Below are 68637 nucleotides of genomic sequence, written 5' to 3'. Positions count from 1 at the left end.
CAATCGAGTTTAATATTACTACTTCTCTTAGCTATAATTATGATGAAGTAGTTTAATAGAGATTATTATCATCATAGAGCAAGTTATTTAATACTGATATCATGATGCTAAATTCTTGGAGCAAAACAAAAAAATTCAGTGCCGTTAAGGATAAACAATTGAAATGCGTACAATGGAGAGAAAGGATTAGCAGGCCTTTAAATAGTAAAAAGGGTTGAATTTGGAAGGGATTCTAGATTGGATTGATATTGGTTTTGTATGCCAAAGAAAAAAAGAGGAAGGAGAATTACAGGCAGATTGTAAATTTGGTCATTGGATATTTTTTGTTTCTGTTTCAATAGCAATATTCTATTTTTAAACTGTGATTTTGGTTGTAAAAGTTGCTTGATTAATGGATTTCTTTAATTCATAAAATAAATAAATAAATAAAGAAGAGTGTGGGTTATCAATATTAGAGAATAATATAAAACATGGGGTCTCGGCTAACAACAATAACTTTTGGATTGAGATAGTTTTTTGATATGATACTAGATTTTTAATTATTAAATGGTCACGGGTGCAAGTTTCAAGTATAAAAAGCTTTCACTTAAGGATCAGTGTGTGTTATAGAATAATATAAATTATATCCTGAGATTTTACTTAATAATTTAAGTTTTGATTTGAGATGGATTTTTAACATCTAGGGGTCTTTTTATAAAAAAATATTGGAAAACATTAAAGTTTGATTGTGATATGGTACAAAGTGCTTTTAAAAAATATTTGTTTTGTAATATGGTACATAATGCTTAATTTAAAATTGTTTTTAAATTAATTATACATTAAAATGATTTTCTTTTTATTTTTAATGTCAATACATCAAAACTATATAAAGAAAACACCTAAAAAACACTTCCTATAACTTATGTATGGATGACATTTACAATACCTATTTTTAAAAAAAAAGTATAAGTAGTAAAGTATTTGTGCAAATGGATCCAGCTGCATGGATGTCTTGGACAATCTTATATATGAATAGCATTTACAAATACCCATTTTTAAAAATATATAAGTAGTAGGATATATGTGCAAAGGGATCCACCAATGTTTATGACATAAATACTTCAATCTAGGACCTTTTTATATCTCATGTCGAATTTAGTAAGCAAAATATCATTAAAATAAACAAAAAGATAAAAAATATCAGATAAGATGAATAATGACATGTTAACTTTAGTAAAATCCAACAAAGAAAAGATAATTGTAAAGATAGAGAATTACACAGAAGCAAATAGAGAAATGAAGAGAAGCAGAGAGAATTTCTAAAAAGAAGAAAAAGAAGAAACTATTGTATTCTCTTAATGTTTTATTTAACACTATTACATACCTTTTATATCAAGCTATAGTTAGAAGCTTGTTTACATTCCCTAACCTCTCTTTCTTTCACTGATCAATTGCTAGCAGACTTTATTAACTGTCTAATAAGACTAATAACATTACTGTTAACAGACTTTCTTAACTGACTAACAAAACTAACAACATTTTAACCACCTGATTCTTTAATCTCTTAACATGCAGTAAGATTAGGACCTTTGATATCTTTACACTAATCACTCAAGAGAGTGTACAATGCCTGAGGAGCTTGTTTCAAGCCACATAAATACTTATACAACCAACACATATAAGAGGAAATATTATAATCAATAGAGCCTAGAGATTGCTGCATGTAGCCCTCTTTTTATCATGTGTCCCATTAAAAAAGACATTATATATATATATATATATATATATATTACAATTTCCTATAATATAGGTGATAAAGCTAGCAAAAGCTGAACACTAAGGCAATGGAAAACATTCCTTCAATGGCAAAGCCCAAAAACCGATTGGAAAACATATCAATTATAATTTTTATAATATGAAATTCCTCCCATCAGTTGCATTAATCTAATTTTTATTTTCAGGCATAGATTGATGAAAAAAAAAAAGAAAACAAATTTGTGGATAGATGGAAAAATTCTAAGAACAAGGGTCTAGGGTTGGTTTTGCTTTCTTTCTGCTGGGAGAAGAAGTTGGATAGAAAAAACACAGAAAAAACAAACCACATAGTTTATAGTCTTAATAAAAATGCCTTTCCAATCCCTCCTACATTTCCTTTTCCACCTTCAAGATCTCCAATTAATACATCCCAAATGCACCAATGAAAGTCAAATATTTCAATATATAATGCCCAAAAACCCACTAAATCTATTGCCAACTTTACCACCTTCATTTTAATTCGGGCATGAAGAATGAGATAAGCTTACTCTTACCAGGTACATACTCTGAATGGCATTAGTTTCCTCCTCTCGTACTTTTACTTCCACTGAGGATGCCCAGTAGATAATGTTTTCATAGATATTAGCTTGATCGTTGCTGCACGATTGGCTAACCTAGCAGCAAGGTTGCCATTATACTCGGATGCTACTAAAGTTGAACACTACTGTGATGCATTCTTAATGATTGTATATAAAACAAGCCAGCCAATAATTGCAGATAGGACCAAACATGATGACTGAAACAATATTTGGAACTAATCTGTGGCAAGTGTAAAGTTCTGAAGAGGGATATATAGGTGGTGCCTCCTGATGGCGAAGGACATGCTAGCATTGGTGGTTGAGAAAAGAGGGCTTCTTGTAACAATTTTCTTGAGGGTTTTTCCCTTAGGAAATCTTGAAAGTGTTGAATAGATGTAGAAAAGGTGGTTCTAGACGTGCTTGTTGAGTTTAGTGAGTTCTTCGCTGGACGTATATAGTTGCATTTGAGGTGATTTATATATGTAAAGCCCAGTGAAAACCCGGTTAATTTTACAAAAAGAAATTCATATATATATATATAAAGCATATTTGAAAAAACATTTTAGAGATTGCTAGTAGTTTATGCTAAAATGTTGGGGTTAATATAATTCTTTTGTGACTCGTGCCTGAGTCAGGGTGCCACAAAATTACAAGCAACAAGTGCTTTTCATATATATATATATATATATATATATTTTGGAGTCATGAAGACACACCTGTATCCCACAATCTTTCTGTTATTTACCCGAAGCCCTGTGTCATTATTTATTTATTTATTTATATGAATATACTTTTGTAATCATCACCGATATGGTCATTTTCAGCCCTCTCATTTACTTAGGCAAGATAATTGGCTGAAAATGGAAGTGGCCAAGCAAGCCACTCCATCTTTTTACTCGTGATCCCTGTTTGTACACTATATGATTCCCAATTATTTATTGAATTTATTTTAATTTAAGATTTTAAGAGTGTAGTTGCGGTTGTTTTTTAAAGTGTTTTTTATTTAAAAATATATTAAAATAATTTTTTTATTTTTAAAAATTATTTTTTAGACTAGCACATCAAAACAATCTTAAATCATAAAAAAATTAATTTTTAATATATTTTTTTAATTTTTTAAAAATACAGGCTAACTGATATTTTCAAACAAACTCTAAATAAATACCGTGAAAGTTGTGGTCATTTTTAAAGTAGTAGAATCTTTCCTATCAAGTTATTAAATTATTACAATATTTAAATATCACCATTACCAATAACTAATATTTGATTGAGAGTTTAAAAAATAATGTATTATAATTCTTGGTTTTTTTTTTTTGATATGGGTTATATTTTGAATTGATAAATCATCTAGTTAACTTTTTATATAATTAAACTCCAATCCCTTAAACTTCTAATTCATGCTTGCTTTGATCCTCTATGGACAAATTATGGATATCATATGACTGCACCATATTATGTCACCTACATACATACATAAAAGTGGATCTAGGGACTCAAAGAACCATGACCATTGTATGGTAGGGAGATGTATGATATTTTTAAAATATATTTTTTTAATTAAAATATATTAAAATAATATTTTTTATTTTTATTATCAGCATATAAAACTATCCAAAATAAATATAAAAAAAAATGTATATATTGGCAAGATCTCTTTCACGAATCTGTCTGCAAATGTGTACGGACAAGTACTAGCCCATTGGTTGGTCGATAGTTATCCCAATAATCACACCTTATCCACATTTTATTATGTGCAAAAGGTTGAAGCTTTTCCACACCTATCAAGGTATCCATTACGAAGATATTTTTGATACTGCGGTAACTTTTATTTCTTTTTTAACTATAAAAAAAATCTTTAGCTACCTAAATTATTTCTACATTTTACATTATGTCTTGTATATAATTATATTTTAAATTTTAACAAAACACATATTTTTTTTAAACCTACTTTTTTAAAATTACAACTAAAAATATTTATTTTTTTAATTTATTTTTTTAAACAACAACTACAAAAATGATAAAATAAGAGGCATAACAATCTATTTACAGAGAAATCAGAAAACCTTATAAATGGTAAAATAATAATTTCCTCATCTGAATAATATCACATATATTATTTCATGAAAAAATTTAAAAATTTATTTAATCAAGTCCCTACTTGATTTTTCTACATCTAGAATTGCAATTCCCTGTATAAATTATACTATAGTCCTCAATTTCTAAAATTTATTTACAATCAAGTCTGATTAATTGTCTCATTTTAATTTCTAACCAACGATTTTTATGTGTGACCCATTAGGTTCTCTAATAAGTTGATCCAAATACAAATCATAATTCTAAATAAAATATAATTAAATAAATTAATTTATTATCAATTCAACAATTAATTGATTTATATTTGAAGATCAAGTACAATGTCTAATAACCTGTAGTGATCTCTCAAATATTAGAAAAGTCATAAGTGGATTAACTTAACCTTTTAATAATTTATTTGCAGTTTTTTTTTATCCTTATACTATGAGTGAATGAATTGTATTATTTCCAATAATATTTTTGATATTAACCTCATACAGATTTTATATTCTTATATTAAAATTAGTAATAATAAATTAATATCCTTAATAATATTGTGGATATAACCTCTTTTAAGATTTTTTTATCCTTATATTAAAAGTGAATAATATTTTCTTGGTAAAAAAATTAATATTTTTGAAATACATACCAAAATCATTTGAAATTTTACAAACTTGTTATAAAATCCATGCAATATCCTTTTTTTTAACATGCCAAAGTATTTTAGATTTTCTATAAATAATTCTCAAATAATTTTAAGAATTTTTGTCCATATGCAAGAAAAAAATAAAATATTTTTTTTATTGGTTTTTAGGCTTTGTTTGCAAAAACTTAATGTTTTTTTTTTGTAAAACAACTGCCAAAACAGGTTAAAGAAGGTGTTTGCCAAACTAACCCTTAAACCAAAAAAACCTTTAGAAAAAATATAGTAAGGCAAACGTGGTCTTAATCTTTGACCCGACTAGGTTGATCCGAGATCCTTAGGTTCGACCATGAACCGAACCAAAGAATTAGGTTTGACCCAAAAACAAACAAGAAACAAAAACAAAGCCAAAAACAAATTAAACATAAAAAAAACTCAAAAATTCTTTAATAAAATGGATCAAATACCAAATAAATAAAGAACATGAAGAATAGTCAAAGAAATTCTAGCAACTTAAACACTAATCCAGACCAGATTTTATGAAATCAAAAGCACAGAAAGGTTGGAAAATAATGTACAAAAACATGAAATTTTAATTTAAAATTGACTCTTTAAAGATTTGGAACCCAAATCATGCCCAAGAACCAAAAACACACACTAACAAATTAGAAAAAAAAACATTAATAACCCTACTTCCAGATTTCTAAATCATTTTATTTCATTTAATCTAAATACCTAAGCATATTATAAACATCCAACAACAAACACACAACTCCAAACATGATCAAACAAAGAAAAAAAACGACATTCTGCGCATTAATTAAAATCAAAGCTAAAAGCAATACAATGCAACAAATGTTAGAAAACACCATAAAATATGAAAGAACGGGCTAGAAATGTGCTTCATGGATATCATCTAATTGGATAAATGAATGTTTTATACCTTCCAAACTCAAACAATGGTTGTTGCCCTTTGGTTTCTTCCTTTTCAAGTTTGTTTCATTCTCTTAAAGTTGAGGAAATCCTTGAGTTAGGATCTTAAACCTTCAAAATTTAGAGTTCTTTTATCAATATTTTCCTTACCTCTCTCTCTCTCTCTCCTTCCTTCCCCCCCTCTTGCTCTATTTTTTAGGGGGTATTTATAGGGTTTCAAGCTATAATTTTTATGGATATAATCAAAGATTGATCCTCTTTTCTCAAAGCTTGACCCTCTAATCAAAATGAGAGAGTTTTGGGTATGTTTACAGCTGTGGGCTCTGTACCTATACTGGTTTAACAATGGTGGTCTTGCAACAGACTTGGTTTTAGAGATTTTAGTGGTTTTTTCAAATTTGAAGACTAAAAAGTTTGTTTTTTGCTTTTTGATCTTAAGAGAAACACAACCAACCTTTTATAAGAACCCACTTAGAAGGTTTGAAGTGTTAACACATGAAAAGGATTAGCGGTTTTTTGAAATAGGTATCGCAACCATCGACGACTGAGTTATCCATTTTTGAGGTTTCGTGGGAGCAACTCTGATGTCATTGTCGTCAAAGATCATTTAAAGTTACTAGATGGAGTGCACTTATTTTGTTTGGATCCGACCTTGCTCAATTTGAAAGTCTGTAACTTTACATTTATTCATTTGAAAGTGCCAACCCGATTAGTCCTGAATCTAAAAATGAGTGATGGTTGATCAAAGACAAGATGTTGTTGAGTTCGTGAAGAAAATAAGATGTAAACATTTGATGAGAATAGCTGATCTTTGTAAAGGAGGTGTTTCTTAGTTGAATGGTGGTGGTTACACCCCCGAGATGGTAAAAAACACCACATTTATTCACTTAAAAGTGCCTACTCGATCAGTTAAAATTATCAAAGAAGAAGCTAAATAGTGGTCAAACAATGCATTGTTTAGGTTAAACCCTAAAATTAGGGTTTTTTTTTTATTTGGGATTTGACAAACTTCAAATTAGTCTATATTCTTTCAATTTCTTTTAATTGCACCTATAATTACCTCATAAACTCTTAATTTCATGCAATTTTACTCATGCCAAACTCAATTATTAGCCCTGAAGTTCAGTGTCTTTTTCATTTTGGTCCTTAAATTCTGATATGTGTATTTTGACCCTCAGTTGACCATCAAACTTTTAATTGTCTTCAATTTGTGCTCTTAATTGATCAATTTCAAACCTTATATTCATGCGTCTTTTTCATTTTGGTAATTGGTTTTGAATTTTTTCAATCAAATCCCTAATTGCTTATCAAACTTTAATATTTATGCAATTAAGCACTTGTTTTGACCAAATTGACTCTTTAAAATTGTAATTCAACCCCAAGACTTTAATTTCTTCAAATTAAAGCCTAAATTGACTTTAAAAATCAATTTGTCTTGAATTAAACCCTCAATAAATTCAATTAAACCTTTTAAAAAAATCCTATTGAATCCTTAAACATCCAATTTTGAATTTTCCTCCTTAAACTGAATTTTTCTTGCCAATAGAGCCTTTATCAGTTAAAATTGAACTGTCAGATTTTTGAATCTTGTGTATTTTATTCTTCCTCAACCAGTCTTTGATAGTTTTCTAGGCATTCTCCATGTTCTCCTCACTGATATATCTTTTTATTTTCTCCAATATTTTTTTTCAATTTTTTGTATTTTCTCTTTTTTTCTTTGCATGTTTATTAGGATCCCAAAATGGATAACAACAAAGGAAAAAAATAGCATGTATCAATCTCAGCAGTTCTAATTAATATTCAGTTTTAATAGAACATTAACTATAAATATTTAGGAACAATACTTTGATGCAATATGAATCCTATAATTAAACAACTTTATAGTTTTCCTTAAAAAGTATTTTTGTCCCAAAAACTTTATCTATACTTTAGATTAATTAATCAAATATTTGATGAATATTTAAAGATAAATAAGTTTTTATTAATAAATTAAATATATTTATATGAACAAAATTAATATCTAGTGTAATTAATCAATTGGATACAAGACATATAGACCAACACCTAATGTTTAGAATAAAGTTATAAAACTGGTTTTGATAGACACTTTTTTCCCGAATGAAATCATTTAGTTTTAGATTATTCCCACTATCTGTTTAATCCGATTATAATCATGAGTGTGTGTGTGTATATAACCTATGTTTTTGTAACAAGATTCCTACAATAGTTACATTGGCAAGGAATTTTGTTACAAAAACATAGATTGTATTTGATAAGACCAATAACAAGTATATATACATTAAAACAGCTCTAAAGTAGTGTAAATTGTGAGATTTTCACGTTCATAGCCTACTTAAAAACAAAATTCTTGGGCTGGCAAAAGAGTGATTCTTTCAGGGACAGTGAGGATTTTAGATCTCTGGACCGCAGCCGCACCTTGAGTGCCATATTCCAAATTTCAACATCATAGAAAAGGATAAGTGCAATATTACTCAGCCACCACCTCTGACAGACAATAGTAATCCTTGAATGCAATCATTTTCCTTGCCAATTTGGACTGTCTGGAAATATCATTCTCTCCCTGTAGCTAGCTAGCCACAACTCCAATTGGGGTCATTTTGACAGCTTTGAGCTCCAAATTGAGTAACCTTAATTAGATTTTAAAATGGATGACAAAATAGTTAGCAGAAATTCACTTAGCTGACTCCCCTGTAATTGGTGACCAAACCTTCACGCTCGAGGGGTGCTATGTTCACAACTCTTTCTTGGATTGGAGGAGGTGGTTGCTCTGATGAGCCAGCCTGACTAACACCAGCAATCTTGTGGCATGTCTCCTTAAGGCAGTGCCTGCATGTCGGGCAAGATGAGTGTGAGCTGAGCCACATATCAATGCACCTCACATGAAATACATGGCTACACTTTGGCAAAATTCGAACACGATCACCAAATACAAACTCTGATATGCATATGACACATTCTGTGTCCAACCCAGGCAGTTTACTATCCTTTGCTGAGTAATTCACTACAGGGAAAGTTTTCAAGGCTTTTTTCTTGATCCCTCTATTGGAAGGATTTCCATTTACGTTTGAACACCATAATGCACACCTTATGAAAGAATTTAGCCCAAGTGAACCAAAGAGTGCGCACATTAGGACTATAAAGACAACAACAACATTTATATTGAAGCTCTTATCCCCTGTGGCGTTAGGATTCAATGGATGATGGGCGTTACCAGAAGGTAAAGGAGAAAGAGGGTTGTGCAGTAGCAATTTTCTTAGGTGAAAAACACCATGAAAATGTTGGAAAGGTAGAGGGGGTGTGGAAAAAGTAGTAGACATTTGCGTGGAGTATGGTTTCTGAGTGTGGATATTTCTTCTTGTAGCGGGATTATATAAAAGGAAAAGAACAAGCTTTAGATTAAGTTTTTTAGGAATCTTTGATTCTGGACATGAGGTTTCATGACCCCACAAAAGGTTTATCTTCTAATTATGGGACGTGCTCAGCCAGTCGATTGATCTGGAATCTAGTCAATTTTTATTCTGGTTGGATTTTATAAAAAAAAATTAAAAAGAGTTGATGAAGTTTAAATTCACTCGCAACTTAGCTCAATAAAAGTTAATTAAAATTTATTAATTTAAAAAAGTTTATCTTAAAAAACTAATATTATTTAAAAAATAATTAATCTAAATCAATTCATATTAAGCTAATTTATTTTCTTCCAAGTCGGGTTTAATAATTATTATTTTTTATATCCTTCATCATTTACTATTTTTTTAATTATTATATTTAAAAAGGAATCGTACGAAGAATCGATTCTAATCTTTAAAAAAAATGTAAAATAAGCAAGACACTTATCTTATCTTTTCAATTATTTAATTGGCTTTCAGTTCAAAACATGACTAAACCCACTTTCTAGTGCAAAGCGGGCAGCGGCCTTTCTTTGACAAATATCTGCGCATCGGACGTGGGATCTGCCCGTCGAAGACAAGTTTATCGGTTCAGATTCTAGCGGGTTTTTTAAGACATAATTTATTCAACTTGCCTCAGCCCCGCGAATCAATTTGTTTGCCTGTTGATATATCACCTGGAGAGTTAAAAGTTGATTAGATTAAATTTAAATGATATAATAAATTAATATATAATATAGTTATTTTTTATTTAAAAAACAAAAATAATTTTGTTTTGAGTTAGATTCGAGCCCGAGTTGAGTTACATTAACCTTGAACCAGATCGAATCATGAATTAGGTCTGTTAAATATGATTAAAACCAAGTAGATAAGAATCAATTAGCGATATGCAATTGGCACACTTGTTTATTTAGGATGGGGCGGCCCCTAGGAACAGACGCACTACAAAATACAGGGTCTGATACTTAGACCCGCCTGAAATATAATCGAAAAGTGAACATTTTAAATTTCAATTAGCTTATCTCTTGTTTCAATCACAGATATTAGACCCGCCTGGAATTTAACCTGTTAAAAAACTATAGGTTAATAAACAAGTAACCAGATCAACTTGGATCAATAAATACTAGTTTACTTAATAAAAACTTTTTGTTTAAACAATATTATTTTGTATTTTTTCTTACAAAAATTTCATAATATTAACCTAGATGGATTAATCAAATTGGAGAACAACCTTGAGCGTTTGGAAACACGGTTGTATCTATATTTTTAAAAAATTAATTTTTTTTGCTAAAAATTAATGTTTTTTTGTGTTCTGAATCGTTCTGATACGCTAATTTCAAAAATATTTTTAAAAAATAAAAAAAATATTATTTTGATGTATTTTAATATAAAAAACACTTTAAAAAGTAAAAACAATCTAATTCTCGTACATCCCAAATAAATTAAATTTTATGGAGCTAATAGATGTTAAATCATGAAATAAATGAAATTCCAAGTAAATATTTCAAAGAAAAAATGTTTGCTGAATTTGTGAGAAATTCACCAATGATGTAGATAATCATTACGATTTCTATCCCCTTCAATTAGGCTAATTTCCCATTAATTTTACTCTCTACGAACTCTCCATATTCTAATCAAAGATAAGTAATGTTAATACTTTAGACTAAACCATCATGAGGCAGCGTGTCCGCCAATCATCAGTCACATCAATCCACTCAGGAGAGAAATTAGAGAGACTACATGGTCCCTCCACAGCACTGATCAGCTCCTATTAGGGTTGCAATCAAGCAGTCAGATTTGCAGTCTGATGGCCTCTGCCCGTGGCTCTAAGCAAAAGTAACACTGTATACTAGATCTTTGAGAAATCTTTCCTAAGCATGCAAAAGCTTCAAAGTAGAGAAGTGATTAAAAATAAACATCAAAAGAAGTTTGGCAAGGTTCTAATTATTGATGATTTCATTGCGTATGTACAGCATGCATATAATGCATAGTTTAAGACGTTGATAATATTATTTAACCTCTAACAGTTATCTACTTCTGCTTTTTCGTTACTTTCTTTTCTTGATCCATTGGCTTTCAGTATTTTTTGTGATAAGAAATCCGACTGAGCTCACCTCTGTGTGTGTATTTGCTCGAAGCACCACTTGTTTGCATATCCAACTTGGTCTAGGCTGGATTTCACTAGGCTTTTATTTGATTTGTGAGCCTCTCTACTCAGAGAGAGAGAGAGTCAATTAATATCTTTTCACAAACACTAGCAGTTGAGAAAGTTGTCTAGTCTCGACTACTTGGATATATCTAAGTAGATTTGCCTCTCTCAAATGAGTGGTAACATTAGATATGTTGTCCACAGAAAATGTTTTTAAGTAAAAAAATGTTAGGCTTAAAAAATAATAATATTGAGTAATTGGTTTAAGTGGTAAATTAAATAATATAAAAAAAACTACAACAAAAATTACACTAACATAAAAAAAGCAATAAAAAACAATAAAAACAAACCTCCTAAACTTAATTTCATCTTAAAAATTTGCAACTCATTAAATCTTGAATCTAAGTTTAATCAAGAAGCTTAATAGTCAACCAATTTAATTTTAAAGAATAAAATTGTTGAAAAAATATTAATAAAAAAACTTGTAAAAGCAACAAAAAAAAATGAGAACAAAATTTGAGAGAAAAACACCTAGGATGATGAAATTTGAAAAAAAATTCAAACAAAATAAATAACAATTAAAAGAATGAGTATCAAATTTGAAAGATTAAAAAATCATAAGGGATAAAATTGAAAAATATTTGTAATTTGATAGATTATTTATAGATTAAAAAATAATTGGGGTTAAATTAAGAAATATTATAAAGGGTTAACTCAGTAGAATCAAATCTCAAAAATAAGAAAACAAATCAAGAAAAAAGATATTAAAAATAAGAAAATAAGCTAAAAAAAAGAAAAAAAACACTAAGCAAAGTTGAACGAACTTCTTGAACCTAATTTAATCTCTAAAACCTTCAACTTGTGAAATTATAAATCTGAATTCAATTATAAAACTTAACTCTAAAAAAATTTAATTTTAAAAGATAAAATTGTAAAATTTTTTTTTCTAAATAATAATGCTTGACAATATTGAACACGTTTTAAAGTTTGGGAGGAATTTAATTTCAATTGAATACTCTTCTCCTATAGTTAAATGCATATAACCAGTTGAAGATGGAGCTAGAAATTACTCATCATGACACTTAGACAGCAATAAAAGGAAAATTGATGTGTCATGATTGTACTAGTTGATAGAAAGGGAAATTCAAATTAGAGGTGAAGCATGGAATATATCGTGGTGCATAAAAAGTATTTGTTTAATTAAACTCGAGAAAATAGGAAGTTTTGATTTAATGATATGCGGTAAAAAAATATTCATATGAAGAAATTTGATTTTTTTAGTGCATATAATCCTTAATTTTGATGATAAGGTTTTTACAGAATAAACTTTAATGAACCGTTTTTTTATATATTTATTATGATTTATGATCACTAATACAAAGGAGTACTTGGAAACATTATTAGATATTCTTTTCAAAATCACTTTTTAATCACTTTTATAAATTGAATTAGTTTATTGATGTGTTTAATTTTTATATTATTTTTATTGTAGTTTTACTTTTAGTTTTATGTTAGTTTATCTTAAATCTCTCAATTTTAAATAGCTTTTTTTTTAAAAAAAAATATATGGAGGAAGAAATAAATTCTTGTGCTTTTAAATAATTCAGCGGTAGAATAATTTCAATAGTTAATAGGTAAATTGTGTGTGGTGTCATTATCTATTTTTTATCTTGTTTTTCCAAACAAATTTTCAAAAAAAAAAAAATTTAAAATGAATAATAATAATAATAAATAATTGAAGAATGAAATAATAGGCAATGAAGAAAAGGGAGGAAGAAGATGAATGATCAAATAATATAATGAAAAATCAAGTAAATAAAAAAAATAGTGATTCAAGAAAAATTATTAAAGGGTATGGCTAAATCATTGTAGTCACACCCATAAAATATTATTCATCAGAATATTGTTTTGTACTTTTTTATAATTTTATCTTTTAATATTAGGTTGTTTTGAAAATTATGTTTCGTAATTTGTTTTCCTTTCTGTTGGGTTATATATCGTTCTCAAGGATATAGATTTTGTTTTTCATTTCAACATTTAATATTAAATCTGTTGAAAGTGGGACTTTATTTTTTTTAATTTTTTTTTATTAATTTATTTCTATATCTAATGACATTGGTTACAAATTTAATAGGTTAACTCATGTTAACTTAATAATTGTTTTTGGCTTCTTTTTCTAATTGATTTTTCTAATTTTATTTTTCAACATTAGGTTGATTTAAATTTAGCCTTTATTATTTTTTTGTATTTTTTTATATGGGGTTATTCTGATCTTATTATTTGGGTCATGAGTTTGGCAGGTTCATATGAGTTTACTCGATTCATTTCATATTCTATTAAAAAAGGAGTAAGAGAAATAAATCAAGTAAACATGTCAAACCTATATTTATTTTTATTTTTACCTCTAACAACTCAATCTTTTTTTATTTTTTTTTATTTTTATGCTTTAATATTAGATTGTTTAGTATATTCAATTAAAAAGGAGTAAGAGAAATGAATCGAGTAAACATGTCAAACCCAAATTTGTTTTTAATTTTACCTCTAACAACTCAATCTTCTTCTTTTTATTTTTTTTTAATTTTATCCTTTATTATTAGATTGTTTAGGGATTGAGCTTCATAATGTTTTTTTAATTTTTTTTTGTGGAGTTACCCTAGTTTCTGTGGAGTTATCCTAGTTTCATGGATTTAGTTTTTTTTTCTTGATTTTAACCTTCATTTTTGAATATATTAGAAATGAAACTTTGTAATTTTTTTTATTTTTTTTATTATAATCTCGTAACCCAGATTACAATATTTAAAATAAATGCCATCTAATCTAGTAAAATTCTAAACCTAAAATAAATTACAATGATTGAGAATGCTTTTATTGTAATGGAAACGTTAATAATCAATATTGTTAAAGATAAAAGTCGGTGTATTATAAAAGAGTTAGAGCCAAGTCCTAAGAAGTCTACAGAGGATGCATCCGCCATGGAAGATGATAGCATTGATAAAAGTCGTTAATAACTTTAGAAAAAAATCATGAATTTTAAATCTTTTTATATTTATTCAAAAAAAGAATGATTTGAAACCTGCATCGATGCTTGATAATGTTGAACACGTTTTAAAGCATGTACCCTGTTGAAGATGGAGCTAAAAATTATTCAATCAACTTTGACGGTAATATAAGGAAAATGTTTGTCTCGTGATTGTATGAGTTGATAGAAAGTGAAATTCAAATTATAGGTGAAAAATGTAGTGTGGTGCATGAAAAGTAGGGTTAATACATTAAATATTAAATAGAAAACTAAAAAGCATGGGTTTATCTCAATGTTCATCCTCTCACATATTATTTTGGATGAATTGTACAAAAAAATTTATTTTTTCAATTTGATCCTAATAAAAAATTAATTGATTTTGATTTCCAATAAAAGGATGAGGTTAAAAGAAGAGGGATCTAAATGAAAACGACATCAAACATGGGTGGAGTGTCATGAGTTTTGCAAAAAATACATTTTGGTTCTCGAACTTAAAAAATAATACAGATTATAAAATTTTGGTACTTTAACATTTTTTAATTTAATTTTGGTACACAAAATTATTTTTTTTATTTTTAGTCTTTAGTTGAGAGATGACAGAGAGATAAAGGTCGCTAGATTCCAGTGATAAAAAGAAACATGAAATAAACAATATTTGTATCAAATGGTTTCTTTTGATGATGAAAGTTCATATTAGATTTTTTTTACCTTTAAAGTTTATGAAAAAAAAAGCCGAACTCAAGTTGATTTTTTAATTTTGAGTTGATTTTGGTTTTTGGGTTTTTTAGGTCATTGTTAGGTATATCATGGTTATTAAGGTGTTTTCGGTTAAAAATTATTTGAAAAACAGGTTTTTGGGTAAAACAATTTAGGCCTTGATTTTTTTAGATAAGATTAGACGACTGATTTTTGTTTTAAAAAAAAAAACATAGGGCGAACAACATGGTAGCAATAAAAAAAGGGCCTAGTCACGCGGGCCCTAACAAAATGGGCCAGACAAGCTGGGCTAGCTTGCCAGGCCCATCAACGCCTGACTTTTTTTTAAAAAAAAATTAATGCTTCTTCTAATATGTTTTTTTAATATTTATATTTATATTAATACTCATTTTCTCTTTTATTTTGTTTAGAGAGCCTATTTTAAATAATGATTATTTTTTTGTAATGCGTATAATTTTTGAAGAAGTTTTTAATGTTCATTATAATTTTTTTAATCTTTTGTACAAATGAACTATATTTTTGAAAATAAAAATGTTTATTTTAAAATAATATTTCTAATATTTATAGCCTTGCATAATATTTTATTTTTATTTTTATTTTATTCAATCAATTTAATGTGTTTGTCTATTTTTATTACTGTTTGATTGGATAAAAACAATTGTAATAAAAAAAAATTTAGCAAACATATCTGGGTAAATGCCCCGCCTTACAAGATTAAATATCTTGATTTATACTTTTTTCTAGATTTTTCTAGATTTATTTTTAGTTATCATTAATGACTTTTTATTTATTAGCACACATAGTTTACGATTTATTTAATTACATGTATGCATAAACTTTTTAATTTGCGCTTAAATTTTTTGAACTATAGAAATGCATTGAAAAAACCTGTGTATTCAAATTTGTTTTTATAAGAAGTGTGGGTGATCTTGTCTGGTCACGTTAGCTTATTTCATCATAATATATTTTTCTATGAAGTGTTTGACATTGGGAAGGTTTTTGTCAATTAGTGTATATAACCTTTCCCATAATAAATAGTCGTAGATTTTATTTATCAGGGTTTCAGTGGTGATAGGTTCAAGAAAATTCTCCATAGTTATCATATCCTCATTAAATCTCTAAAGATATGCTCTAGTGTTTTCATCATCTCATTGTATAATAGCAAAGAACCATGTGCTGCTCTTTTTAGCAGGGATGCTAGAATTGAAATGAGAGATGAGTTTAACGTTGAGATCATGAAGACGTAGAATGAAATCCGATTTAAGGTTATGATACCACACCCCAGCGAATCCGTAAAAAGTTATAGGGAACACTTTGCTCATGACATCACTTTTTATTATCATTAGCTTCAGGGTTCTCATGACATTATGTATATGCTCCTCAGGGTTTGTAAGGCCATGATAGTTGTCAAGATTGGTCTTTACAGTGGCACAATCTTTCAATCTTTAGAGAGGTGAATGTGTAACACTCTGTTACAAAGTGGAGATTCTCCTACCTGATAGGAGTGGTGTGTAGGAGTCGGTGAACTCTTGTGTGTGTGTGTAGCATGGGGGTTTTTCACTGCAGCACTAAACATATTTTATTGTAAATTGTTATAGTGAATTTACTATTTTGCCTTTTAATGGAAAATATGGTGGTTTTGGTTGGGGGGCATTTGGTCTTTTCTAAAGTCTCATTAGTCATCAAAAGATTATTTGGAGGTGTCATAACTGAATTTTCGAGTTTCCTCTAAGATTATCCTTTTCTTTTAAGAATAATTTTTTAAAAAAACAATACTAGTAACTAGGTAAAAGAAGGTTGAGAAAGGTTATTAGAAGCTTCTTTTTACCTTATGGTACCCAAGTTCGAAAGAAAATATAGATTTAAGGACAAATTAAATGATTATTGAATGAATTTGCACAAAAATTAAGCTCAAGAATTAATTTAGGTCAAGTTAAAAGATTTAATTAAGTACAAGAACTTAATTAGACTTTTAATGAGTCAAATTAATTTTATTAGGGACTTAATTTGTAAAACATTAAGTTTGGAAGTTTAATTTGAACAAAATTGAGAAGATTGAAACTTTAGAGGACCAAATTTAATTTCTCCATGCTTAATTGGATGAAGTCAGAGACAAAATTACAAGAAAAAGCAAAGTTTTGGGGTTAATTAAGGGCAAAATCAAAGAATTTCAAGACCAAAGACCAACTTGTACAAGACGCGAGATTTTAGGAGCGGAAATCAATGAAATAAGGGGTCAAACTGATGAAAATTAAAAGTTGAATGGTCAATTGAGGATCAATTTGCATAAATCAGAAACCAATGATCAAAATGAAAAAGATATTGAACTTCGGGGTTGTGTTTTCGTTTGGCAGCGGTGAAATTGCACAAAATTAAAAGTTATAAGGTAATTACAATTGAAATGAAAAGAAATCAAGAGATTAGGGACTAATTTGATTTTTGGTCAAATCCTAATTCTAGAACCCTGATTGAGTAAGGGTTATTAAAACGACGCTGTTTGATTTAAATGAAATGATGTGTTTTGATCAAAACATTTGTTTTGGTGCGAAACGACATCATTTTTTACCAATCCAAGACAAAAATAAATAAAACAGCTAGACAACATGTCGTCTAGCTGCTGATCATTGTCTTCTCTAATAAGTCAAAGAAAAGTTGCTTGAAGCCCTTTCTACAGGACCATTTAATACATGTTTTCTCTACTAAACAATACAAAAGGCACACCACCCTCACTTCCTGCAACAGTACTACACCCTTGGCTTCGTCTCCGCCGGTTTGCACCCCTAAAAACTCTACAACAAATGGCTAAAACTTTTGACCCCAACCAGCTTCGATAACCTAGTTTTTCTTCAGTACTAAGTAGTTGGTTTGTTGCCAATGACTAAGATCATTCTCAAATGAATCAATGATCACAAACCATGTCCTAAAAACCCCCACTTACCCCTCCTTCATCTCCTAAAAATAGCGATGATTTCCAAGATAAAAGTTAGGAGGAGGCCAAAAGAAAGGGGCATAAAAAAAAAAAACTCTTTAGCTCGCTCCCATAAAAAATAACCCTTTTTCTAACCTAGCCGTTAGGAACAAAGAACTGACACCCATCTCCCTTTCCCTCACCATTAAACCAACCTATTTTCCTCATCTTAACCCAGAACCCCCTTATTTTAGCTACACTAGAGGCCTCTCAACAACCATCAATTCTAGTAACTTCACCTCCACAACCAACGACAACTCAACTTTCCTCAACAACATCTTCCTTCATCAACCAACAACTCTTTCCTCTCCAGACTTGGTGGTGCCACCATGAGCCTCTAGCATTTTGTTTGCTGTTCCTCAAGCCAATAACTACGTACAATAAGTTCTCTACAACAAACTAGAGTGCCATACACTTCTTCTCCATAGTGACCAGCCTCAGCCATAACAACAGCAGCATCATCCTCTTTCCCAACATTGGAAAGTAGTATTTTAAAATTATTTGTGAATCCTTCATATGTTTTTTCAATAATTTTACTTAATATTGAGTCGTAGACTTATACAGTAAGGTAAGGATCTGATATTAAAAAATACCCGATTTTCTCCAAGATTTCAAAAATATCCATAAAAAATTCAAAACAAAATCCCTCATTTAAAAAATACAAAAATACATTTTGTCTTCATGTATATGACTAGATTCTAAAATTTGCATGCATGTTTTTTACACAAAAAAATTGCATCTTCATCATACTTCTGAAAATATATATAAAAAAATCATTAGGATTTGACCAAAATTTCAAATAAAAAAAAACCTTTTTATGTTATTTTCTTACTCTTTAGGATAGTTAGGTTTTAACCTAATAAGATAAGAATTTTCATATTGAGGAAGACTTTTCTTTAACTGTAGATAGATTTTTTTTTTTTTGCTTTAAAATGATTAGGTTTTAACTTGATGAAATAAGGATCTTCTTAGTGAGGATGACGTTTCTCAAACTTTAAATAGACTAACAAATGGAAACACAATTTAGAACAAACAGCAAAGTAGCTTACCATAGGTATAATGCATTAGGGATGATACATCTTCTCTTTGAACAACTAGTATCCTTTCCCAAACTCTTGCATACCATTAGGTTTTCTAGAGACCATAATATTAGGCGATGACTTCTTTTTCTTTCTTTTTTACTAATAAATGATAAGAATTCCTTGTTCTTTCCACCCATATCTATCCCGATAACTCTAATTTAGAAGGATAATTGTCGTGATGCCGCACACATGCAATAGGGGGTATCTGAGCCTTTTTCTTTTTTTGCACAGTAAAATTATGTTTCTACCCCTAAAGTCAACAAAAATTAAAACTAATGACCAATAGTGTTTTTGTATTTTCATAAATATTAAAATAGTAAAAATTCTTCTTTGCCATTAAGTAAAGAAAAATTATAATTAAAATACATCTTTTCGTGCCCTTTGAGTGGCACATATGACACCACCTGATGGCCAAACTTGGTTGTCCACTGTGTCTTTAAAAGTGTCACTGCATCCTCTTCTTTCTAGTGTGACGCGTGGTGGAGATTAATGGGTGGTTTGTCATTGATGGTCGTTTCATTTATTTTCATCATTCTTTTCTCTCTATACTAGAGAAAGTGCATGCCTGTCCTTATTTGTTTTTTCAATTTCAGTACTTATATTTTTAGTTTTTTATTTTCATTATTGGCCCTTTTAGAAAAGTGTTTTATATTTTCAATTTAGTCTTTAAATTACTATTTTTCATGTATTATTTTTTCTAATTCGCTCCTTATTCTTTTGATTTTTGATTTTCTTCCTTGGCTCTTTTGTTGATGTTTTATTGGTTTTCAATTTCATCATTTAATCAAAATTTATGTTGTTTTATTTTTTCAACTTACCCCTCATTCTTTTGATTAATTTTATTTTGTTAAAGTTTTTTTCTTTTCAGTTTAACCCTCCAATTTATTTTTTTATGCCCTCTAATTTGTTTTTATTTTGGTTTTAACCCTCATTCTTTTAATCATAATTTTTATGTGATTGATTTTTTTTTATTTCATCCTTCAACATCTGATTTGTTCGAGAATGGGTTTCGTGATTTTTTCATTTGTCATGCTTTCAATCTAATAACGTGGGTCTCAAGAGTTAATATGGTTAGGGATCTATTGTTTCCTCATTTGCTTTTATGATTGCATCATCCTACATTAATTTTCTTATTAAAAACTTGTTTTGTGGTTATCTTCAATTTGTTTTAGCGGTTTATTCTGGTCTTATGACATAGACCATAAGTTTTGCAGGACTTTTTTTTATAGAGATTTTTTCAAAAAAAAATTTGTATTTAATTTTCGAAGAATTTTTTTTAATTTTATACATGTAAGCTTTATGTTATAAAAAATAGTTATTTTGAAATAATATTTCTAATATGTCCGGCCTTGCATAATATTGTTTTTCCTTTTCTTTCATTTACTTAGTTTCATATGTGTTTTTATTTCTATTATCTTATATTGATTTTAAAAAATAATAATTTAGTAGACACTAACGGGTGAATGTCTCCTTTTATTAAATTAAATATTTTAATCTATATCCATCTCTTTATTTTTCTAGTTTTTTTTATAGTTATTATTAATGATTTTTTTTATTTACATAGATGATTATCGATTTATTTAATTAGTTATTTGGATAAACTTTTTGATTTACATTTGAATGCTTGAATGCCGAAATTTTATTCTAAAAAAAAAAAGATTTTCAACTGGCAATGGAACATGAGTTAAAAAAATTCTACAAGCAAGGAAGAAAAGGGAGCCACGATGATGAATGATCAAATAATATAATAGAACAAAGATAAATAGATATTCACGTAAAATTACAAAAAAAAATGTAGAGAAAGATTTGCATAGTCAAGAGAAATAAATATTTTTACAGTTTTAATTGTTTATGGTTTTGATAGAAACTCCAATACTATAAATTAAGATCTAGGGTAGACATTAAAAATACATTACAGAACCCCACATAGAACCCCACTTCGTGTCACGATCGACGACTATCTCTCTCGTCAAGCATCTTCGTATAATGTCCAGGTGAAGATGCTTCATAGTGTTGAACACGTTTTAAAGCTCGGATGACTCTCCTCCTATGGTTATATGCTTCGTACCTTGTCGTTGAAGATGGAGCTAAAAATTATTCCTGGCACTTTGATAGTAATAAAAGGAAAATTGATGTGTCATGATTGCACGAGTTGATAGAAAGTGAAACTCAAATTAGAGGTGAAGCATGTAAAATATTGCGATGCATAAAATGTATTGTCTCGAGAAAATAGTATGTTTTGATTTAATGTTATGCTGTAAAAAATATTCGAATCAATTTTTTTTAATTGAATGCTGAAAAAATATTTATGTGTTATTATTGTGTTTTCTAGTAAAAAAAAATTATATGAAGGTTGACCCAATATAACCTAGTTGACCTTGTAGGTCTACATACAATTGAATAACCAGTAAAAATATAGTTTGATTAACAAAGTCAAAATAAAGTCTTTTTTTAAAAAATATAGAGAAAATAATATATTGGATCAACTTAATTTAACAAAATCTTCGACTCAGGTTATGAGACCTTCATAACCCTTTAAAAAACAAATAAAAGTTTTTATAAAGTTCAGTTCTCAATCAACTTAATGTTGAAAAATAAAATAAAAAATAAAATTCAATTAAAAAAATAAGCTAATTTAATACGAGTTAACTTAACAAACCCGAGTTATGAAATTAGGATATCTGCATAAAAAGAAAATTAAAACAAATTATGAAACTCAATTCCTAATTAACCCAACGTTAAAGGATAAAATTGAAAAAAATTAAGAAAATGACATAAGAAACCACTCGAGTGAACTCAAGTTAACCGACCAAATCTGTAACTCTAATCATGAGGCCGAGATAATTTCTTATAGAACAAATAAAAAAAATTATGAAGTCTAATTCTCAATCAACCCAATATTGAATGATGTAATTGAAAAAAAATCAATTAAAAAAGGACAAAAAAAAAATCTGAGGCATCCAGGTTAACCTGCAACTTAAGTCATGACCATGATAAACTTATAAAAAGCAAATCAAAAAAAAATATGAAGTACAATTCTCAATCAACTTAATATTTAAAGATTAAAAAAATATATCCCGAGTCAACCCGAGTCATGAGACCAAGATAACTTCATAGAAAGAAAATTAAAAAAAAGTCATGAAGTTAAATTTTCAATCAATTCAATATTAAATTATGAAAATAAAAAAAAATATTCAATTAAAGAAATGACTAAAAAAACCCGAGTCAACCTGATTAACTCGTAAAACTCGCGACCCAGGTCATGAGACTATGATAACCCTATAAAAAAATAAAAAAAATATGAATCTCAATTCTCAATCAATCCAATGTTTAAAGCTGAAGTTAAAAAGAAAATCAATTAAAAAAATAACCCGAGTAAATTCAAATGAACCTGCTAAACTCAGATTATAAGATTACAATAATTCTATAGAAAGTAAATAAAAATAAATTATGAGATAAAGAAAGATGTAAATTTGAACTTTTAAAAAAAAACTGAAGTGATCAATTCATAAAAGAACAAAACATTTTATTTTTCATTGCTACAGTGAAATGTAAAAGCCTTATATTTTAATAATCTTTAGTTTTGATATAATTTTTTTTAAAGAATAAACATTAATAACTATTTTTTTGTATTATTATGTTGATTTACATAACAAACTGGTATTAAAACTTTATTTCAACATACACATCTCTCTATTTTTTCATTTGGAGATCACTAATAGAAAGGAGCAGTTGCAAACATCATTAGATATTCTTTTTTAAATCATTTCTTAATAACTTTCATAAATTAAACTAGGTTATTAATGTCTTTAATTTTTATATGATTTTTATTGTACTTTTAAATTTATTTTTATGCTAGTTTATCTTGAATCTCTATATTTTATATAGTTTTTATTACTATTTTTATCTTGATAAATTAGACATAGCTTTTGCTAAAGATATCCAAATTAAACCAAAATTTATTAGTTTTGAGAAGAAAAATAGAAAAAACAAATAAGAAGAGATTTCAGGTCAAAGAAAAGAAAAGAAGAAGACAACACGACAGAGTTGATAGCAGAGGGCTTTTCACCATTGACAATGTTGGATGCAAGATGAAGAAGATTAGCCTTAGCATCTTGTCTAATGACTGAATTTGTTTTACTATATATTTATATATTGACATAAAAAAAATTTATTCTTGTTTTTCTGAATATATTTTTTTAAAAATAAAAATAATTGAAAATAAAAAAAAGATTGAGAAGCGAAATAATAGGCTAGGAAGAAAAGGGGACCAAGATGATGGTAAAGTAATATAATAGAGATTCAAGTAAAGTTAAAAAAAAATTTATAGAGAAAGATCTGCATATATTTTGAATTTGCAATTTAAAAAAACTAAATGCGAAAAAAATGTTTTCATTTTAATTTCTTTTCCATGAAATTTGCGTATATTTCACTATATTTTCCTATGCTATTTTTTTTACAATTTAAAAAAGACAATTAATTAAATTGGTTTGTTTTACTTTGCTTTCCTTTTGTTTCCTTTTTGAATTTCTAATTAAATATTTTAGGATATTTTATGATTTTAACACAGCTTTCCTTGTCGTATGAAAATTTTGAGGAGGAAATTATGATTATGAAGATATTGTAAATCTGGTTCATGTATGAATGTTCTATCATTGCTACCATGAGAATGATGTTCTCTAAACCTTTTCCTTGAATAATTATAGCAAAAATAAATTCATATTATAATTATAATTTATAGAAGATTCAAAAAACTATCAAGGAAAATAATTTTTTTTGCCAATAAAACTATGAGAATATTTTTTTACTGTAAAAAAAATCATGCTTTTTTTAAATACAAAAAATAATAATTTACAATTAATTATTAGGAAATATAATAAAGTAAAAATTGGACAGTTGAATCTTAGAAAAACGTGTTACAGCTTTCTGATTATGTATTTCTCAAAAATGAGCTTATCTATAATTTTCGGAATATATATATATAATGGTTTTCTTCCTTCAGAGCATAGTTTTGGAATCTAATTTGGCCTAGTTAGTCAATCCAAGACTACAATCAAATAAAATTAAAATAAAATAAAAAGAATTATGACCTGGTATAATCTTGTTGACTCGATAAGTTAATCCTGTGACCTGACAAAACTCGGTTGTAACATATTAATTTTTTTTATTAAAATAATATTATTTTAATTTTTTTAAAATAAAAATTAACCTGAATAACCTAATACAATTAAAATTGAAGCCTTAGGTTTCAAAGTCTCCTTCCTACAAGAAGACTTTCTTTCATGCATTCATTGAAATTTTGTACCAGAGGAATGTGATTTATTTATTGCGCTAGGCCTAGTACTACACTGAGCTTTTGTTCAATATTTTACAATTTCTTTTCCATCATCCGTATTATACATCTGCATTTATTTTTTGTCCATTGAGATGGGCTAGGTTTCAATTGTAAGTCCATATTGAATTGGGCCAGAAATGGCTCTTTTGGAGTATTATAAATAAGGCTTGAAGCCCATGTAAAGCACAAAAGTTTTATTAAAAAAAAAGTCATTTGTACCATGGGCTGGGTTAGAACTATGATTTGATTTTCTCTTTTAATTTATCCAAATGGTAGAACATCTCAGAGAATTTAATTTTTTAAATGAGTAGGGAAACAAATATTGGAATTGCGCTTTTAATATTGTCTAGAAAAGGAATGTAGTCTTCATGATAATATTCTTTACGTCAAATAAAAAAAATGTTTTTATTCTATTAGAGTTTAATGTGGGATATTGTGGTAATTTTGGTTATGATTTTAAATTTTTTTTATTTAAATTTAATATTTTTTTAAATAATTTCATGTGTAAGAAATTTATTGTTTTTTTTAAGAATTTTGACATAATTAAGAAATTCAAATTATTTCAAGACAAAATTTAATAATAAAATATTTTGGAGACAAAGTTGATCTACCCCAATTATTTGAGGTATATTTAAAGTTTTTGTTTTTTTTTTTTTAAAGTCTTGTTAAGCACAAGTAATTGAGATAACTTGAAAAAATCTACATCAAACGTGAGTCCATGAGCAAAAACCTATGAAATTCGTCGATATCATATTTATTTGACATATTTGTTTTTTATTTGTATAATTTAATAACAGATGGAGAATTTCAATTTGTTTTTTTTAATCTCAAAGTTTTCATCACACATAAGACCCATCTAGTAATTGAGCTTATCGAACATTGAGTCATATTTAGGTTATATAAAGGTAATATAAAATCACATTAAATTAATAAATCAATATAAATTAACAATTACATCCCCGTCAAGTGACATCCGAATAATAAAACACTGATATTTTATTATAAAAAAATCTAAATTCAAATTTTATAGTTTTATTTATCGTAACATCATTTGGATTTAGAGTTTAATTAAAGGGGAAGTTGAAGATATTTTTTATCATCTTATAATTCAATTTTAATAAAAATAATAAAAAAATGACGTAGGAGGATTTATATGGAATATTATATGTTTCCTTAGTTATTTTTATTCCTATTTGGTTTAAAAAATATTGTCCTTTGTATTGTTTTATCTTGTTCTTTTTTAGTTTAAGAAATCAAATATTGTTATTGGTAATTTTATTTTTTTTGTTTTAGTTTATGAATCTTGACAATCAATTTATAATTATTTATTAATTTTCTCTTTCTTTAAAATAGACATATGACTAGTATAGATAGAGTTGTCAAACTTGTGTATGAGCGATATTAGTTTTTTAATAAATTAATAAAAAAACTATTTTGTATCTCAAGCCTTTTATGTTCAAATTTTTGTCTTCTTCATGCTTGCTTTGTTTTTATTTGTTTTGGTTGTGTTAGTTAATATAAGAGTCTAAAAATTTCTCATGACTAGTTGTGAGCTATTTAATAGTTATGGTTGAAAAAATCATAGAACATGGCATGTTCATACAGGAGAAGAAAGGATTTTGTCTTAGGAACAAAATGTCAAAGGACTGATAGTTAAGGATCTACTAGGGCAAGTAATAAAATTAACTCATTGATTTGTAGAGAGAGACTTGCATAGGTAAGTTATAGAATCAATTTGTCAATCAAGAGTGATCATAAATTTTTAGCTAGTTTTAAAAATTCATTTTAGAAATAAGACAATTTCTTAATTGAGATAAATATGATATTGACAATGAAATTTTTGATAATTCTAGTTTCTTTATGGATTAAAATCCACCATCAAAACTAGATATGAAAGAAGCTTATGATATCATTGAGCTTAAGGGTTTCATAAATCTTATTTTATTTTTTTATATAAATAAGGATCTACAAGGATCCTATGATGAAAGTAAAGAATTATTTGATACTCTAAAAGAATTCTTTAGAGCTAACCTTAAAGATATCAAAGTTGTAGAAATTTATAGTAAAAAAAGAAACTATTAAGCCAACCTACTATTTCTTGCTAATAATCAAATATCCAAAGCTAGCACTTGAAGAATTTTAAGAAAGTTTTGTTGTAGTCAGTCAAGGTTTGTTGTAAAAAAAAGCATTTTAGTTGATATGGAGGATAAAAATGTCGTGCTAGATTTTAAATTCAATGCTTAGTTAGGATATTTATATATGATAAGTGCAATGAGAATGAGAAAGTTTTAGATTAGCTAGTATAAAAATGCAATGTCTTAATTGTTGTGCACTACTTGAAGTATCTATATGAACATGTTGTTGGTAGGTATGTTATTTTTAATGGAAAGACTATGTATGTAAAAGGTTGAAAACTTTATACATCCATAAGATCAAGACAATAATAATTTGTGTTAGTTTATATGCCCTATAGCAAATTGATTTGTTATACGTGAAATTAGCTTTGTTCATGTAAAAATATATTAATAAAGATATTATTTATCTTTATTAATAATAAATATTTGATTAATGAGTTTAGAATAAAGACAAAGTTATTCAAAAAAAATTATTTGTGAAGAAAATTAAAAGTTGTTATAATTATGAAATCAAAACATTGTTCCTAAACATTTTTGGTTAATACTCTATTAAAATTGAATATTAATTAAAGTCATTAAGTATGATACATATTATGTTCTTTCCTTTATAAAAGAAAATAATTGTTCTCATAAATTGAGGTATAAAGAATACATAAAACTAATATGTAAGTATCTATTAGATGATATGTACACTGAAGTAACTTGTATAAGGATTCCATATAGAGGGATCACTTATGTATATGAAAAGAATCACGTTATAATTTTGTAACGTGATATTTTGACTTGAAATCATCGAGTTATTTTATGTAGGGAATGTTATACTTTGATCCTAGATACAAATTGTCCTAATTAATGGTAAGAAACATACAGATATTGGGTATAACATAAACAATATAAAAATATTTAAATAATTTAAAAAAAGATTCATTATGCTAGGTGAATTAGTAAAAATTTTGCATTTGTTTTCAAATAATACTAATTGTGAAATCCTTACATAGGATAAAATGAAATTTAAGGATTATTTTAAATCTTATTTAAAGAATCAATAACTATACTGCGAGAAGAATTATGATTAGACAGAGCATATATACTCCATATTCTAATATCTAAATCAAGATATTTTTTATAAAAAGATAGTAATTACATTGAAAAACTGATCACTAAAAATATTAAATAAGTTATATATAACTTTTATGGAACAACCATTTATTTTATTCTTATTTAAAACAAAGCGTTGACTTATAATCATGGAGATAACAATGTATTTTTTTTTTGTAAAATGTCATTATCATGTATCAATAGAAAAATAATAACTTTATTCGTTCATTATACGAGCTTATCATCATGGAAGGACTTGCATATAATTCGGTATTTTCAATCCTTAAAAACACCTACAACATATATAAAATTAAAGCAAGAAATATATTTTACCACCATCAATTACCAAGTTTGCATTGTTATTTGTAGGGGTGATTATTTTCAGTTTGAGTAAGTTTTTATAAAAAAAATTAACTAAACGAATTTTTTTTTTTAAAAAACCGAAATCGGTTCAAACCGACCGGTTTCGATTTGGTTAGGTTTTTTAGAAAAAAAACCGGTTCAAATCGGTTTGACTCAGTTTTGGTTAGGTTTTGCTCGGTTTTTTTTGGTTTGGCTCGGTTTTTCCGGTTTGGTTTGGTTTTTTTTCTGGTTTTTTTCGATTTGGGTTCAGTTCGGTTCAGTTTTTTCAGTTTCAGACTTATAAAACCGAAACCGAATTGGTTGGTTTTTTAAAAATTTTAATCGGTTTAATCTGTTTTTTTATGATTTGATTTTTTTAATTATTTTTTGTTTTAATTTTCTTGATTTAATTAATTTTTCAATTTATTTACTCACCGTAGTTGCTTGCTATATTTCTTCCTAAAATTGCTCCTTTCACTTTTCAAATTGCTCTTTTTCTATTTAACTACGTACACTGTCGACGTTTTTTTCTTTCTTTTTTAGACTCATTTGATTGCTTAATTCTTAGCTATTGTAGCTTAGATTATCATCAACAATAATAGTGGAATTTATTCAAGGACCATGATTTAAAAGACAATTGATGTTTTTAATATTCAACCTTTGTTTTATTGTGCAGTGAATGACCAAAACTCAAGGATGAATTCTCTCTAATTAAGGAGTATGATGCATGAAGATTTTTAAAGAAAATTACTTGTTTTCTTATTAATAGTTAATTTAGAGAAATATTTATTTATGCTATTTTTTTTTCTATTTAATTTAGAAATCAACATGATCACTTTATAATTCTTTATTAAGATTTTCTTACTCGCTAAGATAGACCTAAAACTTGCGTAGAAATTGACATTTTGATAAATTAAAAGAATTAGCTATGATCATCAGACCCCAGAAATCACAAGCTGAGGCATCAAGATTTTTTTGATGAAGAAGTAGCCTAACAATTTTCCAAACATATAAACAGAGGATAGATTAGCCAATCAAAAGACAGAAAATCCAAACTTCCCCATGGCAACACAGAAGAACCAAACTGCACCCACCTGGCTCTCTCCCTCTCCCTCTCCCTCTCCCTATAAATATCTCTGTATGGACAGGAGTTTCCATGTCAGGGTTTTTTAAAAGAATCCGAAAAAAATCCGAAAAAACAGATAATTTTTTGAGTGAAAAACGCAGTCTTTATCATTGCCCAGATTACAAAATAAAGAGAGAAACAAAAGGGACCCTTCAAAGTTATATACTTCTCTTTATGACAACCTTGAAAAGAGCCTCAGTGAACAGTAAGTCCTTGTCTTCTCTCTCCGACAGTATTGATGGTTGTGGATTTAAGGTTAAATATCATTGATTGTGTTTGGTTTTTGGCAGAGTTGATGATTAAGTTAATGTTAATTGCTTAATTCAGTTTATGTTGAATTTTTGGTTTCTGGGGGTTTGTTTGCTTTTTTTTAGAGTTTGATGTTCTTTTGCTATGTGTTCTTTTGTTTTGCAGTGAAATTCTGTGAAGTGGGGTACTAAGGTTTTTGTAGTTTGTCTTCATCTTTTCCTTGAAAGGGTTTGTGCCATTTTTAGTAGTTCTTTATTGCAAATATGGCATCATCAAATAATAGTACACACACTGAGGCTGCAGAGATGGAACAAATTATCACTGAATTTTTTCCTAAGAGTCTTCAGATTATACTTGAGTCGAGGTCTCCTTTCATGTCATCGCGTAATTATAGTGGTGAACAAATGGTATCCTTATCTCCATCTTCTTCTTCCTCCTCCTCGCCGAGTGTGAGGCCAAGAGATAAATGGTTCAATTTAGCTCTTAGGGAATGCCCGGCTGCTCTTGAGAATCTTGATCTTTGGCACCAAAGCTATTTGGAACCGATGATTGTTGATGTGATTTTGGTGCAGGTGCCACCAGTTCGGTGGGATCCTGTGAATTATCCCCCCCAAAGGGAGCCTGTTAGGAATTTTTCGACCAAGGATCAGTATCCATTTCACTGGAATTCAGATCAGGAAGAATTAGGGTGTGAGGGTAAGATTGAAAAGATTGTAGAGAGGTGGGAAGTGCAGTATGAGGGTCGGAAGTCAAGGGATAGTGGTACTGGGAGCAGGAAACTTAGCAATACCTTTCAAACATGTTATATGAAATCAATATTACTTTTCAGGTCTTTGTATGCAACTGTTAAGCTTTTACCTGCATATAAAATTTTCCGTGACCTCAATTCATCAGGGGAAATTCGTGCATACACGCTTACACATAGGGTGTCTTCTTTTGTTGAGCCCTTTACACGCGAAGAAGAGGCTGAAATGCAGCGATTTGTGTTCACCCCAGTGGATACTTCCTGTGGTAGGCTTTGCCTTTCGGTGCTGTATCACTCTTCATTATCAGATTTCAGCTCTGAGTCTTCAACTCCTGTGTCCCCCCAATTTATCCCAGATTATGTTGGGAGTCCTTTGGCAGAACCAGTGAAGAGATTCCCCTCTCTTCCTGTGTCGCAAGGTTCTCTGTCATCTTTGCCATTCTCAAGACAACATAGTTGGTACTATGACCATAATAAAGCCTCACCACCTTCATTTTCTTTCTCACCATCACCTAATCGCTCAGGAAAGCATGGATCAATATCTAATCCTAGTTCCTGTCGATTCCAACCTTCGAGCTTGCCTCCTCATCCACCTGAAGTGCCTTCAGTTCATAAGAAGAATACGAGCTTTGATGAACATTATCCCTCTCCTAGCTACACACCATCTCCATCCCCATCACCACCAATCTATATTCCTGAGACTCATCTTTCCACAGCTGTTTCACAATCTGAAAGTACACCTGTTAGCATACCTGCTACCAAGCATGCTAGTTCTCCCCTGTTGTCCAACAAGCAAAACTTGCCCCCATCTCCACCACTCAAAGCTACCACATCTTGCAATCCAAAGACTGATGAAAGTACAGGTTTGGTTCACCCTGGTGCAACAGACGAGAAGGTATTATATATGCTCATAACAATGGTCTTATGTTGCCAAGGCATTTGATCAATAGGATTCTCTGTCTACTGCAGTTGTTCTCTCCTCGGAAAGATGACATTAGAAAATATGCCAGCGTGAAAACACTATCCAACAGCTCTCCGCAGATTTCATTTTCCAGAACTTCCAGCAGGTAATATCAGGATGATTTTGATGATTCTGAGTTTTCTTGTCTGTTTGATGTGGAATATGATGACATAATGGATCTACGTGTGAAATATTGTTTAATTACTTCTAGCGCATTTAATTTTAGTTGGTGCTGGTATTACATTAAGGGTGTCTGACTCCCTCTGTTCTGCTGAATAAATTATCTTGCTGATGATATTTGAGGTGATGGACTCATTAGATGTTAAGCTTATGTACATTTGAATAACAGAGTAATAGAGCTTCTGGCAAAAGAGTTGAACTATCCTGCTCTCTTAGCCAAGCTTTAACGAATAGTATATCATGGTTCTTGCAGAGCATCCGCAATACTTCTGATAGTATAGGGATTGAATATCAGGGATCCCATCAAATGTTTTGTCTGACACACTCATTTGACATCTTTAATAGCTAGTGCTTTAGGTATATATCCTCTCAGGATCAGAAGTTTGATGACAATCTGTGGTCTGAGATCACAATCAAGTAAGGCTTATGTTTTTATGCGGCATCATAGTGTCAGTGCTCATCAACCTTGATACTTTCTTGTGGTTCATTTCTGCCATGATGGATTTTTAATTTCTTAAGGATTGTAACCTGCAGGATTACCAGTCAAAGTCTTTAGGACCTTTTTAGGAAGGAACTCAGAATTTAACTAGTGCTTATTCAGGTTTTCTTCTTTATTAAGACTATTACTTAGTCTTACTTATCTACAAAATAATTAGCCGGCCTTATTATTCCTTTGGCTTTAGATTGCCCTATGGTTAAGTTTACCTTTCTACCAGGATTTGGTTTTCTTACTTTCTGTTTGCTTTGACACCCATAAATAGACAATGGTTAGACATCAAGACAGAATAAACATCGGCAGACTAATTGAGTTTTCTAAGAATTGGCCCTCTTGGGCCTATTCACCACTTGAGTCAAATAATCTGATTGGATTGATGTTGAAACAGAGTCCATCAATTCACTACTTGAGCTTGTAAGGAATGAGGTTGATATTTTTACATCAAAGCCTTTGCACTTGTCAAATAATCTGATTGGATTGATCATGGTGGTAGATAAGTCTGAAGAGATTGGTGTGAAGCTCTTTTAAAGAATATTGTAAAATTAAGAACTAGCAGTTAGAAACAGTATGCTGGAACCTTTATGCGCAACGAGTAAAACATGCCATTGATCTAGCGTGTTCTTGATTTGGGCTGGTTAAAACTGACCCGTCAATGTACTGGCTGAGCCCAATTATGTGGAACTGTTATGAAAATTGTTTATTTAACCAATCTATAGAACAAAAATTGCAATCAGGTTGGTTCTATCATATGGTTAAATTGCTGTAAATCTGGACAGAATGTGTTTTTCTTCGTGCAACTTTGTTGCTTTAAAACAATATGCCCCAAGTTGACTGGCAGAAAATGTACACGAACTGCAAGCAAGAAATGAATACTGGTATTCGATCCAAGCCGTTTGGTCATTCAACTTAATGTGCTTTTTGCATCTTGCAGACCTGAGACATTTGATAAAAAAGGCCATCTATCTGACCCCCTTGAGCCCGGAGGTCTCTTTCCGATTAAAAAATCCCAAGATGCAGCTGTTGGTGCTCTTGTACACACGCTGATGAAACCCCCACCTTTATGCCAAGACTTCTCTGGTTCGGCTGCTTTGCCACCAGATTCTAGGTCCAAAATGTGGAGCTGCAACCTCCAAGAATACAATCCAATCTCCGTAGCACCAGCGGGCCAGCAGGCTGCTGCGTCTGGTGTTGCATCTTCAGGTCTCATTGCTTCAAAAACAGCAGCTGATGCATTGGAAGAACTGAAAAGATACGAAGAAATGAAAGACTTGTTGCTTATTCAAGCTGGCAGGTCCAACGCTTAAGCTAATTATGCTTCAACGCCAAATCCTACTAGCAGCAGTGCAACTGGATATTGAACTCGTGTTGATGATTGCACATCTGTACATAGTCTTGGTTTAAGAGGTGATTTCATGGTTTATAGGAAAGCGCCCATATCCTTGTGTATGAGGCGACATGAGATGATGATGATGATGATGATGACAACCGAGGTTAATGTAACAACAGTGATGTTGGTGTTCTTGCATTAACGCCAATTGGGCAGGCTGTTAGATAGCTTAAATGGTGTTGTAGGGTCACTTTACTTTTAGGAGTATATAACTGAGGTTGAGTTCGCATCTATGCTTGTTTTTGATGGACGGAAAGTTTCCTTAATGACTGGACGGGGAAAAATAAATAAATTCCTAACATAATGAAGGAACGTGAATTTTATATATATACTGGTCGGAAAATGTTAATATATTGGAATATAAATTTTTTTTAAAAATAAATATTAAAAAATAAATGTTTAATTAAAAATGTTTATATTTTATTATACAAGTAACACAAACATTCTATATTTCTGAGATTCACTCTCACAAAAAAAAAAAAAAAAAATTTATACCGATAAAATATTTTATTGATGTAAAAGTTGTATTTTTATTAGTATAAACATCATCGACAGATTTATTATTGTAAATGTATTATTGGCGAGTGTCTCATTAGAGATTAGAAATTTAAATCTTTCAACAATTCATTTAGTGATTTAAATGCCAATGAATAGACTGACAAGATATTACTGTTGGTGATAAAAAAAAGCATCAATTATTTTCTGTTGGCCTACCCATCAATAAATATTACCGGTAGAGTACCCTCTCGGTAATATATTGTGTCTCACTGATGGATTGACTATTAGACTCATCTATAAATATATTATGTCAGTGAATCTTTCAGTATATATCAAAACAGTTCATAACTTTCTATAATTCTCTAAAAAAATAGGTTTATTGTACCAATAAAATCATTGACAGAATATATTTATTCATCAGTGTTTTAATAATTTTTTTTTCTTTTTGAGATACTATCTCACAACTTCACATTAAAAGACATTAAACAACATTGAATAACTAAATTAAATTGAAGAACACATTTTCTATTATTAATTTTACTGTAAAAATCAATTATAAATATCTATATACATTAAAAAGTAGTTGAAGTTGAAGGTGAAGGTGGAGATGGAGGTGGAGGGGGAGGGGGAGGAAAATCTTTGTAAAGGTCTATACAGGGGAGGATAATGATTAGACAAGCATGTCATCGTCTTCTTTCAATGCTTCGTACTTTGTTCTTCATATTTTACCTTCATTTTGACCCTCAAAGCACCAATTCATTTTTAAAGCAACTCTTTAATAGTTGATGATGGTTGCCTTGGACTGGATTTTGGAGTGCCTACTACTGATACACTATAACTCAACCTCATATCTCGGGTTGTAGTCATAAAAATATCATAAACCTGATTTTTATTTTTGATCTATCAGTTGCTCCATCATCCAACCATAACTTTAGATCATATTTTGGATGGATTGAAAGGTCTTCTCCATGTTTAGCACGCATGTCGGCATTATATTATTCCTACAAAAAAAGAAGAAGTTAAAGACGTTAACAAAAAATTATTAGTCTAAAAGATATATAAAAAGTTTTAAAGTTTAACAAATGTCTCGACTCAACTCTTCATGAACTATTGCACCCTTTTCTTTCTATCTTCCCTCTGCACATGTGTTTCCAGATACAACTCTATTAGACTCGCGCTTAAGTTATGTAGCCTGAAAAATAAATCATTAGTTAATTTTGAGTAATAATCATAATCACTAATATTTTAAGAAAAAATACTTTAAAATAAAACACAGTCATATCACTTTGCATGGTTAATAAAAGGAAGTGACCTGTTAGCATGCTTGATAATAAAATCGTAAGTCTTTTTGTTTGTGTTTGAGGACCCACTCTGTGACTACCTCCTAAAACTTTTTGACGTCAATAACTCTAGATATCTCTTCTAATTACTCTTAGTGATATGGTGAGGTCTAAAATTCTTTCACCCCTCAAAGTCATATAACTCGACTCTTTGCTTAGCATATGTGTGTGTGTTATACTAGAAACCACACAACTTAGTTTAGAAGTTCATTAAACTTAAAAGATATGATGATGAAAAGATTACAATTGTACAAAAAAGAGCATTCATGTTATTAGGGGATTTCACTTGGAAAAAAAAAAGTTCCATACTAAGAGATTCAGGTCCGTAACTATGGTTCCAATGTACGAGATCTTGTAGCACTTACCAATGAGGCCTTGTTGACTAGTATTACATTGAAGAAATCAATTATAGACACTAATATAATTAGATATGCTCTTTATAGACAAACTTGGGATTTGCGATTCCAGGTAAGATCGGTTCAGGATTATAGGATCCTTTTTCATCAAATAGGAAGGGCTGTTGCATAAAATGTATGTCTAAGTAATTACCCATATATCCTATATCTATCTATATGAAGAAGAAATCATGTAACGAAGGGGATTCTTATTCATACAAATGGTACTTTGAACTTGGAACGAGCATGAAGAAATTAACGATACTTCTTTATCTTTTGAGTTGTTCTGATGGATCGATTGCTTAAGACCTTTAGTCTCTACCCAGACTCGATGAAAAAAATAGAATAACTTATTATGAACTTGTTGAGAATGATTCTGATCTAGTTCATTGCCTCTTAGAAGTAGAAGACACTCTGGTGGGATCTTCTCAGACATAAAAAAAATTGCAGTCGGTTTGATAATGATTGAGTGACATTGCTTATTCGGCTTGAACCAAGGAGTTTTTTAGATATAATGCAAAATGAATCTTGTTCTATCATTGATCAAAGATTTCTCTATGAAAAATATGAATCAAAGTTTGAAGAAGAGAAAGTAGAAGGAATCCTCGACCTGCAACAGATAAAAGAGGATTTATTCAATCACGGCTCCTAGAATATGGAGCTCTTGAGGCTTTTTATTTGATTGTATTAAAAGACTAATTCATTGGGATTTCTCTATTGGCCAGGTTATTTTGGGTAAGCAAATCATTTATGATGAAGAGGCCATACCTAAATTTAAGCACCATATGCCATCTTGAACTTTATTCTTGGGTTTAGTTTTTGGAATTATTTTTCTTTGTTTTTTTTGTTTAAAATAGATTTCTTTAAAGATTGTTTTTTCCCTCTTGGAACCTCATTTCTAACATTATTTTCTTTATCACTCACAACTAACGGTATAAAACGAAGAAAGCATCAATCAATAATAATTTAAGGTATAAACAAAACTAGAAATAAAGATAAATAAATAAATAAGATAAGAATAAAAGATGAATATAGCTTTTTTTAAGAAGGATAATTAATTTGACTGTGGAACTCTTGAAGAAGAAGAAGCTCTATCATTGCTGTCCATGGCTTCGTTGCACAAGGACGTGTGTAAAGTCTTGAACTTATTCTCCAACTCAATAAGCTTTAGTAAGTTAAGCTCTTCGATAGAAGCATCCCACCATCCTTTTCTCTCATTCTCTATTAACTTTTCCTCTAGTTCTTGACCCTTTTTCGTATCAGACCCTAGCTGTCTAATTCTTGAATTCTTACACGCCTACGTTCCTCCACAAGCTGCTGAGCGCCACCGCTAATGGCGAATGTCCACCAAGAAAGTGATTAGTAACATATTCCATTGAAGGATGAGAAAAGGAAAAGGGGTTACCTGCAGGTGAAAAAACAACAAACAGAATTTCAGCCCCTGTTAGAGTGACAAGCTCACTTACCTTTTTGTAGATACTAGATCTCCGTTTAGAAAATGCCTAACATCTTGATTTTCAATGCTCTTCATTTCCATCTTTTGTTTGCCTTAAGCCTTTTTGGCTGCCATGGCAAAAATTATATATAAATGAAAAGCTTTTCTTGTTGAATGGTGTATAAGATTGTGTGAAGGTAATTCTTCCTTTGAGATATATATATATATATATAATATTTTTTAATATTAATACATTAAAATGATTTGGAAACATTAAAAAAATTAATTTAAAATAAAAAATATAAATGATTTATAACCTATTTTTTAAAGTTTTTCAAGTAGATTGAATTTTAAAATCTCAATCAAATATTGAATCTTAATGACTCTATTATTATGTTATGTATTTTGTATTGTGGTGTAAAATATTTTTTACTTTAAAATATATCAAAGTGATTTTATTTTAATTTTTGATATTTATACATCAAAACCATTAAAAAAAATATTAATTTGATACATTTTCAAACCAAAAATACTTTTAAAACACATCTAAACATAAAATTAAATCATGCCTGAATGATATTAGAGTTTGAGTTTCATTTAAATAATTAAAACATTACAGTGGTGATCCATTTTTAACTTTATAAATTATTGTTCTATCTTTTATTTATTTCATATCGGATTTTTTCATTCAAAATAAGAATTTAAGCTTCATTTGTTAATTTGTGCGAAACATTTTCTATGTTTTGAAAAAAAGAAAAAGAAAAAGAAAATGTCGTTTCTCTGTAAAGAAATGGAGTCTTTCGGGCTCCTTAAATTGAAAAGATAGAACTAGTAAACGACGTAGGCCCAAATATGAATGGATGCAACTCACTCTTCCATTACTGTAAATTTAAGACTTTAAAAAAGGGCCCAAAAACACATACCTCAAGTCATATTGGCCCGAATGAGAATATTGTAGTATGCATAGAGATGACAATACCTATTTACTAACAGAATTTTATTTTATTCATATTTTAACTGGAAAAAAACTTAAAAATCAATATTATATTCATTGGTTTTTAGTTATTTATATGAATATTCATTATTTAAATAAAAATCCGTGATTATATTTATATCTGTGTATTTTGAAATTGAATTTTATGATATTATGTGCATCTAACATCGAATGATTCATTAGAAATGTGTTAATTAAGTTAATTACTAGGTTAATGACTAAAAAACTTTAAAGGATATTTAATGGATTAATTCAGAATATTTGAGTAAGAACAAGCTGGAAGACTTCTACTAGTGATGTTGGATCAGATCTTAATTAATTTTGATCAATGCAAAGGAAAGAGCTAATCCATGGGCTTGAAGGTTACGAAAATATTGGCAGCAAGTGGGAAAGACGGCAATTTATGTTTCCTTATGATTTTTACACACATGGCAAGGAAATATTATTTGGCATGGAAAACATAGGAGGCATATTTTTTTTATTTTTTTAATTAATATAGGTGTTCAGGCTAACTTACGTGTACCTCGATTAATCTCAAATGCTCTAAAATTAATGATCATGTAAGCCTCCAGTGGCCATCATATTAGCAACCACATGGCTCGAACTTGAAAACACAGGGAAAAAAATTCTTTGATTCCAAACTTTTATCACTACACTAGAGGTAGCTTAGAAGTTCTATTTTCAGAAGGAATCCTTGTTTTTTTTTTTTTTTTATATATACAGTAATGAAGAAATATTATTAGGATGCTTGTGCTCTCAAGGAGATGGAAAACTAGAAAACAAGAAAAACAAATTATCTTGATTACTTAAAAATTAAAAAACCAAAGCAAAACAGATGATAATGTTATAAACAAAACAATTTTACATGTGGGTCCATTTTAAAATTGTATCTGAAGCTATAAAAAGATTCAAATCTATATATATAAAATTAGCTTCAAAAGTCTTCAATCAAGATGATAGAGAATTAATTCAAAAGTTGAATCCCAATCTAGCAATTAATCTTTAAAATTAGCTAATTCTTCACTAGTCAAATATCTCATAATATTCCATAATCTAACAAAGTAATTGTTCTACTTTAAAATTTTTCATTTTCCAGCAGCCATACACCGTCGAATACCTAATCAATTGAAAAACTTGCTCTATAAAATTCAAATATATATATAATGTAGAAAAAGACAATCAATCACTTTTGTTTTAATAATACAGAAAAAAAACAATATTCTTATGGCCAATTAAATTTTTATTTGAATAAATTCTCTTGCATACAATTTGTTTAGAACTAGTAACAAAAAAAAAAAAAAAATTTGGTGGGGGCAAATACACTTACAGAGGAGAAAGAAGATTCACCAGGTAATATAACAACATTTTCTTGATTTATTTTCTCATATTTCGTGTAAGATAGTCTAATTAAAGGAAATAGTTTTCTGGTTGAAATTACTATACTTTATGAACTCGATATTTTCCCAAACATTTACTTGATAACAATAGTATTAATTCAATAAAAGAAGATCAGACATAGAATAAAGGTATATTTTTCATATAGAGAAAACATAAAAAAAATATTGTTTTATTATCCTTGAATATTAAATATTGGAAACAATTATTTCAAGAAAATTGACACGCTTCTTTTTCAAAAACAATTAAATTCTCAAAGAAATGGAGTCTTTAGAGCTTGTTAATTAAATGCTCAACAAGAATTGGCAGACGAGGCCTTAATGGAAGCAATCAATTCTCGATATGTTCAAATAAAAGTGGCCCAATACTGGGATAAATGTCAATATAGGCTTCAATACACTCACATGAGTGTTTTTTTTTTTGTTATATTCTATTTTTAAGTATTTTTAAAATTATTTTACACTTAAAAAAAATATAAAATTAATACATTTTAAATGCTTTGAATGATTTTGATATCCCATCAGGCTCTTAAATAAGGCGTTTTGTCCCTCATTGGGAGTGGTGGGAGCAGATTGGAATTTAGTTTGTCATTGATTTGGAGTTTTTGGAATTTACTTTCCCTCATTGGGAGTGCTTGGGATTCAGGCTCTTAAATAAGGAGCAGATTGGAATTTAGTTTCTCAGAGTTTTTGTTTTTGATCGGAACTGCGGGTAGCATGGTTGAGCAATCATGTTTGCAGGCCAAGTAGAAGTTGGCAGAGTGAGGTTTAAGGAAAAGAGTGGGTATTCGTACTGCTCTTGTTGTTGTTGGCAGTGGCAGTGCTATGCATGAGCTAGATTGATGATAATTCGAATGCTTTTTTGCGTTCTCCCTGACATATTGTATGCTGATTACTGCTTTGGATGCTTGTCTGATCTGAAATTCCATTTTGGTCAAGTATCTATGGTTCCATGGTTGAGCAACACTAACAGATATAGCCATGCCTGGCAAGAAACAGGCACCTTGCCATTGTCTTTTGTTCTTATATTCAGAGCCCTTGCCATGGTCGTTTCCTGATGGATGCACAGAACAAGGTGAATTTGCAAGAGTTTGCAAATTATACAAGGAAAAATGTTTCTTATCATAGGCTAATACAGTGACACGAATGCAAAGATCACCATTTATTTGCTGCTATTACAAGGACACGAACGCACTTATTTTTCTATGATTTATTTGTGCTATTACAGTGACATGAACTTACGCCCTTCTAAATCTGAAAGGAAATGCAGGGCCGTCTAAGGTCAAAAACCTCGTCCCATTCTGCTCTAGAATACCTGCAACTCCACACCGTGGCCTACCACAAGGTGGAGGATTGAGGCATGGAGGGCACCATCCAATTGTATACGGACCTACTGCTTGATCTCTGCTAATATCAAAGACGGTTGGTTCACCACCGATCACAATAAATCTTCTTCTCGTCTCTGGATCTTCCTCGCCTATGCCCCATGTAGTGTTTTGAACACATGTCGAGGAAGCTGAAAATGCAACAGTGAAATCTGTAGTTTCAGTGATAATTGTATCTCCTGGATTTGATGGGGTGAAGATGACTGGAAGGCCTTCAACAGAACCAGGTCCAATAGGCACCTGACCAACATAAGATGGACAAGATCCATTGCGAGCCACTAGAGTTAAGCCTCCAGCTACATCAGTTATAGCAGGATCGACATAGTATTCTACACCTCTTGTAAGAGGGTTACCATCTGTATCGAGCACAGGAGGGCCCTGAGCCATACGTACTAGATATGGCCATCAGTAGACAAATGAAGCTCAAGCTTCTAATCAACCTCAACATGGCTGCCTGATTAACACAGAAACATACAATATATGTGTAATTAATATGTTTTCACTTCGTTGTCTTTTTATATGCAACATTTCTACAAGATAGCACGTTAATGAAGGCACGGTAACGAAAAGTCCATTTGCTTCATCAAATTGATTTCTGCTTTAACAGGCTTGATAGACCTCTGCATCCTCGCTGTTTCTACGTGTTAATGCATAGCAGTAGAATTAGAAAATTTGAAGCTGAATTTTAGAAAAGATGTAGGCTATGATGGAGGGATGTTTAAAACACCCTTTTTGTAAATTGCTTTTATACACGTGTTGTTGTCTAATTCCTGCTATTAGGTCAACTAAAACATTTAGTCAACATAATCCAATCCTTGTTCAAGGAGGGTCTGTATAATTAGTTGGATGAGACAAAAACAAAATAGACTTTTTTTCCAGTACATTATTGCAATCAGATTGGATGAAATAACAGTTGACTTTTTTTTTTTTCATTTTCCAAGATAACCTCTTGACTGCTTTAATGGTAAGGCAATGAAAGGGTGCTCGAAAGTATTATAATAATTATTTTTTAATTTTTTAAAATTTAAAAATATATTAAAATAATTTTTATTTATTTTTTTTAAAATTATTCTTTATATTAGCATATTAAACTTTGAAAAAAGTTTGAATAAAATGCTTTTTAAAAATATTTTTTTAACTAAAAACATATTTAAATTATATTATTCCAACCACGTTATCATGACTTTCTAGATGTTGGCATTATCTTCTTACTAAGTTCTTGATTACGAGTTTAGTTCAAAGATGTGAATATGAGTTTGCCTCCTTGACTATCTTGCTCCAACAGTTCTCATCATAATTATCCTGCGTTTCAAATAAAAATCAGATAATTTTTTTTTTAGAATTAATGTTTTTAAATTTTTAAAGTATTTTTATGTGTTAATATAAAAAATAATTTTAAAAAATTAAAAAAATATTTTAATATATTTTTAAATAAAAAACACTTTGAAAACAACTTATCAACCACCCTGTATACAATTCAATTCAAAGCTATACAAATATTAATATTTCAACTGGCTATTTTTATGGTTTTTATACTCCTGGTTGAGATAAGCTGAGAGATTCAAATTTTTCTTCTGTTCTTCTTTTTGTTTTTTTGTTCACATAAAAGAGCTCCCGATATTTGATCATTTGATATAAAAGGGGCATATAATCATATATATTCTTGAAGTTAATTAACATGATGGAGCCTCATCGGGGTTTTGTACAATCAATCTACCAAGTTATTCAGATTTAACCAGTTAAATGTCCAAAACAAATCAAAATAAAGCCTAGTTCAAGTCTCATCTGAGTTACCCGTTCTTGAATAAGATTTAACTTTAATTTTATGTGTTCTCCATTTTTTTATGACAATTAATAATATTTTTACATTAATTTATTAATTAAGTGAGATTAAATTCTTTTAAAAATAACAGTTCAACAATTTGACCACAATCCCAATCGCCCGGCCCTCAATGAGGCCTAATATTTATGAATTATACCCTTATGGTACAAGCAATTAACAATGAATTGGATAATAACATGAACACGTATGAAAACGGATAATTGCTGCCTGACTTTTCTTTTGCCGTGCCATCATAGAGAAATACGGTACGTCGGCTCCCTCAGCTATAAATAGATTGCAAATCTGAGACTCAAGATGCAAAGAGGGCTTACCAAATTGCTCATAGAATACTCTTAAGAAAAAAAAAAAACAGCACAGTATTTACTATATATTTACTTTGTTTTGTTGTGTGAGATAGCTAGCTAGGCAGCCATGTTGAGACTGATTGGAAGCTTGAGCTTCATCTGGCTACTTATGGCCATTTCAACAGCGGCTCAACCCTGGCCTCCTGTGCTTGATGCTGATGGACAACCTCTTAGAAGTGGGGTAGAATACTATGTACTTCCAGGTGTAACCGATGTTGGAGGTGGTCTGACCCTTGTTGATCGGAATGGCTCGTGTCCACTTTATGTTGGTCAAGAACCTCTTGCACCTATGGTGTCCCGAGGTATTCCGGTTGTTTTCACTCCTCGTGTTGGAGACACAATTATAAGGGAGTCCAGAGACTTCACCGTTGAATTCTCCGGAGCCTCAACTTGTGGTCAATCTACAGCATGGATGGTCGTCGAGGAGAATCCAGAAACAAGTAGGAGATACGTCGTGACTGGAATGGAGCCACGGCCATCGTCTACACTCTGGTACTTCAACATTGAAAACAATGGACAAGGTGTCTATGCTTTGAGATGGTGCCCAAATTGTCTGACAACAAACTGTCCTAGGCCAGCGTGTGAATCTGCTGGTGTTATTGATGAGAATGGAAAACGCTTGTTGATCTTGGATGGTTCTGCCTTTCCTTTCATATTTAGAAGGGCTTAATTAAATTGCTCTCCATGTATGAACCGAGAATAATTATGACTTCTTGTCAACTTACAAAATATTAAATAAATGGAGTTATTTTACATGCTATCAAAATTTTGATACCTGTTTATATAAACAGTTTGAATTTTATTATTTTTATTTATTTAATAAAAATTAAATATAAAATATACAATATAAACTTGTACAAGTTTTAACCTCAATATATTTTCATTTGAGAAAGAATATTATAGAATAATATAAATTATATCTTGAAACCTCATCGTAATACATAATAAGTTAAGTTATTAAGTTGAATTGGTTAGGAGATATATAAATTTTTTTTTTAAATCGAATATTAATTTCTTGATTGAAATTAAATAATAAATTTTTTTTTTAAAAAATAAAAATTTCAACCTACTCTTATTACTACAAGTTCCCTCAACAAAATCCCTATCTCTCCCTCCTCCGTGTGTTTATAAGTCTCCATCTTCATGTCCATCGTCGCCATTACTTCTACTAATATTATTTTCAATTCGAGCACAACATAGTTATTCCAAATAGACCTTTCGTTCAGCCTTGCGTGATGAATACCATTGTCCAATATGAACAGTATAATCCAATCCTTGTTCAGGATGGTCTATATAATTAGTTGGATGAGACAAAATGGACTTTTTTTCCCAGTATTTTATTGCAATTAGAATGAATGAAATAACGGTTGACTTTTTTTTTCCACTGTCCAATATAACTTCTATATTGACTGCTTGAATTCTGGGTGAAGACTAATTAAGACATTTGATCAAACTGAACTCAATTCGTTCAATCTTACAAAAAAAAAAAAAAAAGTTTGAAAGAACAAAAAAAGCTACTGGCTACCGGCTTGATCTTTACACCTGTACCTTTTATCATTACAGTTTCCTACAATTTTTATATGTGTTTTGAAATAACGCAAATCCTATATGGTTTTGATCGGTAGTTTATGAATTATTCCAGATTTTTTCAATTACATGAAAGAGTTTATAATGATTTTCTAGCTGTTATGACGCGTTTTTCAGCCTCATGTTTTATTATATTTTGTTTCAGAATAATATATATCATATTCTAAAATCTCACCTGACAACTTAAGTTTTTAAATTGAGATAGTTTTTTGATATGATATCAGAACTTTAATAACCAAGCGGTCACGAGTTCGAATCTTACTATCCTCATTTATTCGATAAAAATTAAATACAAGGTAAATGAGTTTGTGTGATTCTTTGATATATTTTCAAAAAAATATATAATTAAAAAAACAATTTCGGTGCAATTTGGTCAACCATTTTGTAATTTTTGACTTTTTCACTTATGTTGATAATTTCAAGATATAAAAATAAAAAACATAAAAAAAATTTAGTGAGCATGATAATCATAAAGATAAAAAGTACATGATATAATATGTAGTTGGGATTTTAGGTAGTATAAAAGGGTAGTGAAAGAGAAAGAGAAGGTGGGAGTGAGATTTTGAGAGAATTGTTTTTTTTTTTTGAGAGGTAGTATATTAAAAAAAAACGTTTAGTGAGCATGAAAATCATGAAGGAAGGGATGAAGGACTAATATGAACATTTCAAATCCCTTCTTCCAGTGATTTAAGATAAGATGATAAGATAGAGAGAGTAAGAAATAAATGAGAGAATATAATGAAGGAATTTTAGGTAGTATAAAAGGGTAATAAAAAAGAAAGAGAAAGAGGAGAGAAACTTTTTGTTTTGTTTTTGAGAGAGTATTTTGAAAGAAATAAAATATAAGAGAGAGAAATAAAATATACAAGGGTTGAGATATTGAGGAGAGGATTTTGTTTTTTTTTTAAAAAACATGTTAAAAATAATAAATAAATAAGAAAGAAAATCAAATAAAATCAAGTTCTCATTTCCTCTTTTAAACCCTAGCCACCAACATCCCAAGGTTGCGGCAACAACCTTACCACAACAATCATCGACCAATCATCTAGTCCTTCGTTCAACGTGTATATGCGGCGTCGAGGGGTTGACGAAGTCACTATCTAATTTTTTTTAATTCAAAGTCACTAGAAAACTTGGGTATACTAGTTTTATCATAGATTCAAGGGTACGAGACTAATTGTGGTAAGAAAATATATTAGCACCACTAGCACACCATACCTGAGGTAAGCTATTTTGTGTAGTTTTAAATGTGGTTTAAAAGTTTTGATGAGTTCCTAACCAGTAGTTTATCTATGGTTTAGGATTGAGATTTATTTATGTGAATAAATCTGATCTTAAGAATTTATTATGGGCTCATATACCCAAATAAATTCTCATGAAAAAGAATTTTTGTTAGTTGAATATTATGGAAAAAAAATACTTGCAATTAAAATTGGTGAATACTTAGAATAACTCTGAAAATTTTATAATCAACTCTTGATATTCAAATATCAGCCTCACTTGTAGGTCTAATATTGTATACCAAAATATTTAACATTTAATTCTCATGAATTAAAAAAAATTTGGTTATTGAAATATTGATCAAATTCTCATGAATTTAATAAACTAATTATTAAATCCTAAAAAACAAGCAAATATGTATTTTTAAATTTTCATATAAAAACACTAAACATTTTAAGAGACTTGGTCATATACAATTAAAATATTTAATTTTTTTTTTGTTTAAACATTAAAAAACATATAAGAAAGTATAAAGTTTAACTTTGGTGTAATTATGGAATCCAATACATTAGGCTAGATACACAATAGGAAAAAATATTTTCTATATATTGTAATATTTTTACACCAATATTTACACCCTAATATCTATGCCTACAATGGTTAGCCATCATCATCAACCAATGGTGCATGACATAACAACCTAGAAGAGCTTTCAACATCAACCCAAATGAGCATGACGCTCGATTTAATTTTTCACAAGTGTATTTTTTTCACTACAAAGTAAGGGACTAGGTGTATAAATACACCAGTCAAGAACACAAAAAAATTCCTAGCAATACAAATCCCATATACAATCATAGAAAGCCAGCTACTCCCCATTGAAAGCTAGACATATAAGCCAAGGTTATTCACCATGGCCTTGTTGTTAAGCTTTGTCAATTGATTAACATGATCTATAATTCTGCAGAAAGAAAGAAGAAACAGAGAGATAGGAGCAGCAGAGAAACTTGATAATAGTTATTTTGCATAAAACCATATACCACAAGATAGTTGTGTTTATATATCTATTTTTAACAGACTAATAGACTTGGGCTAATTAACTAACTATCCACTATATTAAGATTGTGACAAGTGTCACAATTTGAAGCAATGTACTCTAATATACTCTAACATCCCCTCGTAAGATCAAGCGGTGAGGAACCAAGCATGAGATTGCAACAATGAGTGTGGAATATAGGAGCACTCAACCCCTTTGTAAGGATACCAGAATCAGTGAGCCACACTTGAGAAGATCCTGAGGAACAAGATAATGGAGAGACAGAGTGAATCACTGTATGCATAGCTTGCATAGGAGATTGTGGTACTTCCTGGTTCTATGAGGATGACGCCTGATATGGAGTATATTGCTGCATAACTTGCATAAGAGATTGATGTACTTCCCTGTTCTGTGAAGAGGGAGCCGGATATGAAGGATACTGCATAGACTGTGGCTGCAGAGAAAAGGATGACTGTGGAGAATACAAAGCAATGTAATTTGGACCCTTATCATTATAGAAACAATACCAGGAGGTATGATTGCTTCTACCACAGATGTTGCATCTGGTTCTCTTAGGAGGAGAAGCTCCACAGAAGGGAGCAGTGTGTTCCTTAGAGTTGCATAGCTGACAGATTGGAACCATAAGTGTAGAAGGATGTCGAAATTGCTGAGTAGGGGATTGACCAAGGAGTCCAGAATTTGAGTTGGGAAGCACAGGTGCCATGGAGGAAAAACCTAGTCTAGAAACAAAGAATCGAGAGCCCTGAGTAAATCGACCTTTACCCCTGTTCTTGTTTCAATTATATGGCTGAAACTGTCTAGTAGGCACCTGAGACTGCCCATGATGTGGAGAGAAACTCCCTTGTGTGTATGTATCACGTGTACTAGCAACCATAGCTGACAGGAATGGAGAATTAACTGAAGTGTCAATAATCACTTCCTCTGCAAGCAATTGTGAGCGAAAGTCCTTCAATGAGATCACACTTTCTTTTCCCCTTATAACACATCTAAAAGTATTATACTCAGCAGGTAAGCCATTCAAGGCAAGAATCACAATGTCTTCATTTGCAAAATACAGCAGCAGACAAGTAGTCCCTAGCCTCTTTAATTCGATGAAGATACTGTGAAACTGAATCTGAACCCTTTTTAATGGTTTGCAGATTGGATTTCATCTGAAAAATACTAGTCCTAGACACAGTGAAAAATTGTTCCTTTAATCTAATCCACAAATTTTTAGAGCTAGTGCTACCAATTGCACAGGATATAGCAATCAGTGATAATGTGGCAGTAATCAATTGCATAATCGCTCTATCATGCATTTTCCATACTACATATTCATCAGATTGAGAGGAAGAAGAGGTGATACCAGATTCAGCTCAGATTGAACAAAATTGAGGTGGACAGGGGAGCAAACTATCAACATATCCTATAATTCCATTACTTTCAAGTAAAAGTTACATCTGGAAGTTCCAATTGAGGTAATTCGATTCATCAAGTTTGACATTGACTGATGTAGGAATGGAGGAAATGAGAGTTATAACTGGAGATTGAAGCAACTGAAGTTGCGAAGTAGTCACCATCAGGATTTCAAGTTTAATCTGTGGATGAGACAATACACCAAACATTTGTGCAAGTTGCAGAAAGAAATACAACTTAAGATGAAGATCACAACGAAGCACTATATACTCCAAATATGAAGAACAATATATGAGTGCAGAGAAAATAACAGTAAAATGTGGAAGCAATAGAGGATCAAGAAATTTCAAGCGTGAGCAATAATCAGCTCTGATACCATGTTAAGCTTTGTCAATTGATTAACATGATCTATAATTCTGCAGAAAGAAAAAAGAAACAGAGAGATAGGAGCAAGAGAGAAACTTGATAATAGTGTGTTTATATATCTGTTTTTAACAGACTAACAGACTTGGGTTAATTAACTAACTATCCACTATATTAAGATTGTGACAAGTGTCACAATCTGAAGCAATGTTCTAATATACTCTAACACATGTCATATATAAGCATAATAGTTTTATGTCTTGTAAACACAATCTACACACAATAGATATGCATCTCTTAAACTTCATTATATATATATATATATATATATATATATATATATATATATTATTTTCTTCTATATTTATTAACTTAAATGTTAGAGGATCCCCGACTAGTTTTTCAAAAATAGCCCATGCTAAAAGGGTTCAAACCTGCACGTAAGAAAGATCCAATTTTTTTGTGATGTTTTTTCATGATTATATTGAATACTATAGCAATGAAAATATATTGAACCTTTTCATTTTATGTTTTAAAAAATATATTTTACACCCTTTTGGCATTGTGATAGCCCTTTTCAATTGGTTTCTTTAAAGATCATTATATCTCGTATAAACAGGACTCTTTATATAAAGCAAAGTTTGACAAAGAAAGAATTATAGAACTAAAACTGCAAATCTCCTATGACATTTTTCAAGTAGTTGATGAAATGGGATCTCTAGAGGTGTTTGTTTCCTCTGTTACAAGATCATCTCCTCCCTGTTTTTTATCATTCATGTTAAAGTTTGGAACTATGCTACTTTACAAACTATGATCAGAGATATATATTCAATACTTGAAAGAAAAAAATTGCAATCTTTAATACATATGAAAACGAAAGAATTGTGTGGACTAATTGGTTAATAATACTATCTTTCACTTTTCCTATCAAAATACAATTCATATTCCTTAAGAGGTACAATGTTTCGCAGCAATTCCAATATATGCCAGGAGTTGCACCCGTAACATATTTCCAAACTCAACAAACATGACCTTCCACTCTTTTCAATGAACCCAATTAATTATCTCTTTCTAACTGTATATGGCGAGAAGTGTAATGTTGTTGGTAACGAGAGAAAGGATATGGTTTTTACCTCTTATTTAAAAAAAACATCGTGCACCAAGTTATCAATAAGATATTACAAAATGCTTTAATGCCATGAAAAGATTTGGATTTTGTCTCCTTGATATTGATATTGATGATTCATTTCGAACTATTACATGGGATATCGAGTTTTTCTCACAATTCTATGTCTATGAAATCCCTTTTGAAGATTTTCAGTTTCCTTTGTTTTCAATTGATTTAACAAGTGGAAAAAACATAGAACTCAAAAGGAGGAGAAAGGCTTGCTAGAATTGATTAAGCAACTCATAACCATTAACAACATTGCGTGTTCATAAAACTAAGAACATGGTTGCCACTTATCCAGTTCATACTATCAAGCTACACAAGAATTAGGCAAACCACCGGGTCCTCCAAACTGGAATCGGTAATCGGGATGTGTATTCTGCTTACTAGCTTTGAAACATCTAGATTGTAGAACTTGCACAGGATTGTCATAAGGAGACACGAATGTATTTCCTATGTTGACTTGAACCTTTACCATGTTGCAAGTTGAATTGTAGTTACCATCTTCAAAAATACCACTTCCCATGGCAGGTGAAACATCAGTTTCGGTATGGGCCAGACCTCCCCATGTTGCATTGTAACCTCCAACACTAAATCCGGAGAATGAGAACAATTCTCTCGGCCAGTAACCTATTCGAATGTTATCATCCTGCATTGACAGCCACCAGTCTTGGCTTAATGGATCCTGCGTGCCAAGATTATAAAAAAGTCAAATAGGCGATTAACTTTACTGCTTAACCTTTAAGTGAGTTTTCAAAAAATGGTTTTATGTTGTTTTTTCAACAAATACCATAAACTTTCTCATGATATCAATAAAGGTGCTATCATGGATAAGCAGCCACTCTCAAGAGCCAAACCATCAGTGAGAGCTCGTCAACTCGAGGTGCGATCATACACTTGCATGTGAGTTGGGTTACACAGTAATTCCCAGGGCTAGATACACAGGTGAAAAAGGATTGCCCTTGGATTCACTTTCAAGTATTAAGAAGGGTAGCCTGAGTGTTCCCTTTTTGTAGTCCAAAACCCATTAAACCTTCTACTGAGAAAAATACCAGAAAGTGAGGAAATCATACCAGAGTTACCATCATCCACTGGAAAACTTGAGACCGTTGAGCAATGGAGACATCGTTAAAAGCTGTATCAATAGGAATGTTTGGATTTGTTACAACAAATCCTGAACAAAGGGTGTTGTAACAACCGTCTACAGTTCCATCATGTTCTTCCTGTGGAAGACAGAAAATTTGTTCAAAATCCATTATATTTCTCTGACAATGTATATATCCAAGAAATAAGGACACTATGTTCTTACACTCCATTTGGTGAACAATCGAGCCCTGCTGTCACCATACAATTCTGGATCAATCTGCAGAAGGTAACAAGAATCATATAATATTGGATAAGGAAAAAAAACATAGGAAAAACTATAATTAATTAAAGAATTATATTTCTTTGATAATTAAGAAATAATGTAGTTTAGAAATATACTGTCCATCCAACTTGAATACTGCCCACTTTTGTTTCAGTCTGAGTTTGAAGCTGAATCAGAGCTGTACTTGATTGCTGACCACTAACAGGAGGCTGGTATACGCTAATGCGTGCTGCAATCCCCTTAAATAATACATTGGCTGGTGGTGTTGTAACAATTCCTGCAAACTAAATAGAGAGAATTTTTCATGGGATAAGGCTATTTTATTTAGAATTTTAATACGAGGAAGTGGTAAGATGAAATTAAATCCATTTTCTTTTGAACTTTGGGTTTTAATTACCGAACATGTTTTTCGACAAAACATAGAGTTAATCTCACAAATACATGTAAAAGCTGATTATTAGATTAAAAGCATATGTTTTTTCTTCTCTTATAATTAATTAATTAATCAAAATTCTTCTAAACAAGTTGTGTTGTTTTGTTTTTGTTGTGTATGAAACAGTGATTAATTAATAATACATGGACCATATATATAAATCAAATGAAGTATATTAAAAAAAAATATGAAAATTTATAGTGAAGGTTATTTATTACTTACATCATAACCTTGACCAGGGTTACTTGGTTCAAAACTCGATAGTCTTTTGAAACTAGATTTAGCCCTTCTCAAATCTTCCTTTGTGGCCCTTCGTAGAGGGACAGATCCTGCAGGGCACCCTTCTTTCAACCCTATTTTTGTAGGGTTAGTCTCCAATAGAGAGGCATCCTTCCTTGAAGCTCTTAAAATCTTTTCCATAGCTAAGGTAGGCCTCGTCTTTTCTCACAAAGGTGGGGAGGAAAAGGAAACGTCAACAATATTATTTACTCAAAACTTGTAGCAAAATCATCTCAAGGCACACATAAAATACTCAAAACTTCTATTCCTAAGATAGGCTCATAAGATCAAAATATAGGCAATGAACCTTGGCTTTGTGATCCTTAAGCAGTGGATGGTCAAAAGCAGGTTGTTTGTTTATGTCCACACAGTCATATATGTCTCCATACTCTGTCTGTGATCACCAAAAAATAAAAACAAAATAATAATTAATAGAAAAAATGAAAAATATAGTCTTTTGTGAAGTTTTTAAGAACCCCAAAAACATAAAAGCATAACCTTACCTCAATAGTTTTTATGCTTGGCTTGTTTATTGCTGCAAGTTCCTTCTCCAGCTCTACATCTTCACTGTGTATAGATCTTCCATTCACCACACATCCATTTGACGCGATATATGCTGTCAAAACAATAGCTACAAGTCTCATTATCTTTCTCATATCTCTAGCCATTTTTCTCTGAGTTGTGAATGGACAAGGAGCTAGCATCATGCATGCAGATATTTATAATATGCGATCAATGTTACCGGTAGAATCTTTAATGCATTTTGAAATATAAAAATATTTAATGGAGTTTTATTCCCAAATCAGTGTCCGATAATTCATGTATTAAATGAGTAGATACCCACTCGTGAATATTATAATCTATCAGCTGGGAAGAATTTTTTGATACAAAATCTTCATATCATACGAATAGTTACTTTTTCCATGAGAAACGATTTTAATTTTTGAAAATCTCATGCATTGAATGAGCAGATACCATTAATTAATTCTATGAATATAAAATCTTTGGTTACAAGATCTTCATACAAAATATATGAAAAATATGATGAGATGCGAATTATTTAATATGTAGGCATGATATAAGAAAAAAAAATATACTTAAGTCTTTTTTTGGGAGAATATTTAGGGATCTATCGAAATCTTAGTTTTACATAAATTAATTGGTTATTATTTTAGGAAATATTTAAAGATTTATGCATACATTCTTATTTAAATATGTTAACATATATGGTATGAATTTATAGCTATACGATGAATAAGTTAACATATATTTCAATAAGTTTCTTATCATAAAAAAAAAACAAGGGCTCCATTCTTGGACCGAAGCCACAATTGTTACACACAACAGGGGATGAACTTCAGGTATTTACGCTAGTCTTGTAATATATGGCTATGCTTTTGTTGCTGCCGCTGGGCAGAAAGCAGATGCAGATCATACCCTCAGCACGGCTGATAAATGTCTATGTAATTTCACCAAAATTCTATTTCTTTAATCACGCTCATAAATGTCACTCAAATTATTCCCAACCTTGTTTTTTATCCGAATTTCATTATTTATCCGAATTTATTTCTAATTTTATTTTTTTCTCTTTCTCTTTTTAATATTTTTATAACTTGATCATTTTTCAGCAGCTACACTTTTCTTTTTAATAAAAACAATCTGTCAAATTTTGTCCACAAAATATTTTGATACAATTTTCTTTTTCAAAGGGTAAAAGTTGAATTATAACATTTCTAATTATATTGGAGTGTTGTCGTCATAGTTTAAGTGTTTTTGACGCCTCCATTTTTATTTTTATTTTGTTTTCTCCTCTTTTCCCTCTCCTACTTTGGATTGTGTGCCAACCTATTTCTCTTCTTATCTCTTCCACTGTTGGATCTTCTTGCTTCTTTCTATGGCAATTGGATCTTTATGCGTTTTTAATTAACCTTTTAACATGTATATATTTTAGGAGAAGAATTGAATTTATTGTCTCTATAATTTGTTCAGCATGACATAAAATTTTGAGACATTAAATTTCATGTCTTTTGGGTTGGCCCAAACAATCAGATTTCTTTTTCTTTCTTTTTTTTTTGCACCATCGATAATGTTTTTAGACCTTTTTTTCTTTTGTTTAATAGAGAAAGAAAATGTCACTAGGGTTTTTGCATATGCTGGTGTTTCGATTTATTATTGTGGTGAAAATTGGTTATCATCATAGTTTTAGATGGTTAGGTGGCTGGTCTGGTCCAAGGTTTGGATTCCGAGTTTTAACTAGATCACTAAGTTGTTTAGATCAATTTTTTTAACATGAAAACAATGTTTTTTTAGTTAAAAAAAAAGTCAATTAGTCATTACTAGATTTTATCGGATTAACCAGGTTGCCAGATCACATTAAATATTTTTTTATTATTATTATTTAACCCAATACAATTTTAGTTCCAAATCCAACCATAAATCCTAATGAGATTTCAAAACTATAGATACGATATAACCATTCATAAAAATAAACATTCTAGATTTCGGTGACCAAGATGATAGCAAGGCATTCATCCAGATCCAGTTTAGAAAGGGACCACCTGCCTCTTTGTTTCAGTAGGCTGTCGGCGTCATTATTATATGTAGTTGACGTGACCTGCTTCCCCAAAATAGAAATGGTACAATCATTGACTCCCAGATCGTCAAATGGACTTTAAAATTCATAGCAGCAAATTATTTCAATTGTTAATATTATTTTTATCATTATTTTACTTCTGTTTGCACCAGTGTACATCAAGATGTGAGCTGTGTTTAAGAGTTTAATAATAGTTATTTTTAAAATATTTTAAAAAAAATATATATAAAAAAGTTTATTTTTTTTTTGCTCATTCTAATTAGATTGCAATGTGAAACGGGTGCGTAATTTTGTCATTAGCACAATCACAATGGATGAGACAAATTTCATCCCTTTCATATGCCAATAAAGCAGCTCTTAGCTAACCCCTCAGGGAGTTAATAATTGGCTAATACATTTAATTAGGGTTGTTGTTTTGGATTAGACTCTCAAAATAAGTTAACAAGGGAGGGAGGGAGGGAGGGAGAGTGTTGCAGCTTGAAGACAAACTATGCAAGCAAGAGAATCTTTTGGTACTCTGAGTTGGGACACTCAGAGCAGAGTGTCAACAATTCATTTAAGATTTGTCTTGCTTGCCTAAATCATGGCAGAAAGAGGATCTGCATGTTTCCTATATCAACACTCAGAGCAGAGTGTACAAAGCAATCAAGTCTTTGTTTTGTTCTTGATTATAATGCTTAATGTATCATGTGATTCGAGATTTTTGAACTCCAATAATAGAGATTTTTTGTTTTCTTACTGGAGTTAGCTACCCCTATTTTATTTCACTCCGTAAATAATGTTTTTGGCTCAATGTACGTACGAGTCAATTGCAAATAGAAATTTAAATAGCCATATAATGTAGTTTGCCTTTATTTATTGTTGAGACTGAAGTAGGTGGTCATTTGTTTTCTAAATTGCAGAAATATTTGGATTCTATAGAGGCATTCAATGGTGTGTGCTAGAAAGTATTGGCTGGATGTTAATACGATAAAATGATATTTAGGTGAGTTTGTTTTTTGAAAAGTAATTTTTGAGAAACTATTTTTAAAATTTTTTTGTATTTATTTGCTATTAGAAAAGTTGATCAATGAAAAACATTTTCCGGTTAACGGAAAATACTTTTCAATCAAAAACAATTTGGCTTGGTTTTCAGAAAAGTGTTTGATCCTCAAACTTTTGATTGCTTTATATATTTTGTTTTGAATATTTTTTTCAATTTCATCCCTTAGAATTTAATTTTTATATTAGTTTTGGTCCTTATTTTTATAATTGTTATTTGCTTTTCCCTTATTATTTTTTAATTGAAATTTTTTATCTATCAAATTTGGTCATCATTTTTTTGATTATTACTTATTTTATTTAAAATAATTTATGAAATGTTTATTTTTATTATTTTTATTATTTTTATTTTTTAGATTTGATCTCTATTATTTTGATTATTATTTATTTTATTGGAGATAATTTATGAAATTATATTTTTTTTTCAATTTCATTCTCATTCAACCTTTTAATTTGTAAGATTTATTCCTTATTATTTTAATAAACTTGGAAAAAATAAAATATTAATAAGTTATTTTCTAACTCATTTTCCATGACATAACCAAATATTGGAAAGTGTTTTTCAACTTATTTTTCATTATATTACTAAACATCGGAAAATAATTCACTTTCCTGGAATTTACTTTTCAAAAGAAAACTACTTTCCAGCAAACAAATGGACCTTAAAATTAATCTAAAATCGAGCAAATATTTTTCTAGGTTATGGAATATTCTGAGAATATTTATCTAGTTAGAAATAAATTTATGCGAGAGGTGCATGGAACAAAAACTTGTGATAAATAATTCAAATCTCACCACCTACATATGCAACAACTATTCTTTCCCTGTGATCATGGATCAATTAGGTTCATTGAGCTTGCCATGTGGTTGTTCAGAGTTTAGCTAATCCACGTACATCAAATCAAAAATCAATAAAAAAAATATGTCTGCTTACCTGTGCCCAGAGATTGGTATTTAAGCATCAGTTGTGAGCATGATTTAACATCCAACAACTATTCTTTTCCTAAGATGGAATTTGAACAGCTCCATCACTCTATCAACCCAGGCTCCACTCAAAGTATCCATGAATTTAGCCTTGAATCTGTTTTTTCCTTGCAAACAGAAGATTCCATTGTTCTGAGTGTCATTCAAGATGATGCTTTATATGATCACTGCATGGAAAGGTTGCTGGAAATTGAGACAGAACTCATGGATTTTAGCTCCATGACTCAAGATAATGTAATATGTCTTGAAAGTTCTGATGACGTACTGTTTGAATTGGGTCATGATATGATCCAAGAAACAACAGGGGATGTAAGCCTATTGAAGGAAGAAAATTCCCTCTTAAAGGGAATTCATGAAAAGCTATTGGAGGATAGCAGCTTAACAGATCTTCTGTTGATGGGAGCTGAAGCTGTTGAAGCACAAAATTGGACCCTCTCTTCCAACATAATAGCAAAGCTTCGGAATCTCTTATTGGATGGAGAAAATGGAGGTAGCTCATTCAATAGGCTGGCTTTGTTCTTCACTCAAGGTCTGCATTACAAGAGCATTACTGCTCCTGAAATGTTGCTGCCTAGACCTGGTTATAGGCAACAATACAACATGTCTTCCTTTCAAGTTCTTCAAGAACTTTCTCCTTATGTCAAGTTTGCACACTTCACAGCTAACCAAGCAATCCTTGAGTCCACACAAGGTGATCAAGAAATTCATATCATTGATTTTGACATCATGGAGGGAATTCAATGGCCTCCTTTGATGGTTGACCTTACAATGAGAAAGGATGTTTCATTTAAAGTAACAGCCATCATTGGTGACCAACAGGATGTGGCTGCTGTTCAACAAACAGCAAGAAGACTTAAAGAGTATGCAGATTCAATCAATTTGCCGTTCGTTTTCAAGCAGTTGGTGATGCTCAACGAAGAAGATTTTGAAAGTATCGAAATGGGGGATTCTCTTGTGGCCAATTGCATGATCCACCAGCTCCACATGCCTAATAGAAGTTTTTCTTCGATCAAGACTTTCTTGGGTGGTGTCAGCAGGTTATCACCTAAGTTAGTTGTTTTGGTTGAAGAAGAATTATTTAGTTTTTATAAATTTCCTTACATGTCTTATGTAGAGTTCTTCTGCGAGGCCATTCACCATTACACTACACTTTCTGACTCCCTCGGGAGCAGTTTCGTAAGTGCAAACGAAATGGAATTAAAATTGATAGAAAAGGAGTATTTGGGGGTGAAAATTGTAGATAGTGTGAGCCAATTCCCTTGTGAGAAGAAGGAGAGACTGTTGTGGGAAGAAGGGTTTGCGTCCTTGAAAGGGTTTAAGCCAGTCCCTTTGAGTTCATGTAATGTCTCTCAAGCCAATTCCTTGGTCAGCTTGTTCAGTGGAAGGTTCTGGGTACAACATGAGAAGTGTAGGTTGTCCCTGTGTTGGAAGTCTAGGCCTTTGACTACAGCTTCTATTTGGGTTCCAAAATCAGAAAAATAACAAAAATAAAAGAGGTGAGGAAGTCTAACCCCACCAGTTTTCTAGTAATTTAGTGTTTTCTTTTCTTTTTTTGTAATTTAGTTTTTTTTTCCAATTTGTACACAAAGTTTGATTCTCCTTTGTATATGTTCCTACATGATGTATTAATAGTGCATGTTATTGGTGATATGCTGCTAAGTTATCTGCTCTCAAATGTTTGATTTGAAAATAAAATGATTGAAGTACTTTCGATATGATTCTGTATATAATGAATGACCTTTTAAAAGCTTAAACTAGATCTGATCCAAAATTGTTCTTTCTAAAACTTAAGTTACAGATTAGGTTAGGTTGATTGATCTAGTCAATCAAATCCTTTTTTAAGGGAAAAAACCTGTGAACAATATCATTTGAAAAAAAATTAAAAAAATTGAATTTTTTCATTTACATTACTAAGGTTATAACAGTGATGTCATCATAAACTATGATTTGTTCGTTGTAGCAAAACTATATACGTTGAGAAATAATCAAAGTTATACAATTTGTGCTTCTAATTAATAAAACCAAGCTAATTAAACAAGTGATCAAGTAATCTATTATTCCTCAAGGGTTGGGTCAATCTATATATGTATACGTCCATTATATATATATATATATATATATATATATATATATATATATATATAGAATAAAAAAAATAACACGAACCCTACAATTTTGTTGTACTAGGCTGTTACTATTTTCTAGCACGCTTGATATAAAATGAATATGGCCCTCTAATACTTGATGTAACATCCTTATTGAAGAAACTTTGTCACCATCATTGACTCCTAAGCCTAATGTCAAAAGCCTGCTAGAAGTTGAATAGCATTAATGGACTTGTTATTGTCATTTAGCCATTTGGCTTATACGCTGGACTTAGACCTAGCAAGACCACTTCCCTAGCCACTTGCTTGCTTTCCAATTTATTATATATGACCAACTTGGTTTATCAGATTTGATTAAACGTAAGAGAGTGAAAGAAAGGTATGAATTTCTAAGCCAATTAGACAAGTTGTGTTCATGATGCTGCTGCTTAGGTCATACTTGATTAGTTCCTGACAAGAACGTTTTACAAAGATTAATTATGTTAAGCAAGAGAATCTTCTAATTTATACTCGATACCTTCTAACATGTTTGTCAGCATATTATCTTCCATTTTTTGCTGTTTTTTTTTACAAGTGTATCAAATTAATTTTTTTATAGTATTTTTCGATAATTTTTATAAACTGGCATCAAAAATTAAAAAATGACAGCCAAGATGCCTTCAAAGGCAATAAGAAGGCTCCAATATTCATAATGTTTTTAGCATGAAGCTTTGGGAATGAAGAACATGTTGTGGTTAGAATTTAAGGGAACAATCCATGTTTAATCACATGACATAATTTCTATCTGAAATCTTTGGTGGGAACGTAAAACTCTCACTTTCTGTGAAAACCTTTGCTAATGGCCTTCACTATAGTCCTTTTTCCTATAGTTTTCGTGTTCATAATTTTTTTCTCTTTTTTTAATAAAATATCAACTATATATATATAAAACCAACAGCTATAGTCCTTGTCCTGACATTATTTTTTTTGTAACGTTGGCACAATAGGCAACAGAAAAGTAAAGCTGTAAGAAGAATCGAATGTTCTATCTTACAGACAGAAGAGTAAGGACAAGTGATTTCCACTAGTGACAAGTTTACTACTAAGCTAAGCTACACAAAATTTCGATGAGAGACAAGAATATCCTGATGGAACCTTAATTTTGACACAAGAGAATTTGAAGTACAGATTCGACCCTGCTGTCCCTTCTGAAAGCTAGCAAGAATTGATACAGAGATGAACAAGAAGCAAAATAGAAGTAGGGAAAGATGCTGCTGTAATGCAGAGGAAAAAGAAAAATGTCTATGTGTTTTATTCACTTGATACATTCCCAGCACTGTTACATTCATTTTATATCAACAGAAGATGAGAAGCTTGGTTACGTTTTCTACTCAACTGTAACAGAATTCATTAACTGCCTAACCATATTAACAAACTCGCTAACCATTATATTCTCTATTCTCTTTAACAGGTGGCTGAAGCAGAGGTGGCTGAAGCAGAGCATTTGTTATCTTGACATTCCCCCGCAATCATATGCTTGGAGGAACCAAGCATAAGATTGGAACAGTGATGCCGAAATAAAGGAGTGGAAAGGCCTTTAGTGAGAATATCGGCAAATTGATCAGCAGAAGAGACATGTTGAACCAACAAATCACCTTTGATAACACGTTCGCGAACAAAATGATAATCAATTTGGAGATGCTTCATTCTGGAATGGAAAACAGGATTGGAAGCAAGGGAAATAGCAGAGATATTATCACAATGAATGATCGGAGGGATATGTAAAGGAATGTGAATGTCACAGAGAAGCTGACGAATCCAGGCAAGTTCAGCAGCAGCAATCGCGAGAGCGCGATACTCAGCCTCAGTAGAGGATCGAGAAACAGTATGTTGTTTCTTAGAAGCCCAAGAAATAGGACTGGAGCCGAGGAAGACAAGAGAGCCAGAGACAGAACGGCGATCATTGGGATCACCGGCCCAGTCAGCATCACTATAAGCTTGGAGATTAAGAGGACCAGCCTGAAAATGAAGACCAACATCAAGGGTACCTTTAAGATACCGCAAGATCCGTTTGACAGCAACAACATGAGAATGCATAGGATTATGCATAAATTGGCAAGCCTGGTTCACAGAGAAGGCAATGTCAGGCCTTGTGAACGTTAGATACTGCAAGGCGCCAACGATGCTGCGATACTGTTGAGGATGAGAGTAGGGCTGTCCATCATCTTTAAGCAAATGATGATGAGGAAGACAAGGAGTATCACAAGATTTGGAATGCTGTAAATCAACTCGACCAAGTAAGTCAGTGATGTAACCTGTCTGGGACACAAACAAACCGGAAGGGAGATAAGAGATCTGCAGTCCCAAAAAATAATGCAACCTGCCGAGATCCTTCATATCAAATTCTTGAGTCAAGGCATCAACGACTGAAGAAAGAAGAGAAGCATGACTACCAGTAAGTATGATATCATCAACATAGAGTAGCAAAATCACAACACCAAGAGAAGAATGCTGAACAAACAAAGAGGGATCGGCAGGAGATGCTTGAAACCCCAAACTTGGTAAAAAACTGGTAAAGCGTTCATTCCAGGCACGGGGAGCCTGTTTAAGGCCATATAATGACTTCTTGAGTCTGCAAACAAAGTCAGAAGGATGAAGCTTACTCACAAAACCTTGGGGCTGAGTCATATAAACCTCCTCATGCAGAAGACCATGCAAAAAGGCATTGGTAACATCAAACTGTCGTAAAGACCAGTTAAATTGAGCTGCAAGAGCAAGGACCAAACGAACCGTAGTAGGTTTCACGACAGGACTAAAGGTTTCATTATAGTCAATACCCTTCTCTTGACTGAAACCCTTGGCTACCAACCGAGCTTTATGCCTAGCGATAGAACCATCCGCATTCTTTTTGATTCTGTAGACCCATTTACAGCCAACAAGATTCTTGGCAGGTGGGAGAGGCACCAAGTCCCAAGTACCTTGGGCATGAAGAGCATCAAGCTCTTCCCGCATAGCAGACTGCCATTCAGGAATGGTGGAAACAGCCTTGAAAGAATGGGGTTCAACCTGAGAAGAAGCAACAAACTGTACAGAGGCAGAGTAAGCCCTTTTTTTGGAGATACCATTCTTAGACCTGGTGGTCATGGGATGAAGATTTAGTGGTGAAAGAGGTAAGACCACACATAGATTCTCAGGCTGGAAGTCAGGATCAACAGGGAGAGGGGACTGTGTAGATGACAGAATGGGCAGAGGCAGAGACAGTGTAGGCTGTGAGGAGGAACTGTGAGATAGTGCAGACTGAGAAGAGGAACTGGAAGACAATAGAGGCTGAGATGTAGCCGCTGGAGTAGGAGGAGAAATAAGAGGGAACACAGTGGGATGTAGACAAGGAGATGAGGAAGTGGAAGGGGATACAGGAAGCACATGTGAGTAAGGAAACATGGATTCATCAAATAGAACATGTCTAGTGACAAAGAAACGATTTGTGCAAATAGAAAAACAAATATAGCCCTTATACTGACCTGCATACCCCAGAAAAATACAAGTGGAAGTCTTAGGCTGAAGCTTGTTAGAATTATAAGGCTTGAGTAAAGGAAAACAAGCACAACCAAAAATTCGCAAATGATGAACAACCGGTGGAGAACCATAGAGCAGGAAATATGGTGAGTTGTGTTGAAGAATTTGACAGGGCATTCTATTAATCAAATAAATGGAAGTAGCACAAGCATGAAACCAAAATTTCGGAGGTAAATGGGCAGTTTGTAATAGAGTGATGGCTGTTTCTAAAATATGCCGATGTTTACGCTCAGCAAGGCCATTTTGTTCCGGAGTGTAGGGACAAGACATTTGATGGATAATACCCTTGGTAAGGAGGTAATGTTTGAATTTATTACTAAGATACTCACCACCCCCATCACTTTGAAAGACTCGAAGAGTAGCAGAGAATTGAGTAACTAAGAAGGTATGAAAGTAAACAAAAATGGAATAAACCTCTCCTTTATTGATCATTGGAAAAATCCAAGTAAATCGAGTACATTCATCAATGAAGCTAACATAATATCTGAAACCTTCAACAGATACAGTGGGAGAAGGCCCCCAAACAGCACTGTGAATGACCTCTAAAGGGTTAACAGATTTAACTGCCGGATAAGGAAAAGGAAGTTTGGCAAGTTTACCTTCTAAACAAGTGGTACAAACAAATTTGGATGTGTCTGAGGTGAAAGAAATCTGGGATTGTTTTAACATGGCAGAGGTGACTGTGTTAGAAGGATGACCAAAACGCTTGTGCCAAAGACTTGTGTTGACCTGTTTACCAAGATAACAAACCAGATTATTTGGAAAGAGAGACTGTGAAGGAAACGAAAAAGAGAAAGGAATAGGATATAACCCAGCTCTACACAGTCCCTTGAGGAGAACATTCCCCGTGATTTTGTCCTGAATCCAAAAACCAAAAGCATCACAAATAAAACGGCAGTTGTTATCTTTGCACAGCTTATAAACCGATAACAAGTGTTGAGAGAGTTTTGGCACATGCAAAACTTGCTTTAATTGTAAGGAGCAATGAGGAACATCCAGAGTAGAGGAACCAATATTAGAAATGGTCAAACCTGAACCTCCTGCAGTGGTAACAATATCAGCTCCTGAGAAAGGTGCAGCCAGATTAAGTTGAGCCAAATCAGAGGTCATATGTGTGGTGGCACCAGTATCAGCCACCCAAAATTGTTCTGGAGGAGAAGGAGGTGGGAACGCAGCATGCATAGCACTAAGGTTACTAGAGGGAGGCTGGCCTTGATAGCTGAAATTACCTCGATGATAACACTGAACAGCAGTGTGCCCAAATTTCCAACAAATTTGACATTGAATGGAAGAGGCAGAATTAGGAGGCAGAGTGTGACGCTGATAACAATCAGCAGCTACATGACCTTTCTTAGTGCAAATTTGACATGTAGGAATGTCAATGCCAGGACCAAGAATACCAGGGTGAGACGTAGGTGGAACCTGATAAGGACGTGGACTGAACTGATACTGATGACGTCCTCTGCCACGTCCCTTAAAGTGAGATCCCCGATTGCCAAAGTATCCACCATTGGAACCATGAAATCCATTGTTATGACCATTAAATCCTCCATGGAAACCAGGAGGTGGAGCAGACTTGGAGCTTGAAGGATGAGAATGAGAGTTACCTTCATCAAGAACAAGAGCTTTGCCAGGAGATACTTGATGTTGAGCCATCATTGCAGGAACAAACGAAGCAGCAGAATAAGTTTGCTCAAGAGTAGCTTCTTCAGCCAGCAATTGAGACCGAAAATCTTTAAGAGATAACACGTTGTCTCGGCCGCGAACCATACACCGAAAGGTGTTATAATCAGAAGGAAGACCATTGAGAGCTAAGATGACAATGTCATCATCTTCAAAATAAACCCCTGCTGCAGAAAGATGATCCCGAGCATCTTTGATTTTCTGCAAATATTGAGTCACAGTATCGGACCCCTTCTTGATGGTTTGAAGCTCACTTTTCATCTGAAAAATTCGTGCCTTAGAGATTGTGGAAAATCTATCCTTCAGTTGAATCCACATGTCATGAGAGCTAACACATCCAATAACGTAAGAGATTGCAGTTGAAGAGAGGGTAGCAATAATCAACTGCATCAATGCCCGATCATGCATTTTCCAAATTTTGTAATCATCAGTTTCAGCACCTTCAACATCAGAGGCTGCATCAAACCGATGTGGATACTTTGTTGATCCATCAACAAATCCTAAAATACCATGACTCTCCAGTAGAATTTGCATTTGAAAGTTCCAGATGAGGTAATTTGTGTCATCCAATTTAACGGTTACTGCTGTTGAAACTGTAGGAAGTAAAGAGGTAATGGGAGATTGGATGATCTGTAGTTGAGAAGTTGTTACCATTTTTGAAGTTCAAGCGACAGAAGATGAAGAGAATCACAGGTTTGAGAAGAGTGTTTGAAGAGAAGTCTTTCAGTTTGACAATATATCAAACAGATGATAGGCAGATCATTATTATGGAATTTTTTGGTTGAATATGGTGATAATAACACCAGAAACAGAGATTAGAAGTAGAGAAATCACAAGCTCACAAGATACTAACAATCCTAAGCTCTGATACCATGAAAGCTAGCAAGAATTGATATAGAGATGAACAAGAAGCAAAATAGAAGTAGGGAAAGATGCTGCTGTAATGCAGAGGAAGAAGAAAAATGTCTATGTGTTTTATTCACTTGATACGTTCCCAGCACTGTTACATTCATTTTATATCAACAGAAGATGAGAAGCTTGGTTACGTTTTCTACTCAACTGTAACAGAATTCATTAACTGCCTAACCATATTAACAAACTCGCTAACCATTATATTCTCTATTCTCTTTAACAGGTGGCTGAAGCAGAGGTGGCTGAAGCAGAGCATTTGTTATCTTGACACCTTCCTGTCCATGCACATATTTTGTAGCGTGTTCTTTGTGCTTTATTTATCAATTCCCTGTCCAAAAATTCTGGAACTTCATCAAAATAGCTCATCTTCCCAAGAAATTAAACTTCTTAATTTTGGACTTGTTTTAATTTAAGATTGTAAGTTTATAAACTATCACGTATGCCATGCAATCGGATTCATCTTTGATCAATGAACTTCTTCATGTAACTAAATAGAAAATATTGTAGTCACTCTTGTGTGGTAACCCATACCATTTCTATTGTATATTGCCCTATACGTATATATAGAAAGGGTTGGCTAACCAATAGGTTAAGCCTTCTAATTATTCTTAACTTGGTACTAGAGCTTTCTACCGTCAGAATTCTTTTCTCCTTCTCCCCCTTTGCAGCCGACCTGCTCTTTATTTTTCCTACATGGATTCTACTGCTGCGGCTAACTTCTCCCTCACCATTGATGGTACAGCACAGTCGGTCAACCATCTACAAGCTGATGTCGCTGGTCTCTTTCCTCCACAACAGCAGCCTCCACTTGCAGAGCATGTCTCTGATTCCTCCTCACAAATTTATGTCGTTCCTCTGTACCTTATGGGAACACACACTCCAGCTATCATTTCTTTGTCAAACACCCACTAAGTTGTTTCATTGAAACTTATGAGCACAAATTATCTCTATTGGCAAATGCAGATGAAGCCCTATCTTCTTGGTCAAGATGTTTTTCACTTCGTTGACGGCTCAGTGTCGTGTCCTCCATCTCATGTTTCTGACAGTTCTGCTGGTTTTTTCTTTACAATCAGCCCTTCTTTTCTTCGTTAGAAGCAACATGATCAACTTATTTTGAGTGCCTTTCCTCTCTCTCCTTGGATGTGCTGCATCTCGTGGTAGATTGTTCTACCTTGTATTGTGTTTGGCGCACTCTTGAGAAAGCGCTTGCATCTCCGTTTAATTCTCACATCATGCAACTCCATGTTATACATTATAATACCAAACACGCAAAATGTTTTAAGTCTTAAATAATCACTATGTAGTTGAAATTCTTGATTAAAAGATGATCTTGAGTGTTAAAGGGATGCTATACTATACACGTTAGGTTATGCATTATCCCATCAAAGAAAAATGACAGCCAAGATGCCTTCAAAGGCAATAAGAAGGCTCCAATATTCATAATGTTTTTAGCATGAAGCTTTGGGAATGAAGAACATGTTGTGGTTAGAATTTAAGGGAATAATCCATGTTTAATCACATGGCACAATTTCTATCTGAAATCTTTGGTGGGTACGTAGAACTCTCAGTTTCTGTCAAAACCTTTGCTAATGGCCTTCACTATAGTCCTTTTTCCTATAGTTTTGTGTTCATAATTTTTTCTCTTTTTTAATAAAATATCAAATATATATATATATATATATATATATATATATGTATATATATATATATATATATATATATATATATATAACCAACAACCATAGTCCTTGTACTGACATGGTTTTTTTTTTTTTTTTTTTAACGTTGGCACAATAGGCAACAGAAAAGTAAAGCTGTAAGAAGAATCGAATGTTCTATCTTACAGACAGAAGAGTAAGGACAAGTGATCAATTGCCACTAGATGACAAATTTACTACTCATCTAAGCCCCACAAACTTTCGATGAGAGACAAGAATATCCTGATGGAACCTTAATTTTGACACAAGAGAATTTGAAGTACAGATTCGACCCTGCTGTCCCTACCTGCCCATGCACATATTTTGTGCTTTATTTATCAATTCCCTGTCCTTAAATTCTGGAACTTAATCAAAATAGCTCATCTTCCCAACAAAACTTTTTAATTATTGGACTTGTTTTAATTTATCAGATGAGATTGTAAGTTTATAAACCATCACGTATGCCATGCATTCTGATTCATTTTTTTATCAATGAACTCCTAGATATTGCGTTTTTTCAGATTTTCTTTAACAGTTAATTGTGTATTATATAGATAAAATATTTGAATTTAAGATATCTTGAAATAAATAAATAAAATTGATGTACATAATCTTTAATTTTTTTATATTCTAGATAAGATCCCCATTTATATTAAAACATTTCTATGGTTTCATGTGTTGGAGATGTTTTAGATTGCAATTGTTTAGTTTAAATTAAAAATTTAAAGTATGATGAATAAAAATATTATGTAAGCTTATAAATCAAAGAAAAGTGTTGTGCGCACTTGTATATGAAATAGAGTAAAAACATTTTTTTAACTCGTATATATACCACTACTAGAATTTCATAATTTACCGATAGAATATTTTGTTGGTAGTTAGAATATTTTTAACAATCATTTTCTCCTAAATAGAGATTTATGAGATTTTTAACTGGTGATTCATATGGATTATTATTGAAGGCTGAATAATTGAACGACTTGTAGTTTCCAACAACTCAGCTTTTAAAAAATTATTTAAAGCCGAAGAAGATCTCAAATCTTTAGGTAATAAATCTCTAAACAACTCTTATTCTGTCTAACGGGATCCTAAGGACTCCCGATTAATTTTATTTTATTGTTTCCGCTGCATGTATGATATCTTAGAACCCACCAATGCTATCAAAGCCTTCGTTAGACAACTAGGGTTATCATTTGCTTATTTTAATTATTATTGGTGTTAATTTGGAATTAATTTTATGTGCAAAAATTATTTTTTAAAAATTTGTTTTTTCTCTCATGATTTTCTCGAGAAAAAAAATTGGCTACTATTCGAGCCAGATTTGGCAAAAATTATATATATATATATATATATATATATATATATATATATATATATATATATATATCAAGGTTGTTACGTGCTGAATCAATTGAAAAAATCAAAAATGGATGAAATCGGGTAAAATCGTTAAAATCGGATGAAATCGCGCAAAATCGCGATTTCAAGACCGATTTTACGATTGTAACAAAATGCATGCACTGAAACAAAATGTCCTCCCCCCCCCATGGTCCAGCTGTCAGGCTTTTATTGGCTGTGGAAATGCACAGTCACGCCATGCGGTCTTCAGTCTTCACTCCTTCTCTTTCACTGAACAAATCCCTAATCCCCTTTTCTAATTAACCAATCGGGCACCGATCACACCAGATAAGCTGCTTCCAGGGGTTTCACTGTTTCAGGCTATTTGGGCAAGCCGATCATTTATGAGGTTAAAGAGATCATGGAGGGAACGATGGATCTAAATAAACATTATAATATAGGAGGATCAGTATACAGGGCCAAAATCAATGGTTGGGTCTTGGCAGTGAAGAAAACCAAGGATGATGTCACAGAAGAACTAAAAATTTTGCAGAAAGTTAGTCATGCAAATCTGGTTAAACTAATGGGGATGTCATCTGGATTTGACAGAGAAGGGAATCGCTTCTTGGTCTATGAACTTGCAGAAAATACAAAAAATGGGTCGCTGGAAAAGTGGTTGCATCCCACCTATGAATCTTCCTCAAGCTCTGCGGGTTTCCTCACTTGGAGTCAAAGGTTACATGTAGCACTAGATGTGGCCAATGGCCTGCAATACATGCATGAACACACTCAACCAAGCATCGTTCACAAGGATATTCGAACAACAAATATTCTTCTCGATTCCACATTTCGGGCGAAAATAGCAAATTTCT

General features: G+C 31.4%; 5 protein-coding genes and 1 long non-coding RNA gene across 6 annotated transcripts; 3 read left to right on the top strand and 3 right to left on the bottom strand.

The window, feature by feature from the left end:
• Nucleotides 1-8256: 8256 nt before the first annotated feature.
• LOC133668298 (RING-H2 finger protein ATL78-like) lies at nucleotides 8257-9332 on the bottom strand. Its single transcript, XM_062088074.1, has one exon. The coding sequence runs from the start codon at nucleotides 9297-9299 to the stop codon at nucleotides 8658-8660; it is 642 nt and encodes a 213-aa protein (XP_061944058.1). The 5' UTR covers nucleotides 9300-9332; the 3' UTR covers nucleotides 8257-8657.
• Nucleotides 9333-29100: 19768 nt separating this feature from the next.
• On the top strand, nucleotides 29101-33588 carry LOC133706362 (autophagy-related protein 13b-like). The gene is made up of 4 exons (XM_062131889.1): nucleotides 29101-29544; nucleotides 29754-31228; nucleotides 31303-31400; nucleotides 32902-33588. The coding sequence occupies exons 2-4, from the start codon at nucleotides 29852-29854 to the stop codon at nucleotides 33272-33274; spliced, it is 1848 nt and encodes a 615-aa protein (XP_061987873.1). The 5' UTR covers nucleotides 29101-29544; nucleotides 29754-29851; the 3' UTR covers nucleotides 33275-33588.
• Nucleotides 33589-36574: 2986 nt separating this feature from the next.
• Nucleotides 36575-37199, bottom strand: LOC133667878 (uncharacterized). Its single transcript, XR_009833577.1, has 2 exons — nucleotides 37057-37199; nucleotides 36575-36920 (listed from the first exon to the last, which is right to left on the bottom strand). It is a non-coding gene; the product is annotated as an uncharacterized LOC133667878 (long non-coding RNA).
• A 3452-nt stretch (nucleotides 37200-40651) lies between these two features.
• LOC133667837 (kunitz type trypsin inhibitor 104-like) lies at nucleotides 40652-41248 on the bottom strand. Its single transcript, XM_062087511.1, has one exon. The coding sequence runs from the start codon at nucleotides 41183-41185 to the stop codon at nucleotides 40652-40654; it is 534 nt and encodes a 177-aa protein (XP_061943495.1). The 5' UTR covers nucleotides 41186-41248.
• Nucleotides 41249-42942: 1694 nt separating this feature from the next.
• Nucleotides 42943-43751, top strand: LOC133668805 (kunitz type trypsin inhibitor 104-like). Its single transcript, XM_062088814.1, has one exon. It carries the CDS (start codon nucleotides 43053-43055, stop codon nucleotides 43653-43655), a length of 603 nt encoding a protein of 200 aa, XP_061944798.1. The 5' UTR covers nucleotides 42943-43052; the 3' UTR covers nucleotides 43656-43751.
• Nucleotides 43752-56490: 12739 nt separating this feature from the next.
• Nucleotides 56491-58190, top strand: LOC133668824 (protein NODULATION SIGNALING PATHWAY 2-like). Its single transcript, XM_062088839.1, has one exon. It carries the CDS (start codon nucleotides 56500-56502, stop codon nucleotides 57955-57957), a length of 1458 nt encoding a protein of 485 aa, XP_061944823.1. The 5' UTR covers nucleotides 56491-56499; the 3' UTR covers nucleotides 57958-58190.
• Nucleotides 58191-68637: the final 10447 nt, after the last annotated feature.

Source organism: Populus nigra, chromosome 11, assembly GCF_951802175.1.
Source record: "Populus nigra chromosome 11, ddPopNigr1.1, whole genome shotgun sequence".
NCBI classification, from domain to species: Eukaryota; Viridiplantae; Streptophyta; class Magnoliopsida; order Malpighiales; family Salicaceae; genus Populus; species Populus nigra.
This window is presented reverse-complemented; position numbering and strand designations above follow the sequence as displayed.

Excerpts from the sequence above, each read along its gene's own strand:
- LOC133706362 (XM_062131889.1), top strand. The coding sequence starts at position 29,852 with ATGGCATCATCAAATAATAGTACACACACTGAGGCTGCAGAGATGGAA. Across the intron at positions 31,229-31,302 it reads CTGGTGCAACAGACGAGAAG|TTGTTCTCTCCTCGGAAAGA; the intron begins GTATTATATATG and ends TGTCTACTGCAG. Across the intron at positions 31,401-32,901 it reads TTTTCCAGAACTTCCAGCAG|ACCTGAGACATTTGATAAAA; the intron begins GTAATATCAGGA and ends TGCATCTTGCAG.
- LOC133668805 (XM_062088814.1), top strand. The coding sequence starts at position 43,053 with ATGTTGAGACTGATTGGAAGCTTGAGCTTCATCTGGCTACTTATGGCC.
- LOC133668824 (XM_062088839.1), top strand. The coding sequence starts at position 56,500 with ATGGAATTTGAACAGCTCCATCACTCTATCAACCCAGGCTCCACTCAA.
- LOC133668298 (XM_062088074.1), bottom strand. The coding sequence starts at position 9,299 with ATGTCTACTACTTTTTCCACACCCCCTCTACCTTTCCAACATTTTCAT.
- LOC133667837 (XM_062087511.1), bottom strand. The coding sequence starts at position 41,185 with ATGGCTCAGGGCCCTCCTGTGCTCGATACAGATGGTAACCCTCTTACA.